The sequence below is a fragment of the Netta rufina genome (genome assembly GCF_964035555.1).
Source record: "Netta rufina genome assembly, chromosome: 1".
Taxonomy (NCBI): Eukaryota; Metazoa; Chordata; class Aves; order Anseriformes; family Anatidae; genus Netta; species Netta rufina.
This window is the reverse complement of record NC_140123.1, coordinates 50,052,487-50,124,575: the sequence shown is the minus strand read 5'-3', so window position 1 is coordinate 50,124,575 and position 72,089 is coordinate 50,052,487.

Here is a 72,089-nt window from a genome sequence, read left to right as displayed (position 1 = left end):
GTAAAATCAGACCTAGAAGATGATTTTATTTATTTATTTATTTATTTATTTATTTATTAAGAACTGGGTTATCTGGAGTCAAACATGCACCCTTTATGACTGAACAAGATTTGGGACAATATTATGTGGCTCATGAGATACTGGGACTGCTATAAAATATACTTTTCCACACATATAATCTTTATATTCTAGTTTTGCATACTCTAGGAATATGGGGTTCATTTTACAGTATGATTATATAAATTAGAGTAAAATAGATTATTTAAAAACATACCGTGATCTTCATTCAATGTGATTTTGCACTTAAATTGTGGTACCTATATTTTACCTGGAGTAATGACCATTAAGTATATCACACTTGCTATCCTAATACAACTTCTCCACTGTATTCCCCTGCTGTATCACTTTCTAATACATGGGGAAAAAATAGTGGGGCCTCATATCAAGAGACAAAAATATCCTTAAGGCTTCAGATTTGCCTTTCAGGACCAGTTGTTATTTCTTTTTCTGACCCAGAAGTGAATATACCTAGACTGCCATTGTTTGTAGTTGCAATTCATATATTTAAAAACAGCAGGAAAAAAAAAAAATAAATAAAAAAATGTACTATCTACCCATCTACCCCGATTATCTAATTTAATGTGGGCAAATCATTCATCTTTATGGGTTGTGTTACCTCATTGCTTTCTTTAATTATACCCTAGAGATACCAGTAGGGTTTTTGTTTGTTTGTTTTATTTTGTTTGTTTTGTTTGTTTGTTTAATTGAAATGGAGTTTACACTAATAAGCTTCTGACTTTGTTTCTTCTGTTAAGTGTATGAAGTGAGATGCAATCTAGCCTAAGTATTTGTCCTGGTTTCAGTCGGGATAGAGTTAATTTTCTTCCTATTATCTAGTATGGTGCTGTGCTTTGGGCTTAGAATGGGAATAATACTGATAACACACTGATGTTTTAGTTGTTGCAGAGGAATGCTTACTTTAAATCAAGAACTTTTCAGTTTTTGTGCTGCCCTGCCAGGCTGGGGGTCCCCAAGGATCTGAGAGGGGACACTGCTAGGACAGCTGACCCAAAACAGGCCAAAGGGATATTCCATCCCATATGATGTCCTGCTGAATATAACAGGCCAGGGTGACAGGAACTGCTGCTCAGTGATGGTCTGGGTGTTGGTCAGTGGTAGCTGAGCAATTGAATTTTGCATAACCGTTTCTCTCCCCCCACTATATGTAAGAGGGTGTGTGAGCAAACAGTTTTATGGTGCTTAGTAAATTTGTCCTCATGTAATATATATATATACTGTACAAACAGATCAATATATATACTGTACAAACAGATTTATTTTTTTTTTTCACATTAGGTGCTTTTATTTGATACTTTCAGTACAAATTATTTATATATTTAAGCAATAAATTTTCAGCAAGTTTGTTGTTAGAATTTGTTTTCAAAGGCACAATATTGTCCCTCTTCACATCATAGAAGACTGATAGCTTAAATAATCTACACTCTTCTTAGCCACTTAACATGGTTGTATATTGCTTTTAAATCCTGAAAGGTGGCAATCTGTGTCACTGAATTAGGATAATAATGAAGTATGTCACTTCAGGCTTTCATGTCATTACCTTCAAAAGATAGAGTCACACAATTAAGGGGAAGATTTCTAAGCCAACTAAGCTTCCTGCTATTTTTCAAAGAATGTCATTCATAAGAATAGCAATGATAATAATGATATATATATACGAGTTCCCAATGTGATAGCTATGTGAAAAATGAACATTAGGGGATTATAGATGGTTTTATATCACTAAAGATACAACAGTTTTTTTCATTTCCAGAGTACCTAATTTGAGACACATGTAAAATAACAACAGTCCTCAAGCCCTAAGCTAATTTGACATCCTGATCTAGTGTATATTTTTATATCAGTACTGATCCAGAATAAGAAATTTACCTAATGCTGTGTTTGTTGTTGTTGTTGTTTTTCTTTTTTAATCCTTTATGAATGCCATCCATAAAACGAGTATCAGATGTTAAAGTTAATGTTAAAGGACAACTGAGTCCATGCAGCAAGTAGATATATCTAAACTAAATCCAGTTTCATACTGAGTCAGAGACTTATAAAATGTTCCATGCACTCAGACTTCATGATATGCAAAATTTCATCTTCAGGTAGTAGGGATGTAGTCAATCATTTGCTCAATTTCCCTTGAACTGCTGAGTCATGGGTTAGTTACTTGTAGCATCCCAGCATCCCTCAGGGTTCAATACTAGGGCTGATGCTGTTTAATGACTTTACTATAGCTCCAGGTGGTGTGACAGAATAGTTCCTTAGCAACCTCATAGATGATACCAAGCTGAGGAGAGCACTCAGTACGCTGGAGGAATAGGACCACTATTCAAAAGGACAAGAACAGGCTGTAGAAATATGTTAACAGGAACCTCATGACAGTTTTCAATGACAAAGGCAAATACCTAGACCTAGATCTGAATACCCCCCTGCAACAATATGGGCTGAGAGACCTGTGTCTGGAAAGCAGCTTTGTAGAAGGTGATTTTGGGTCTTGGATGGCAGGAAGTTGAACATGACCCAGCAACGTGCCCTTGTAGCAAAGAAGACTAACAATATCCTTGGGTTTTAAGAGACAAAGGGTAGCAAGTCAACAGTGGTCATCCTTCCTGGCACTCATGAGGCTCTAGAGTTCTGTGTCCAATTGTAGTCTTTTCAATATGAGAAGACATATGCATACTAGATCAAGTCAAATGAAGGGTCATCAATATGGTCAGAGGGCGTAGCTCCATACTCATGGTGAAAGTGAAATACAAGGAGAGACTGAGAGAACTGAGTTTGTTCAGCCCACAAAAAGGAAGACTCCAGGGAGACCTTTCTGGTGTCTACAATGACTTAGTCTTTGGGGGACAGAGAAAAAGAGCCAGACTATTCTCAGAGATATAAAGTGGTAGAACATGTGGTGAATGACCTGAGTTGGAACATGGGAGATTTTGACTCTATAAAGATGTGTTTTTCGGTGAAAGGGTGTCTTGGTTTTAGTTAGAATAGAACAGAATTAATTTTCTTCCTAGTAGCTGGTGGAATGCTGTGTTTTGGCTTAGGATGAGAAGAGTGCTGATAACACCCCGATGTTTTAATTGTTGCAGAGCAGTGCTTATACCAAGCCAAGGACATCTCAGCCTTTTGCTCTGTCCTGCCAACAGGCAGGCTGGGGGTGCAGTAAGAGCTGGGAGGGGACAGACCCAGGACAGCTGACCCAAACTAGCCAAAGGGGTATTCCATACCATCTGACGTCATGCTAAACAATATATAGGGGTGGCTAGCCGGGGGGAGGGGGCCGGACTACTCGGGGTTAGGCTGGGCATCGGTCAGCGGGTGGTGAGCAATTGCATTGTGCATCACTTGTTTGTACATATTATTATTACTTTCCTATTATCATAATTGTAACATTATTGTTATTATTGTTATTATTATTTTGTTATTATTATTTTCCTGTCTTATTAAACTGTCTTTATCTCAACTCACGGGCTTCACTTTCCATTTCTCTCCCCCGTCCCAGAGAGGGAGGGGAGAGGGTGAGCGAACGGCTGCGTGGTGTTTAGCTGCCAGCCGGGTTAAACCACGACAAAGGGTAGTAAAATGCTGGTGCGGTTTTTCCAGAAAGGCTGTGGAATATCCATCCTTGTAGATATTCAGAATTCAACCGGACATTGGCCACACAGAAGCAATAAGAGATAAAACAGTTATTCTCTGCTTCCCGTCAATGAGCAATATTTAGTCACATCTTGGAAGCAGGGCCTCCATACATAGGGTAGTTGTTTGGGAAGACAGACATTTTCATAATGAGAACTCTCCCTTCTTCCCATTTCCCAGTTTTATTGCTGAGTGTGACATCATATGATGAATATTCCTTTAGCCAGTTTAGGTCAGCTGTCCTGGTGATATCCCCCCAACCTCTTGCCCACCCCCGGTTGTGTGTGTGTATTAGTGGGGGGAGGTTGGGGAGGGTCTTGATTCTTTGTCAGCACTCCTCAGCAATAGACACAATGCAAGAACTTTGATGAGATATCATTGCTGTTCTAACAACAAATTCAGAGTACAGCACTATATGGTCTGCTGTGGGGAAAGTTAACTCCATCCCAGACAGACTCAGTACAATAGTCTCTACTTCAAAAATCTTTCCATTAATAGTCTGGCTGGTGTCGAGTAAGTACTTAAAGTGTGGAGGGAAGAAATACAACAACAGAGAAAAGACAAGGTGGCCTAGAATTTGTAACATCATTTATAAAGTCTTTTATTAAATGCGCATCGTATTTCGCTTGGTATGTCCTCTGAATCTCACTTAGACATAACCAGAAGACATAGAAGACAAAATGAGTTTTAGCCAGGACTTGCTGTTGACATTTTGTATTTGTGTTTTGTTTTGCTTTCAGGAAAAAGCTAGCACTAAAGAAATATATTTCAAGGCCTTAGGACTTAATAAGAAACTTTCTTCATTGTCTCTAAATAATATATATACATGTATATATAGGATTCTTGTTGTCTTTAGCCAAGGGCTCTTCATTGTTTAATGGTTCAAATTTTCTTTCCTCAAACATTTTGAAATATTTTTTTTTTCTCCTAACAGGAATATTGTTTGTATTTTATTTCCCATTTCTCTGGGGAACTTCTAAATGTCTCTAAAAATGACCTACATAAACCATGATCACTATGCATGAAAAATACAATCATGATGGTTTTGTAGCTCAAAATATTCTAGATATATTTGTCCGATGACTTCAAAAACTTGTTATGTACAGTACTCATACCAGCATACAGTATGTGAGAACTGTCATTTAAACCCAGTAGGCAGCTGAATCCCATGATGCCACTTGCTTACTCCCTCAAGGGAGATAAGCATAGAATTGGAAAAGTGAAAGTAAGAAAACTCATGGGTTCAATATGTAAAGCAAAAGCTGAACAAGTAAAGCAAGATTAGGAATTCATTCACTACTTCCCATTGTCAGGCAGATGTTGAACCATCTACAGGAAAGCAGGGCTTCATCACACATATGGTTACTTGGGAAGATAAATGCCATCACTCCCTCCTTCTTCTTTCTCCCAGCTTTTATTTCTGAGCCCCATCATATGGTATGGGACATCTCTTTGGTTCAGTTTGGGACAGCTGTCTTGGCTGTGTCCCCTCCCAAATTCCTGTGCACCTCCAGCTTCCTCACTGTCAGCCAGCATGAGAAACAGAAAAATCCTTCGCTGTATGTAAGCAGTGCTCCAAAACTATTAAAACATTGTTTTCATTCATAAACATCATGGTTATTCCATCTGAGGCCATGCAGACTTGACAGTTTCTCTGGACCCTGAGCAAGTTGACCCTCCACATCACCAAGAGGAGAAATCTTGATGGAGAGGATTCTGGGTACTGTGGAGATAATTTCTCATAAGAACAGATTTCAATGCCTTTTGAGACAGAGAGAAAATCAGACCCTTTTTATTCAGTGATAAATAGATGTAGGTATTTTATATCAGATGTAATCAGCCATATATTGCTCCTTTAATGAAGACCATCTCTTTTTCTTCGATATGAAAACCTAATCTGATCAGATTTGACACTACTTCAATTCTTGTACAAGAAGGAACAGTATTCATCAATCCCTATGCACAGTTTTAAATTAGTAATTATTTTTGTGACCTCAATCTTATCCATATTTTCAAGATTTCAGATTTCCAAGTTTATTCAGTCATACCTCACAAGGCAGCCACTTCACACTTCCTTTAAGAAAAATGCATAGCAATTTTTTCTATTTTAAATCTCTACTGAACACTCAGATAGTTATTTCTTAGAACTGTCATACCTAGTTTTGTGTTAAAGGGGACTTACCAGAGTCTGACTTTTGCCTGTTTCAGAGCCCTGCTGAGATCTTTCACTGGAACAGTTTCACAAGTTTAAAAGTGTTTGCAGAACAACATTAGCCTGTTTCAGTGCGCTGCCAAGGACTACCACTGGGACAGTTTTCACTAAGATGAATGTATTTAATAAGGTGACAGATGCAACAGATTTGGAATTACTGTTGATAAATACACTTACTGCAATAGCGTTAATATATGATAACAGTGCTAACAAAATGATATCCTGGGTATTCCTCACCAAAGGGTGAAGGCACAGAACTTATCAAGGTGTTCCTATCTTGATGGATGAGAAGGAACACAACCCATCAACACCCTATTCTAGCCCTATTCTAGATTTCCAATTTCTTCTTTTTACTTCTCCAGCACATTTTTCCCTCACTCAAGCTCTTTTTTTTTTTTTTTTTTTTTCTATACTATTTCTTTTTTCCTACTAACGCCTAACAGTCTTTCATATCCTATACTTGAATATGTTAAAAACCACAGGTCTTATCACAGATAGCCCTTGTAACTACACTGGTGATTTCCCCACAAAATAATAAATTATATTTCATTTCTAAAATCTATTTCCTATCTTTCCACTGTCTGTGCAAGAACTTCTTTTCTCATACAATAGCTGCTTAGTTTCCTCTACAGTCTCTGCTAACTGCCAGTGTGAAGAGTTTTTGGAATACATAGTTCTTGTACACTATCTAGAACATATCACTTTACAAAGCATCTGATCAATTTTGCTTGATAGAACATAAAGGCAGCAAAGGATCAGCTAATGTACAACTTCTTGTTACAAACCTATCAGTTTGGCTCGACTATTATTTTTTTTTTAATTTTTTTACTTTTTATTTTTTTTAATTTTTAATGTAAAGAAATAGTAATCTTTTGAATAAAATAAAATAAAATAAAATAAAATAAAATAAAATAAAATAAAATAAAATAAAATAAAATAAAATAAATAGTATTTCTCTCTTTCAAACAATACGTGATCATGTAATTGCTGAAGAAATGAGCTGACAGGAGCCTCATGAGGTTGATAAAAAGAAAGTGCAAAGTCTTGTACCTAGAGAGCACTAGTACATTGTAGAGACCATAATTCTTCCAAACCTTTTTTCAAAGAAGTTTGCCCAGAAAGGACTTGTGGGTCCTGGCGGACACCAAATTAAACATGATCCAATAATGTTTCCTTACCTCTAAAAAGACTAGTGGTAACCTGGGCTGCATTAAGCAAGTATTGCCAGCAAGCCAAGGGAGGTGATCCTTCCCTTCTGTTTAGCACTGGTGAGGCCACACCTGGAGTTCTGTGTCCAGTTCTGGGCTCCCCGGTATTAGGGAGTACAGGAGAAGGTCCAACAAAGAGACACATTAAGGGACTCAATTAAGTTCTTTAATTAAGGAACTGGAGCATCTATCCTATGAGGAAAGTCTGACTGAGATGGCACTGTTTAGCCCAGAAAAGAGGAGGCTCAGGGGGGATATCATCAATACCTACTAAACACCTGAAAGGGAGGGTGCAGCGAGGATAGAGCCATTCTCTTTTCGGTGGTGCCCAGTGCCAGGACAAGAAACTGAAACACAAACTGGTCACAAACTGAAACACAAGAGGTTCCATATGAACATCAGGACATTCTTCTTTACTATGCAAGCAATTGAGCACTGACACAAGTTGCCCAGAGAGGTTGTGGAGTCTCCCTTCATGGAAATCTTCAGAAACCATCTGTGTATGGTCTTGGTCAATCAGCTATAGGTACCCCCCAACTTTGAGCAGTTGGACCAGATGTTCTCCTCCAAAAGCCCCTTCCCATCTCAACTGTTCTGTGATTCTGTAATTAATGATGCTTTTAACAGACATCTAAACATAAGACAAGACAGAGACAATTACATTTGTCAGGTAAAATTAATTCTGGAATTTTATGGCCCTTGAGTTCATAATCTGAAATTATAATTTGTTTACTATAGTCTTTTAATATTATTTTCTCATGTTATGTCCAAAACAAAACAAACAAACAAACAAAAAAAAACCAAAAACAAACAAACAAACAATAAAACAAAGATGTTATCATCCTGCATTTTTAGACATCTGAATTTACAATACAGATTTGTACTACTGCTTAAGCTAATAGTCTAAGTAACAAAAACTCTAGGCTGCCGTTTTGTATGGAACAGATAAAAAGAGATGTGGGTAACATACTGTAAAAAATGCTAAATTTAGTTCCAGATTCTGGAAGATAATGATGTTGAATAATTGTACACGATGTACTGCCAGTCTAGGTGTTCCAAGCATCTCCAACAACATTCTCCAGCACCTTGCCCCCAGACTTTTATTCTCTCTCTATAGCCAGGTTTTGCTTTAATTTCTTCTGTTTTGCTGATACTGAAATTGTGAACCCTGATTCTTGAATCTCACCCTCCCAGGTCTCCGTGCCAACCTGCTTTTTCTTGTCCCTTATTGGTGTACACTACAGGCAAATCAAGCTGCTTTCCCATTCCCATTTTCTGCATGTGAGTGCAGAGGCCATGGAGAAGACAGGAGTTAATTGCACCCTTCTACTCACAGGTCCTGAACTTTTCTGGAACTATATTTCTCTTATGGGTATTTAAAATCTATAATCAAACTATTGCTCTGCAGATTGTTTGCAGAAATGTTTTGCCATTGGAAAACAATACCAGTTCTTAAAACTCCTTTTGAGCTGAACACTGCTAGATTAAACTTTCCAGAAAAAAATCTGCATGAGGCAGATGATGAAATGTAAATGTTCATTGGTTGGCAAATAAAAAGAGATTGTTTTCTTGATGAAGGCTGCGAAATCTCAGTTCTGAGTAGTTATCCTAGAGCTCTTCTATAGTGTGTATAACGTACACATAAATATATAGAATTTCTTACAAGAAGGAAAATTGTGGCACTATTTTTTATTCTTTCAAAATATTATTGCTGTTGGCTATAAATATTACTTTGTCAAGAGCTAGTGGGAGCTGAGTACTGAATGAAATTTAAACAGACTATTAAAATATTCAGTAATAGAATTATTTAATAAAACCACATTATCTCACTGTTGGTATTTCTGCTGCTACTTGCTTGTTTTCATAGAAAATTAAAGATCATAGACTCTGCCTAGGGTGTTATCAAATGTTAAAAGATAGTGATTATGAATACAATTTGCTCAATTGAACTAAACATTATCTATTGTTTAGAAATAAGTCAGGCATTATAAGTGAGAAATTATTATTATTAGTAGTAGTAATAAAAAGAACACTGCTTTTAATTTTCTTAATCACTTTAACTTTGCATTGAAAATACTCAAATAAATTAGAATAACATTTAATATTTCACACCTAAAAGCAGCTGCTTTCATGTTTCTGTCATACGTTTCACTCCCAAAAGGGAGAAGAATATTTTCTTCTACTTGATTTGATCATTAAATCCAGTTCAAATAGTAAAAGTAATAACCAAATGAGCATGAATAATATATAGATATATAATTATATATATTAATAATATATAGATATATTATTATATAGATATATTATTATATAGATATACAGATAGATAGATAGATAGATATAATATATAATATAAACTCTGTTTATATTCTACAGCTTTTTCAGAAGTTATAGTTCCTGCTAACTTCAGTGACTGTCAAGCATAGTTCTGTAATTATTTCAACACTTAGTAAAGTGTTTTAACACTTTATTAAAGCTTTGAAGTTAAAATCCTTAACTCAGGTATAAAAGTCCCATGGAATATCTGTACATCCCAGAGGTTAAGTGTGTGTTGTGCAGCCATGGAACAGGGCTGTGGCCTTTCATTATCAATCCTGGAATTCCTCCATCTGGAAGCACAAAGTCATCAATTATTCCTGGAACAGCAAAAATACCGTATTCCCAGGAATATGAGGAATAGTTTTCTGGGAATTATATTTATCTGTTAGTTTTATAAAGACAAGAAAGTTAGATCTATTTTTCTTTATACTATCTATATATAGACATATAGACATATAAATGCCACATCCTTTCTCTTGTGTCTTTTGTTTGTTTGTTTATTTTGTTCATTTATTTGTTTGTTGGTGGTGATGGTGATTTTTTGTTTGTTTGTTTTTAGCTGAGAGAAATTTTTCTAATCTTTTAGATCATGACTGAAAAGCTGAGAATGCAATTAGCAGCTTAATCAAGTCATTCATAATCATAAAAAAATGTAGAGAAAAATATTTGTCGACAAATGGCAGTAGAGCATTTAACACAAAGCTGGATTACAAAAAGACAGGGAGGATTGTTTGGTGTGGGGTTTATTTTGGTTGACATTAAAAAATGATATTAGAGCCCTAAAGCCCACTCAAACTACTGCAAATGCAAACACCTATGGACAAAAAAGACAATCAAAACATTGCATCAGATCAGAACAAGTATAAATGGTACTAATCATCCATTTACCCATTTTTAAAAGCTTGATTGATTAATTAATTTAATAGTTCAAGATATTATGTACACTATAAATTTATAGATAAAAACTAAACTTTCTACTATTCTCAATTAATTACCAGTATATGCTACTAATTTTGCAATTGCACTAGATCTTCTGCATTACCCGAATTGGTGCCTACCTTTTTAACAAGTAACTCAGTAGAATAGCAGACAGAAATTGTCATTTTCTTCCTTTTATGTTTTGGTGACTCAATCTCTAATAAAACAAAAGTAACACCATCTCTAGGTCAAACTTTAAAATGTGGGTATTGGTAATGCAAAGAGACAATCAGTATCATTAATAGCTTTTAAGTCAAGCTAGTCACTGAACTTACAGCACTCCTGGTTTTGTTTTTAAAATGAAACTCTGGAGCTCTTGGCTCTTTGTCAAATTAATGCTATGATAATACATCAACACTTCTAGTCAAATGAACATGCACATTATCACATAATTAATAACATTATGGACACCCTTTGAGTTTACTTTATTTTTCCTTATGTTAATAATTACAAGTTTGCTCCCATGCATCTTAGTTTTTCTTCAGACTATTTTCTTGTTTGTTTGTCTTAAGGTATTTAATAATAGTCATTAATTTTATTTTTCTTTGGAACCTCAGTGACAAAACTAATTAACAGAAAATCAGAAACTCTGAAGGAGACATTCTTGACAATCAAAATCCTCAGAAAGATCATTTGTTTTAAATGTATGGTTCACATTCTCATTCACATTCTAATCCAATAGCTAATGTCGTGGTTCCGCTCGAGTGGGCAGCCGAGCTCCACCACAGCCGCTCTCTCACTCCCCCTCCTCAAAGAGGAATGGGGAGAAAATATGTGAAAAGGGCTCAAGGATTGAGATAAGGACGAGAAAATCACGCAATAATTATTGTAATGGGCAAAACAGACTCGGCATAAGGAGATTTATTGCCTACAACTAACAAGCGAGGGAAGTGAGAAAACAAAGGAGAAAAAAAAACAAAAGTACCTTCCCCCCATCCACCCTCTTCCACCTCCTCCCCCCGAGCGGCACAGGGGAACGGGGGAATGGGGGTTATGGTCAGTCTACAGTACTTCTCTGCCGCTCCTTCTCGGTCACTCTCGTCCCCTGTGCTGTGGGGTCCCACCCACGGGATGCAGTCCTTGATGAACTGATCCGGCGTGGGCTTCCCACAGGCAGCAGCTCTTCCAGAACTGCTCCAGATATGGGTCCGTACCACGGGGTCCATCCCTCAGGAGAAAACTGCTCCAACCTGGCTCCCCTACGGGCAGCAGCTCCTGCCGGGTCACCTGCTCCTGCATGGTCTCCTCTCCACGGGCTACCGGTCCGGCCCGGAATCTGCTCCAGCAGGGGTCTTCCACAGGCGGCAGCCTCCGTCGGTGTAGGGCCACCTGCTCCACCGTGGTCTCCTCCACGGGCTGCAGCATGGAACCCTGCTCCACCGTGGTACTCCATGGGCTGCAGGGGGACATCCTGCTTCACCATGGTCCTCACCACAGGCCGCAGGGGACTTCTGCTCCGGCGCCTGGAGCACCTCTCCCCCTCCCTCTACACTGACCTTGGCACGTGCAAGGCTGTTCTCTCACTCCCTTGACTCTCCCGGCTGCTGTCTGGCGCAGCGTTTTTTCCCTGTCTTAAATATGCTCTCACAGAGGCACAAAACAACATCGCTTATTGGCTCGGATCTGGAAAACAATGGGGCCCTTCCCAAACATGGGGCAGCTTCTAGATCTTTCTCACAGAAACCACCCCTATGGCTCCCTGCTACCAAAACCTTGCCACGTAAACCCACTACAGCTAATAGGGACTGTATCAAGCTGTTCCACTTAGAAAATCCTTCCTCAGCAGACGTGATCTGAGAAATACATGTACAATATTAACATTTGTCTCTATCACTTTTTGCTGCTGGTTCATACCTCTGCTGTTCCCTCGTGATCTCAGTAACTTTAAGCTTTAAGTTAAGTAACTTTTAAGTTGAGGATCCTTAAGAATCCTATCACACATGTTTTTACCACATTCTGTAGCTGAAAAATAAATAAATAAATAAATAAATAAAAAGAGCTTCATCAAAGCATGTGTGTTAAAGACCTTATTCAATGGTGACAGCAACAGCATTTCATTCTCTTAGCAAATGTCCTTGTTTTTTTTTTTTTTTTTTCCAGATACCTTAAGTGAAGGGTGGCAATGATAATCATCTACTGTTTAACTCAAGAAACAACAGCAAAGCTGAAAAGCCAATGGTCTAATATATGTAATGGCTATTGCTTGTATATTATTCCTAGGCATAAGAAAGATGTGAAAATATCAAAATAATAAAGTAAAAGTGAAATAAAAAATAATAAAGTAAGAAGTGAATTACTCTAAATTTCTCTGTACGAGATCTATGAGACAGGAGAGAGCAGACTTCTATTCTCTACAACAGCAGTCAGCTGCCATGGTCACAAGACTAAATTGTTTTTCTTCTGCTCCTTTTATTCAGGTTCTGATATCTACAACTGTCCTACCATAACTGATTGAAAACATAGCTGATCCTTTGAAGAAACCTGCCTACACATGTTTACTCAACTTGTATGGGAAAAAATGCTAAGATTAAAATAATATAACTAAAGACTGAATCATAAGGTTGTTGTACACAGGACTTGAAGTAAGATGAAATCTGAGCATCTTTTGATTTTGCAGCCTTAACATTTTTAATATCTGTTTATAGTGTAATTTAAATTAAGCAAACATTTCTTTCATTAATAGAATATACTAATATTCTCTTGTGTTTTATGAGAAGAGGAAACTTCCCATAAGTTGTTGCTGTTGTTGTCATTATTATTATATTGTTAATACAGGGAAATGTTTTACGTTCAGAGCTTAAGACACCTTGCAAAGTCTGAATTTTAATCTTTGCATGTCAGTAAAGAATTACACTTTTAAAAATACCCATTTGAAACTGATCAAATGAAGCCCTAAATTTGTGTTTTACTTTGCAAATTTGCAAATCAAAACAATATACTATTGATTCAGTGTAACATTATAAAGCGCTAGATATGTGTGTGTATGTGGGGGGGGAGAGTCTCATTTCTCATATTTTTATTATTCAATTTATCATTATGTCAATAATTTCTCATGTGCATGTGTATGTGTGCTTGTGTGTGTGTGTGTGCAATTTTTGGACTATGAAAAGAGCATGAGTCTTTGAATCTCTATTGTTACCCACTGAAGTGGGGATGGGACCAAGACAAGGCCAGCCTAGGTTGTGAGACCATGGATGTGGTTTAGGATTGTGCTCAATGAGAGGAAACAGCATCAGACACACTCATGGAAATACATGGCCCTGCGACAGGGGATGATCTGAGGCTAGGCGGGGATATCAGTGTGTAGGTCAGCCCAGTTCAGCAGGGCCCAATGTTGGGCAGGGCAGGGCTGTGTAGCAGAGGTGGAGATCAGCACTGTGGCAGTGTTGCTGTGGCAGGGACTGGCAGGCCTGGGCTGAACTGAAATGGGGTCTTGAGTCCACAGGCATTTTCATCTTAAAAACAAACAAACAAACAAACAAAACAAAACAAAACAACAAAAAAAAAGGAAAAGTAGGAAATGAAAATGCAGTTACTGCTCTGTATTGAACAGATCCTTTCTTTGCTGCCTTGGTGTCTTAGCATGGGGGTGTTAGCCAAGCTGCTGCCTCCTCCTGTAATTGAAATTGATCTCACCATTGGGCTACTGCTGAACTTGAACACTCCTGCTTTTATTTTCTAGTAGAACAAGCAGGCACGCCCAATGCAGCTTCTCCCTGGGTAAAGTTTTTCTCTATTTTTGTTTCTCTCTAGGCTTGCAGCCATCTTCTTTCTTGGTTTGTATGGCTTCTTTCTGTTTATCGATTTTTCACAACTACATGTTTTACTGCTCTCTAGAGTCAGGCCAGAAGGGCTTTCATGCTGAGGCAGGAGAATGAGGTGCTTCCTCTTTATCCTTGTTAACATTTTTCAATTTACATGACCATTCTTTTACTTAATTTGTATGTATTTTCTTTACAGGTTGTTCCTACTAATTGTTTTATTGTAACATTGATAGACTGCAACAATCAGATATCATGATTCCATAACACAGAAATCCCTAGATTAATGGCTTTTATTTTAATATACAGACTGTATACTGTATACATGGACAGGGTCCAAGACTATTAGTTAATAGCAAAGATGATAACTTTGAATTTTACTCTCTAGTAACTCTATCTGTTCTCAGTCAATATACACTCCCATTATAAATAAATAAATAAAATAATGCGAAACAAAACAAAAAATATAGATGTCTGCTTCTACTGAAGAAATATAATGTTAACAATGATTAAAATAGAAGTGTCTAACATCAAACACTTCCGTAATTCAGAGAATATTTTAAAAAGAAGTTCCTAAAATTAGAAAAAATGAAGTATAATGAGTAATATGGAAAATTGTGATGGAAAACTGAAAGGGAAGGGAGAAAGGGAGGGTGGGCGGAGAGGAGAAGGTTAAGGTAGATATCTTTTGGCTTAATATGACTTCCTTAGCTAAAATAAAATCCTAATTCAGGAGGGAAACTTTGTATAATAAATGCCAGAACAGTCTTAAGGAAACTGAGCAAGAGTTCTCAATGTGCTGAGAGGTGTGTCCTAACTCTGTGAGCACGAAATGGAATCTGAATATTCAAACTTTGGTGAAATGACATACCTGCATTACGTGATAAAGCTTTACATTCCAGTATTGGGTTTATGTGGCAACGTTTTGGCAGCAGGGGGCTGCAGGGGTGTCCTGCAAGGAGCTGCAAGGAGCCCAACAGCTGCTCCATGTCAGATCAGAGCCAGCTCCAAAAGGGATTGCCGCTGAGCCAATAAGTGATGTTTGTGCCTCTGTGAAAGTATATTTAAGAAAGGGGAAAAAAAAAAAAAAAAACAAAACAACATCTGCTGTGCAACAGCAGCTGGGAGAGAGAGCAGTGAGAACCAGCCTTGCAGACACGAAGGTCAGTGCAGAAGGAGGGTAGGAGGTGCTCCAGGTGCCAGAACACAAGTTCCCCTGTGGCCTGTGGAGAGGCCCCAGGTGGAGTAGACTGTCCCTTTGCAGCCCATTGGTCCCACGGAGAAACAGAATTCCACATTGCAGCCCATGGAGGACCCCACAGTGGAGCAGGTGGATGTTGTCTGAAGGAGGCTGCAGGATCAGGGAGTGAGAGAGCAATTGTAGTGTAGTTCAACTGCCCAGCTGAGTAAAACCACCATAATTCTATATCAAACGTTGTCTTCTATTTATTGTACACCACACCATAAATACATAAGAGAACTTGTATTCACTTTTGTGTTTTCAGAATATTTTTGACATTTGCAATTTATCTCATTTGCCTGGCAGAAAGTACATGTCTTTTGTTAATTTTACTCAGTTTAAGATTTCATAGGTGATATTACTCTGTTTCTGTACAGTCTATCATACTTCATCTAAATGTCTTTTACTCAATGTGAGAAAAAAATCTTGAACATTTACTATAGACATTAAAATGGACTATTCACTCAGCAGACACATCATACCAAATAATCTGTAAATTAATCTGTAAAGTCTTTTTGAATAGCAAGCACACCAAACCCAACCAACTAACAAAGGCCTGCCCTCTATCTGCCCACCCCCAAAAAACAAAAACAAAACCCAAACTAACAAACAAAAAAATAGCCCTCTAGCTTTTGGTATATGAAAACCTGGGAAAGTACAAAGTTTTAGAGCAGTGAAGCCAGTATGAAGGAAATATTTTTCCTAACAGAAAATACTGTCAAGTTTACTATATTTGGAAAGGACAGCGAAGGAGAATTTAGTTTTACGGACATGGTCTGTGCCGTATCAGCTCAGTCTGCAGTGCCAAAGAGACATCCTGTTTACTTTAATAATAGACACAGTCACAGGGATCGTTAATTAAATTTATGTTCTTCATTATTTCAAGAGAGTTGCAGTCAATGACTGCCCAAGTGGTGATCAGTGACAAGTGGTGTCCCTCAGGGTCTGTATTGGAACCAATACTGTTAACCATCTTTACTAACAACATAGACAGTGGGATTCAGGGTGCCCTCAGCAAGTCTGTGGATGAAACCAAGCTGAGTGGTGAAGTTGGCACTGTAGAAGATAGGGCTGCCATCCAGAAAGACATGAACATTCTTGAGAGGTGGGCCCATGTGAAGCTCATAAAGTTCAGCAAGATCAAGTGCAAGGTCCCGCACCTGTGTCTGGGAAATCTCCAGTATTATTACAGACTGGGAGATTAATGGGTGGAGAGCAGTTATGCAGAGAAGGAGTTAGAGATACTGGTAGACAAGAAACTGGATGTGGGTCTATAGCGTGTGTCTGCAGCCCAGAAAGCCAATTTATCCTGAGCTGCATTAAACGAAGTATGTCCAGCAGGTCAAGGGAGGTAATTCACCCCCTCTACTCAGCCTTTTTGAGACCCCACCTGGAGTATTGTGTTCAGTTCTGGGGACCCCAGCATAAGAAATACATGCACCTGTTAGAGTACAGAGAAGGGCCACAAAAATGATTAGAGGGCTGGAGCACCTCTCCTATGAAGAAAAGCTGAGAGAGTTGGGTTGTTTAGACTAGAGAAAAGAAGGCTCCAGAGAGCCTTTATAGTGGTCTTCCAGTACTTGAAGGGGACCTACAAGAAAGATGGAGAGAGACATTTTACAAGGCCATGTAGTGACAGTTTTAAACTAAAAGAGGGCAGGTTTACGTTAACTTCTTTACTATGAGGGTGGTGAGGCACTGGAGCAGGTTGCCCAAAGTAGAATTGTTCAATACCAGGTTGAATGGGGATTTGGACAACCTAATCTTGTGAGAGTTGCTCCCCATGGCAGGGTGCTTGGACTAGATGATCCAGATATCTTCCAAACTCAATCGTTCTACTGGATGAATAGGATAGAATAGAATAGAATAGAATAGAATAGAATAGAATAGAATAGAATAGAATAGAATAGAATAGAATAGAATAGAATAGAATAGTTCAGTTTGAAGGGAATTTCAAAGACCATCTAGTCCTGACCTCTTCAGTACTAACCAAAAGTTAAAGCATATTAATGAGGGCATTGTTCAAATCCCTCAACATTCACAGGCACTAAGGATCAACCACATCTCTAGGAAACCTGTTTCTCTGCTTGACCACTTTCACACTAAAGATATTTTTAAGTCCAGTCTGAATCTCTCCTGGCACAATTTTGTGTCATTGGTTACCAGCACCTCTGTCCTGCTTCCTCTCCTAAGGAAGCTGTAAAGAACAATGGGGTCAATTTTTAGCTTTTTCTTCTCCAGACTAGACAACCCAAGAGTCCCCAACCTCTCCTCATAAGGCATGCTTTCCACTCCTTTTATTAGCTTTGTTGCCCTTCTCTGGATGAATTCAAGTACCTCAACATGTTGTTTATATTATGGAGCCTGGAACTGCTCACAGTACTGAAGGTAAGGCTGCACCAGTGCTAAGTATAGAATCACCTCTTTTGACTGGCTGGCTATGCTGTCTTCTATGTACCCCAAAATTCAGTTTGCCATAGTAAGCACACTTCTGAATCATGTTGAACCTACTGCTGACCAGCATCCCCAGAGTCTTTTCTGCAGAGCTGCTCTCTAGACACTTGTCTCCCAGTCTGTACCTGTGTCCATCATTACTCTGTCCCAGTTGCAAGACCGAGCATTTATCTTTGCTGAACTTCACGTTGTTGCTAAACTCCCAATGTTCCATTTTATCTAGGTCCCTCTGCAAGGCCTTTCTCAAGAGAGTCAACACCACCGTCCAGTTTAGTGTTATTTGCAAACTTGCTGAGGATACATTCCACTCCTGTATCCAGAGACGGATTAAAATTTTAAACAGGACTTGCCCTAGGTGGAGCCCTGGGGAATGTCACTGATGACTGTTCACCAGCCAGATGTAGCTCCATTTCCTACAACCTTTTGAGCTGTAATGTGGACTCAGTTCATTACCCAGCATAGCATGAACCTGTTTATATCACAGTTGGACAATTTGTCCAGAAGGATGCCATGAGGGATGGTATAAAAGGCTTTACTAAAATCCAGAAAGATTACATCTGCTGCCTTCCTTTCATCCACCAAGCAGGTGACTTTGTCATAGAAAGAGATCAATTTACTAATGATTTTATGATTCTATAATTATGTTCTCATGCAAAATGTTCAGGATTGAATTCATACTCATGAACTGCTTCAGGATGAGAAAGACTCTCACAGGTGGTGCTCAGTGAAGTAGCAACTTCAAAATTCGGAGAGCATGTGCTCTGAGACTATTAGGAGGAACACTGAAGAATTTTCTTCAGTGAAGGGGTGCTGTGTCAAGTCACAGCTAGTTGACATGGTAAATGTTTGGATCATAGTAGCTAATTCCTTTGTTACCCTCCCATATGAATGTGGATGAATAAGTATGAATCCAAGCAGGTCATTTGGTGATTTGCTTTTGAAGACTTACAAAGTGCCACTTAACCACTTGTTTTCTATGATAAACAAACAAAAAAAAATCTTTCAAACTCTTCCCTACCCCAAAAGTTATGTAGATCATATTGCCCAGGCCTCTCAGTATTTTTCTTGCTCCTCTGTAGACCGTTTCCCATTTTTTCCCCCTTATCTCTTCTGTAAGTGGCAATCATTATTGCACGGATTGTTCCCTCAGGGTCCTCAACAATATCATGTGCAATGGAGCAACTGCTTTTTATTAGCACTTATTGTATTACATCCCCAAATACCATTCAATGCTTTTGTTGTTGTTGTTGTTGTTGTTGTTGTTTTCATGCACCATTATCTAATATTTGTCATTTATCAGTCTAATCCCCAAGTCCTTTTTGCATGAGCTGTTCCTAAGGCAATTATTCCATGAGTAAATTAGCATTTAATTTATCCTCTTTCGGTCTCACGCTTGCATTATTGTAGCTTGCAACTTGTCTTTTGGATGGTCCTTTTCCAACTTGGCAGCCTTGAAAAAGTGTGAGTCTGGCATAATTCAATTCAAAAAATTCAAGTACAGTATAGAGAAAGCTCCAGTAGAGCTCCCTTTGAGATGCTTTTACAGCTAGCTAAGAACTTTTGAAGGTACCTCAGAATCTACTCACCCTTTAGTGTTGATTGCACTTCTTCCTTTTAAATTTCCTGTATATGAAATCTTCATTTAGAAAAGATCACACATATAAAGTCATTGTACATGTACAAACAGGACTATAAGCAAAACTGATACATCCTTCAGCTTCTAACTTCTTCTTTATGAAACAAAATTAGGAAATACCTTTGGTGAACTAATTCATGAGATAAGTAAAATTAAAGTGTTTATAAACGTAATTCTCAAGTATATGGTTTTACAAATCTGAGCTGTTGTGTTGGGTCTGTCTGGGATGGAGTCACCTTTCACTGCAGCAGCCCACACAGTGCTGCTGGAACAGCTCTGGAACAGCACTGATATCACTCCAGTGTTGTGTCTATTGTTGCATAGTGCTGGCATAGTATCAGGACTCCTTCCAAGCCCCCAAGAGCCAGCAGGCTGGGGGTGGGCAAATGATGGGGAGGGGACATCACCAGGGCAGCTGACCTAAACCAATCAAAGGGATATTCTATAACACCTGATGTCACACACAGCAATAAAAAGAGGGGCTCTCGTAGGGGAGGGGACTTTTCCTTCTGAACAACCACTATGTGTTTTGAGGCCCTGCTTCCCAGGATGTGGCCGAACATCACTCATTGATGGGAAGTAGAAAATATTTTTTTTTTACTTCTCTCTGTGCTTCCGCGTGGACTTGTTGTTTCTTTTGTTTCTTTTTGTCCCCATTCCCTTTCCCTTTAATTAAACCTTTCTCATCTCAAACCTCGAGTTCTCTGTGTTGTATTTTCTCCCCCTTCCTCTTTGAGGAGAGGGGGAGTGAGAGAGCGGTTGTGGTGGAGCTCGGCTGCCCACCTGAGTAAAACCACCACAGCTGTGAGGTGATGCTCATGAAAGCTTAGTTTTACAGCAAGTATTTAATGAATCTTTTCTGGTTATCTGATTATTTATTGTATATTCAACCTTTATTTAGGAATTAGCCAAACTAAATCTTTAGAGCTAAGTTTTTTCACTTACTTAAAGCATATATACACGTATACACACATACATATATACATTTCTTTCTCCTCAAAACAATAAGTATTCAGTATTTAGATAAGTGTTTGGGGAAAAAGAAATCATAGAATCATTAAGGTTGGAAAAGACCTTCAGGATCATCTGGTCCAACAATACCCCTACCACCAATATTACCCACTAAACCATATCCCTAAGTACTACGTCCAACCTTTCCTTAAACACCCACAGGGACGGTGACTCCACCACTTACCTGGGCAACCCGTTCCAATGCCTGACCACTATTTCTGAAAAGAAATATCTCCTAATTTCCAACCTAAACCTCCCCTGGTGCAACTTGAGGACATTCCCTCTAGTCCTATCACTAGTTACCTGTGAGAAGAGGTCCCATGCTCCCCACAGCTTCCTTTCAGGTAGTTGTTATGTTTGACTTCTTAAGGATATAATATAAATCCATACCCCTGACAGAGTTTATAGAGCTGCAGATCCTATGAATGGTAGTATCTTTTTTCCTTAGTTTGTAGAAAAAGTGATTGTCAAAAATGTAATATGAGAGAGGAGGAGACCTCATTGCAGCCTTTCAATACTTAAAGAGGATGTAGAAGGATTCTTTAATCTGGTAGATAATGATAAGACAATGAAGAATGGTCTTAAACTAAAAGAGGATAGATTTAGACTAGACATTAGGATGAAATTGTTCATTGTAAGTGTAGTGAAACATTGGAACAGGTTGCCAAGTTGTGGATGCTTCATCCCTGGAGGTGTTCAAGGCCAGGCTGGATGGAGCCTCAGCCAACCTGATCTAGTGGTTGCATCCCTGCCTATGGCAGGGGGGTTGGAGCTAGATATTTTTAAGGTCCCTTCAAACCCAAGCCATTCTATGATTCCAGAAAACACTCCCCATATTCTTCCTTGAGCTTCATGAGCAGTGAAAACTAGAAATCCTTCTAGTTTTTGCAAATAAATTAATATTTGGTCCTGAAACTTCATGCTTTCTGAAACTTACATGAAAAATATGGGCTGAAAATTAAGTAGTTTTACATTAGGTGTGGAGCATTAATATCTCATTGAAAATAATACTTAAAGGTCTTATAGAAGACCAAATTTTAAAATAAGAGAGATAACAACAATTCTAATGTTTAAGAACCAACTGTTGCAAAAATCACATTTCTCTAAATAATACACTGGGTTTAAGAACACTAGTGTAACATGAATTTTGTTTTTCCCAGAATATACATATAAGTATACATATTTCACACAATATACATATAAATGTATATGCATATGCATATGTATATGTATATGTACATGTATATGTATATGTATATGTAATGCATAAGTATGGCTTTGTTTTCAGAGTCTAATATTCTCTGACCATCTTCTTTTAGATATTCCACACAGAGAGCTTTTAATATTTCAAAACCAAATGCATTTACTTGAAGATATTTGATGTTTCATATGATACTGACTTAGCAGACTGATACAGAAAATGTACCAAAGGGAGCTTTTAATGTTTTAACACCAAATGTATTTACTTGAAGATATTTGATGTTTCATATGATACTAACTTAGCAGACTGATACAGAAATGTACCAAAGCACAACATAATCACTACATAGCAATTATAACATGAAGTTCTATCACAGTAAAAACTTGTTTCGCATTACCAATCTACATGTAATATGCTCACCATCATGACACTAAGTATTCCTAACCAGTGGGAAAGCATACATAGATTCATGCCTACTCAAGACTGCTGCTTTCCTCATAATTTATTTTATTATTTTGTCTTTATATTCTGTGTTGGGCTAAGCCATGTATACATTTTTCCCATGGTGGTCTGGCTAGATCGTGAAGACTTTCACACCTTTTTTTTTTTTTTTTTTTTTTTTCAGGGAAGGCCATTTACAGGACTATCATTTCCACTCATATGATAGAAACATCATCCATTTATCTAAAACGGTAATCTTCTGGTCACCCTCTTGTCCTCTTTGTGTTGAGATAGATTTAGTTTTCTTTACAATAGCTGTAATCCTCAGGAGGGTAAGGCGATGGGGAGGTGCTGATCTCTGCTGTCTAGTAATAGAACCTGAGGGAATGGCATGAACCAGTGTGAGGGGAGATTCATACAGGTTATTAGGAAAAGGTACTTCACTAGAAGAATGATTGGGCACTTGAACTGGCTCCCCAGGGAAGTGCTCACAGAACTGTCTGAGTTCAAGAAGCATTTGGACAACACACTCAAACATACACATTCAAACATAAAGTTAGAATTTTGGGTGGTCCTCTGTGGAGCTAGGAGTTGGACTTGATGGTCTTCGTACAATCATAGAGTCACAGAATTATAGAATCATAGAATGTTGTGGGTTGGAAGAGACCTTAAAGGTCATCTATGATGCCATGGGCAGGGATTCTACCCACTATATCAGGTTGCCAAGGGCCTTGTCAACCTGGTCTTGAACACCTCCAGGGATGGGGCATCCACAGCTCCTCTGGGCAATCTGTTCATGTGCCTCATCACCTTCTGAGGGTTATGAAGGCCTAGAATTTTTCAAGGCTACGTTGGATGAGTCTTTGAGCAACCTGGTCTAGTGGAAGGTGTCCCTGCCCATGGCAGAGGGGGATGGAATTAGATGATACTTAAAAGTCCCTTCCCACCTAAACCATTATATGATTCTATGCTTCTATGATTCTAGAAAACACTCCGCATATTCTTCTCTGAGCTTCAAGAGCACTTTGCCTGTGTTCATCTACTCTGAACCTTCTTTCACTGTAGGAATTTGTTTATCAGTCACATATGTATATATCTTTGTGTTCCTGGGAACAATACTTACACTGCTTTTCGTGCAGCCATGATACTTAGGCTAGATATTTGTTCATATCAAATTTTATCTCAATATTCATACTTTGGAATTTTCCATTCATACAATTCTTATACATAAACCTAGATTATAAATTTTTACAGGATTTTTAGAATATGAATATCAGAAAATTAGAACTAACAGTGCTCTTGAGCAGTGTTAATCCTATACAGTAGGATTAAAATAGTGGATTGGGCATTACTGCTACTCAGTTGAGAAAAAAGTGTTTAATTCCCTTTAATTGTCTATAGGAAGTTTATCTTTCATTTATCTGGCATACTATACTGGTACAGTCATGTGAGATGTTGAAGTTTATGAACTGTATAAGATACTAGGGTTGTAAACTATTCTGCTCTTCATAGTTCTTTTCACTAGCCTTTCCCTTCGCTTTCTCTAGACTACATGAAGTGATGAGTTGTCTAACATTTACATAGACTTACCATGAACTCCTGATTTAGGTACCATATGTTATGCACCACAAATAGCTTACTAATTTTTATATGATTTAAAATATGTGCCATTGCTTGGCACAAAATCAAATACTTATTTTTGTGTTTCCCGTAGCCAAATATTTCTTTACAGTTTTCACCATTTGCCTCCATAAAAGCTGTCTTGTTTAGTACTATAAGCCAGAGGGTGTTGTTATTGTACTTCTGATAAAATGGAAAAGTAATTCCATCTCATAGAATCAATGGAATTACACATTTTTACTGCACTGTAGTAGTACGCTCTAGGTTATCAATAAGACATAAGTAAGACACAAAGAAACTAGTCCCCTGAAAAGTGATGATAAATCTTGCTGTAGGTGAAAGAAATGAGATAGGAGGGCAAGCAGAAAGTGAAGACTTAGGAACAGAAATAGTATCATAAATAATTATGTATCAACTATTTTAAAGTACCATAAAGATTTGTAAAACCATAGTACCTTCATTAAATTTCCTCTTCCTCTTCCTCTTCCTCTTCCATCTAATTTTTTGTTTCTAGGAATACAGTACTCTGTAGGATATTCTGAAAGGCTAGTTCTGTCAGGGTCCCTACTTCAGTAATTTCAAGTATTTATATTCATTTTTATAGACCCAAGCAAACGTAGACCAATAAGAAAGATAAGACCTCTGTTAACTGATCAAAAAACATACATAACGTGAAGATGTGTCTACTAAGCCAAAATTTTGTAAACCTAATTCCAACTTTTATAAGATACCTACTTACACCAGATAGAATGTGTCCCGACTGATGTTATGCTTGTTTATTATGACTTCAGGAACATAAAAAAATTCTGTTAAAATTCCTGTCTCTAAGAGAATAGATTGAAACGTACAATTACTCATATAATTTGTTCTATTACTTTAAAGTTTAATTACAGTAGAAATAAAGGATGGTGGCTTTATTCATTCACTGCATTTTTAAAAGATATTTATAATAGGATATTTTAGTGCTAAATTATATATTTTCTTGGTAGTCAAGAAAAATTAGGAGATAATGAAAAGCTAAATGGTATTCTCATTGGCTAAGGAATAGTTTTATAAGATACTGTTAGGGCTGTCTTATACTAATGCTTACTAACACAAAGAGTTATTTGGACAACTAGATATTAAAAGCTTATAAATATGAGTATATTCTCTGAATTCTGTCAGGGTTCATCCATATGACTTTATCTGCTTAAAAGCATGGTGTCTAGTCTAAAATATGCACTGTCTGTTTGTCTTTTTATACATATAAATCTTTTATTAGACCAAAAATACTGTTTGAAATAAGAGATAAGCTTTTAGATAATTGAAAAAAAAAAAAAAAAAAGATTGACCAAAAAAAAAAAAAAAAGATTGACAGTTGTAGAGAATTCATGATGGAAATCTGAAAGCAGTTGAATTGTCCTATAGGACTGTTCCAAGATCAGTTTTGAAAAAGTTGAGTCTTTAACTCTGAGGAGAAATTTCCATGGAGATGATCTGTTGACTTTTCTGTTACTTTTGTGCAGCTGAAGACATAAAACATATTCTACTGTCTGGTTCAGGAAACCTCTGTCAGTGTTATGGCTCCGTCAGAAGATCCTGGTTTTATGTGTAAACTTGATATAGTATTATTTATGTTACAGTGCCACAGAGTACGTTGTAATTTCTTAACACAGCATTCAGACAGTTTTACTAATAATGGTGAATTAAATCCATGATTTCAGTAAGTATATTGATATAAATGTCATATCTTTATGAATTGTCATGGCTTTATGATTTTTTATTGAAATAATACCCATGCAGCTTGCTTGGGAAAATTGCTAAAAGACACAGATATTCCTTCTGTTTTGGTTGTTAACCAACTTTTGTTTATTGCTTTAACAAATGTATCTGCCATCCTCATTTTTATTTTCTACTTTGGGTTAATCAAGAGGACTGCTTTTCACTAGCTGCAGTAATAAGTTAGCCAATAATGTTTTATCTCTTAGCTTCTATCTTCTCCAATGTCTATTTTACTTTCTATGTCAGGGCAAGCTAGCCCTGCTACAGTTAGACAGTCAAACTGATGCATAATGACATTTACTCCCAAAGTGCATGGATTGAAGAAAAATTTTGTATTAATCGTAGAATTTTTATGCAGGAGAAAATTAAAATAAATAGGTTGCAACTGTCCTTTTTGCTTCAACTATATATCTTCAGTAACCTAACCAATCACTAAGAATTATTTATTACATATTTTGGTACGTATTCCATGCAACATAGTGTTAAACATAGTCTAAAGCCACAAGTGTTTCAGTAAATCTTCAGCCTATTCAAACTAACTATGGAATGAAATATTATTTAGTTTGGATAAAGAGAAAAATCTTTTATACATAGTCTCCATCCGTTCAATTATATGAAAACTCTGTGCCTCACATGCTGCACATTTTACACATATTTCCTCAGAGCAGTTATTTTCTTGCTTTGGTTGTTAGGATAAACTTTGATTCTAGAAAAGAACTGGGTGCATTAAGCTTTTGTTTTATATAATTTTATTTTTTATTATATACATGAAATATTTATGAATTGTCACCCCTCTTTTTTTTTGTGAAGGTATCTAGGTTTTTGTAGCTGGGGTGCTGCAGGACTGGCATCTGTGAGAAGAGACCAAGGGTAGCACCATGCTAGACACAATTGGCTCTGAGAGTCCCAACACAGGGGACTAAGCTGCTAAGCCCTGCAGCCAAGATGGTGGTGCTTCGGAGTAAACTTGTTTAGGAAGGGGTAGAAAGTGATAGACAGGCAGAACAGGGGGAATGAAATAAAATAAATGAGAAATGGCAGAGGGAGCACCAAGGTCAGAGGAGGAACTACTACTGCTGGAGCAGTTATTCTCCTGTTAATCCATGGAGAAGCCCATGCTGGAGCAAATGCATATTTCATGAAGGAATTGCAAACTCTGGAGAGAAATAGGAGCAGAGTTTTTTTCTGAATGGAACTGCAGCCCATGAAAGAGCTCATGCTGGAGGAGTGCAGTGGGTAATGCCTTTTTTTTTTTTTTTAATTAATAATTTCTGACTAAAGTTCCATTACCATAGAGTAAGCAAGCATGCTAGCCTGTATTTGTGCTGCTTCCTTCCCTCTCTTTTACCTTCTCCTACACTTCCACCCTCTTTTCTTTCCATGTAATTAAAGATTAACCTCTATCAGTTTATTCAGGATAAATATAATGTATGAGAGAGCCAAAGGTAGCTTCTCTACCTTGGGTTAGCTCAGAATAATAGATTTAATTATTGGAAGGTTGTCTAACCATGGGGAGAGGTCATTTATATTTCATACTTTAATTTACATTATAGTTTGGAATAGAATCAGATTAAGAAATCTTGCTAACTTTTGCAGAATGTAGTTTTCATTTACTGAAGAGTTTTAGTAAATCCCAGCTAGTGTATAGCTAATCTGCAGGCAACGAAATACCTTTTTCAGTATGGTTGGAATGCAGAATTAACAAAAGTTCTTTCAGTATTTATAAAGGGAAAGAGAGAAGGATGGAGACAGCAAGCCTACAGTCTCCCCAAAGTTAATTTTCCATCCAGAAATGCAACATAGACTATGATCTTAAACTTTTAAGATCCTAAAGATTGGTGAGATTATACCATGAGGTATAATAAAATAAAATAAAATAAAATAAAATAAAATAAAATAAAATAAAATAAAATAAAATAAAATAAAATAAAATAAAATAAAATAAAACAAAACAATATAGTATCCAGGATGGAAAAAAAAAAAAAAAGAGCATAATGCAAAATAATATCCAGACATTTATAAAGCTAACATTTAAGCTGAATGTAACAAAAAATAAAATTAAATACCTGCCCTAAATAATTACTTGTTGGAGGAACGATCTCCTAAGATGGAAACATCAATACCTAGTTCTGTTCAAATTACATTAACAAGTAATAGCAAATGAATCATTTTCTACCAAATGTTTACCAAATAAATCATAAATACCTGAAAGCTTATTATTCATAATTGCTGCAAAAAAAAAAAAAAAAAAAAAAAAAAGAAGTATTAATTATTTATATCATAATAAAGTTTATGATAATTCCCCATGGTAATGGTTATTAATATCCCCAAAAGGATAAGAATAAGAAACAATACCCAAGGAAACTCTTTACCTTGCATATAGATAGTCTTACATACAGATAAAGTATAGTAAGCTATATCAGGTGGAAGAAAAAAATAGTATTTATTGACTATAATTTCCAGAGTACTTATTTTTACTATTTTTGGCATATAATTCAATTTTAAAGGTTTGAAAAATATGAAGAGGTAAAATGTGAGTCTGCTTTCTGAAAAACAATAATTACTTTTAAATTTTTTTCTCAAGTTTTTTATAAGTAATGTAACTGTCCTCAATTGTAATGAAGACAGATTGAAACACTGAAAGATTATGACTGTATCTTATGATTATCTTAACTGTTTCAGTTATAATACTAATTATCATGCAGTAATTAATACTGCATGATAAATATGATATGATTATATGATTAAATACAAATTTTCATCTTGATAATTGTCCTTCAGGGAGTTGTAGGACATTGTTAAATTATGCCTTAGCCTCCTCTTTGCCAGACGGAAGAAGCCCAGCCCTCTCAATCTCTGTCTGTATTAATATCCTCTAGATATATTGGTGTCCTTCTACCAGACCATCTCCACTTTCTCTACATTCCTTTCAATCAGGAGACACAAAATTGGACACAGTATTCCAGGTGTAGCTCTACGTTATGTTGATAATATTTATGTTAAGTAGCATAGTAGGGCAAGATTTGCTTTATTAGAAATAGCACACTGTTCAGTTTGGTGCCCACTGTGTCCATTCCAGCAGGACTGCTGTTCAGACAGGTGGTGCTTCACAAATTCTCCTGCTGACATGGGGCATTACTTTCTCTAGTGTAGATCGTTGCAGTTCTGCTCACTGAACTTCATGAAATTTCTATTGGCGTAATGCTCAAGTGTATCACATCATCTCTTGGGTGAGGATCTATCATTTGGCACATCAAGGCCTTTTATTTCCTTACATTTCTTATTGACATATGATTTGCTGAGTAGTCATTCTATATCATGCTGATGAAGATGAGGTAGACTGCTAGCTTCTGCGTGTCTATGGGTAGCTAAACCATTGATTATTATCAGTTAATGATCCAAACTCAAGGTCTTCATGTAAGATTTTTAATCTTAGGGTTGATTCAAGTCCAAGCCCTTTGTATAGAGAAATCATAAATTCCTAATATGAGATAAATTACTTTGTATTTTAGCAAGATGCATGAAAAATGTCCCTGGCCTACAGCCTGCTGTTCATTTATTGTGGTGGTTTTACTCAGCTGGGCAGCTGAACCCCACCACAACTGCTTTCCCTCAAAGGGAAAGAGGGAAAAAATATGATAGTAAAGGCACAAGGGTTAAGATAAGTACAGGGAGATCACCCAACAATTATTGTCATGTGCAAAACAGACTCAGAATCACAGAATCACAGAATCGTCTAGGTTGGAAGAGACCCTCAAGATCCTTTAAGACAGCATAAAAAGATTAAAATAATTTAATGTCTGTTACTAATAAGCTAAAGAGGGGAGAAAATAAAAATGATCTAAAAACACCTTCCCTTCCATCCACCCTCTTCTACATCCTTTCCCCGAGTGGTGCAGGGGAACAGGAACAGGAAATGGGGGCTGTGGTCAGTCCCTAATGCTTCATCTCTACCACATCTTCAAGGTCACTCTCTGCCCCTGCTCCACGTGGGGTCCCTCCCACAGGATGCTGCCCTTCCTGAACTGATCCTGCATGGAGTTCCCACAGGCAGCAGCTCTTCAAGAATTGCTCCAAATATAGGTCCTTACCACAGGGTCCATCCTTCAGCAAACTGCTCCAACACGGACCCCCCATGGGTGGCAGCTTCCCCCTCTCACCCCTCCCCTGATCCCCTGCTCCTGTGTGGGCTCCTCTCAATGGGCTCCAGCTCCAGATCTAGCGTTAACCAGAAGTCTGGAAGATAATCAGAAGATGTGGCTCTAAATCGTGTGTCTACAGACAAAGTCACTGATTTTAAGATTCAGTCTAATCTTATGTTCTTTATTATCATCATCCTTCATCATTGCCACAATGTTTATGCTGTTTATTTAATTATTTATTATCCAATTATGGTCTATGGAAAGCGTAGCTGCTGCTTATATCCACGACAACCAACAACAATGCAATAAATGCTATTTATTTTCTCCAGGCATGCCTGCAAAATGGGAATTCTTCTCTTATGGCTCCTTGCTCATCTATCCATTTAAAGCCATGAAGCTACAAGAGAGAAAAGTAACTAGTAGAGATAGGTATAAGCATTTCTCATACATTTCACATATTAATGTCTCATTGGAATTTAAGACTCATTTTCTTCACAGCAGTTGGAAATATATTTTAGGAACTGATGAAAGCAGAAGGGAACAGGAGATTCTTTGGGAATTTAAACTTCAGTAATAAGTGAGCACTACAATAAACTCTTTAGATAAATAGACTCATTGACTAATAATTCTTACAGTGCTCAAATAATATAGGTAATGTCTAGTATTTGATATATGCCAAGTACTGCTCAGGAAGATATTAATGAGTACAAAACAAAACAAAATTTCTTTATTTCTTGGAGATAAATTTCTCCTTAAACTCGCTTTACATGTACTGGGTTGGGCGGAATGGAGTTAACTTTCTCTCCATAGCAGAGCATATAGTGTTGTGTTTAAAAATAGGCCAAAATAATAAACAGTGCAAATTGTACCTTACAAATTTGGTGGCCTTTTACAGTGTGGTTACAGTATTGGTGGACAGGGGAAGAGAAACTGGCATCATCCACCTCGACTTGTGCAAAGCATTTGACATTGTCACCCATGATATTCTAGTCTCTAAATTGGAGAGACATGGTTTTGATGGATGGACCACTTGTTGGTCAAGGAACTGTCTTGTTGCATTCAAAGAGTTGTGGTCAACAGCTTGATGGAGACCAGTGACAAGTGGTGTCCCTCAGGGATCTGTATTGGGACAGATTTTAAAATCTATTTAATGTCTTTGTTGGTGACATGGGCAATGGGATTGAGTGCATCCTCATCAAGTTCTCAGGTTATACCAAGCTGAATGGCATAATCGAGACACTGGAGGGAAGGGATGTCATCCAGAGGGACACTGACAGGCTTAAAAAGTGGGCCCACATGAATATGAGCCAGTAATGTGCATTTGCATCACAGAAAGTCAAATGTATCCTGGGCTGCATCAGAAGTATAGCTACCAGGTCAAGGGAGGTGATTATCTCTTTCTATTCTGCTCCCATGGGTCCTCACCTAGAGTACTGCATTCAGCTCTGTGACCCACAGCATAAGAAAGACATGGATCTGTTAGAGTGTCCAGAGGAGGGCCATGAGCATCATCAGAGGGTTGAAATGTCTCTTCTGTTAAAAGAGACAGAGAGAGTTAGAGTTGATTAGCTTAGAGAAAGCTCCAGAGAGACCTTATAGTGTCCTTCTAGTACATAACTGGAGATGACTGAAAAGCTGGGGAAGGACTCAGGTCTGGAGGAGGGCCTCTAAGATGATCAGACGGCTGGAGCACCTCTCCTTATGAAGAAACTGGGCTTGTTTAGACTGGAGAAGAAAAGGCTCCAGGGAGACCTCATTGCAGCCTTCCAGTACTTGAAGATAGCGTACAAACAGGAGGGGGAATGCCTGTTCACATGTGTCAATAGTGATATGGCAAGAGGGAATGGTTTTAAACTAAGACAGGGGAGATTTAGCTTACATATTAAGAGGAAGTTTTTCACTCAGAGGGTGGTGAGGCACTGGAACAGGTTGCTCAGAACTGTGGATGCCCCATCCCTGGAGGCATTCAAGGCCAGGCTGGATGCGGCTCTGGGCAGCCTGCTCTACTGGTTGGAAACCCTGTCCAGAGCAAGAGGGATGAAACTAGATGATCTTTAAGGTCCTTAAGTCCTTAAGTGTGGTGATAGGACAAGGAATAATAGTTTTAAACTAAGAAAGAGTAGATTTCAATTTAGATATAAGGAAGAATTTTGTTACTCGGGAGTGGTGAGGCAGGTTGCCCAGAGAAGTTGTGGATGTGCCATCCCTGGAAGTTTTCAAGGCCAGGATGGATGGGGCTTTGAGCAACCTGGTCTAGTCAAAGGTGTCCCTGCCCATGGCAGGTGGGTTGAGGTTAGATGATCTTTATGGATCCCTTACAACCCAAATGATTCTATGATTCTGTGATTACTTTTAAAGGGCCATTGTGCATCCCATTTTCCTTCAGTTGTACAATGTCGTCATGTTGAAGGATTACCATTCTGAAGTCCTTATGCTGAAACCAGAAACTGTTGCCTTAGAGAACTAGCAAACAATTGTCAAAGTCTTTAAAAGTCATGAGCAGTATCCTTCTGTTCTTCCAACTGATAAGGTGTTATTTATGTATTTATTCATTTGATTTGAAATTACACATTTGGATTTGGGTGAATGGAATTATTTAAGTTTTATTCAGCACACTAAGATGCAACAAGGACAAATTTACAATCTTTCAAACTTCAGAAGTTAGTGGAAATCTTTCAAATGTGTTTGTGAACAGTTTAAGTAGAAACATTTGAAAATTTATTGGCAATATACTTTATCTTAGAATTGTTATTTCCTAGAAAGTATATGCATGCAATAAGCAATGGAGATATCACAGAAAATGAATTAATGTAAATACAGTATATAAAAAATTACTGTTAAAGCTGTCTTGGTATATACTCCTAATGTGTAGACTGTGGAAAAATACGCACAAGTAACGTGTGAAAAAAGTTTGCATTTTTATTAAAAGTTTTCCTTGACAGTAAACTGTATATGACTGTGGGTGGGTGAGAGAGTGAAAGAGGGCTACATAGTGATATAAATTCATGAAGAATTAACTTAGCAAATTGCATCTCTGAGAAATGAACAACGAAACAGCAATTTTAATGAATACACATTTTATAGATACTACTAAGACATATTTTAACAGCCAATTTAGAAATTCTTTTCTACTTATTTTTTTATTGCTTCAATACAAGGACTGCAAACATTTTTTGTTTGCATGTTTATTTTGTTTTTTGATGGTACTGGTGAGGGAACATGATTCAGACACTTGTATTTGGCTTAATGAGAGTATCTTTTTAGATCTCTGTGGCTTTATGCAGATTATTTTCTAGAGGGACCTTGATCCAGAGGGGCTTGACAGACTCAGGAGGTGGGCCTGTGTGAACCTCCTGAGGTTCAACAAGGCCAGTTGCAAGATCCTATGCCAGGGCCAGGGCAATCCCAAGCACAAATACAGGCTGGGTGGAGAATGGATTGAGAGCATCCCTGAGGAGAAGGACCTGGGGGTGTTGGTTGATGAAAAGCTCAACATGAGCCAGCAATGTGTGCTCGAAGCCCAGAAAGCCAACCATATCCTGGGTTGCATCAAAAGAAGCATGGACAGCAGGTCAAGAGAGGTGATTCTCCCCTTCTACTCTGCTCCTGTGAAACCCCACCTGGAGTTCATCTCTGTGACCCACAGCTCAAGAGAGACATGCACAAATTAGAACAAGTCCAGAGAAAGGCCACAAAAAGCTGGAGCACTCAAGGGGCTGGAACACCTTTACACCAAAGACAGGGGTTGTTCAGCCTGGAGAAGAGGAGACCTTATAGCTGACTTTGAGTACCTAAAGGGGGCCTACAGTAACGCTAGGGAGGTACTTTTTGTCGGGGTACATAATGATAGGTCAAGGGGTAATAGTTTTAAACTAAGAGAGAGTAGATTTAGATTGGATCTAAGGAAGTAATTATTTACTCGGAGGGTGGGGTGGTGAGGCACTGCAATAGGCTGTACAGAGAAGTTATGGATGCCCCCACCCTGGAACTGTTCAAGGTTCAGTTGGATGGTTCTTTGAGCCATCTTTGAGCATCTTTGAGTCTTTGGTCTGGTGGAAGGTGCCCTTGCACATGTCAGGGTGAGTTGGAATTAGATGATCTTTTCCAACCCAAACAATTCTATGATTCTCTGTTTTTCTGTTTTTTTTTTTTTGTTTGTTTGTTTGTTTTTTGTTTTTTGTTTGTTTGTTTGTTTGTTTTTCCTTTTATCTCTCTGTATCAATATGGATATTCAAATACATTCAAATAAATTTATTAAATGCACAGTCATTTCCTCAATTAAACTTAATGCACAGAAGAGTATCAATAATCAAATCAGGAAGAAAAATAATTTCTAATATAGTGTTTTTATGAAGACTTAATTTTCCAGAAATGTAAGTGACCAAATAACATAGAATAGAATATAGAATGAATCTATACTACTATCTTCAAAACAAATATATTTTGCAGCTTTGTTCTACAAAGCATTCTAACTGCCAATATATTTAGTTACTAATGCTATCAAGCTGTTATCTATTCCTAGTCATTATTGCATAACATGAAATAGTTAAAATACATTTTGAAATTGTTTTAATATGCTCAATTTTTCTAATTTTTCTTGTTCAAAATTTTCATTTTAAAAATATAGTAACTTTCTATGAAACTGTTCAACCAAAATGTTACCAATTATTCAAATAAGCAAAACACCTCACAGTTTGGGCTACAATTTTTATTATTGAGCATACATTTTTCATAAAGAGTATCAATATCTACTTCTACATAATAATCACAAAGGTTGTTATGCACATATAAGAATACATGGGCTTTTCATATGATTAACCAGTGTATGACTTTCTGGAAACATTAAGTATAGGTTTAAAAATAAAGCAGAATAAAGATACAGGAAAGAGCAATAAATATTTTAGAAAATATGAAAAAAAATGTTTGTATTTTTTAATTCATAGAAAAAAAAATAAAAGGATGAGTTGATATGCATAAAGTGAATATCTTAGTTATTCTCCAAGTCCAGGCAAAGAAATAACTTAGTTATTATACAACAAATAAAATTTACAGTAGAAAGTTATTATTATTATACTGAAACAAATTATGTAGGAAAATTATGTGACCCCAAGAATCCTTCAGTGATCCTACACATACCTATGAAAACATAATCCTGTCATATTTTTATTGTTCAATTTCCTTTATTGTAAATTATAACATTTCCTTTATTGTAAAATGTTTCCTTTATTGTAACTTATAGTAAATTATTTATTGTAAATTATATGTGGATTTAGACTATAGTGATCTTGAGAAAATGCTAGCAGTATGGACACTTTATAGAGATAATATAGTCATACTCTATTTACTCATCCATACCAGTCTCATGAACTTTAAACAACACTTTTGTCAGTAATTTTTGTTTGTGCCAAAATGGTCATGTAGTAGTATTTCTTGTATATTTATGTAAATTATTACAATACTAAAAGTGATGAATCATACTCACTGTTATCTAACACCCACATCTCCTTTTCAATGAGTTGCTACTAAAGTAGTTGAAACGGAAATCAGGCATTCACAACTATGTTGTCCATTATGACTTTATTGTAAAGACTATTTTATTTTGTCTTTTTCTTTTAACTAGAAACTATATGAAATTTATGTAACATGGTATTAATAATGCAGTATATATTCCCTCTTGTTGGATGCCTAAGGGAGATTTATTTTTTATTTTTTTGGAAAGGCAAGAAGTGAACCCAACTACGCTCACTTGCCACTAAATGACAAGTTAAAATACATACCAGTGTTTTAATTTAAAGCTCTGAAGCAACTTGCTCCAGATCCAAATATGAAATAAAAAATTTATATGTAAAACAATTTCAAGGTCTACAAGCTTGGTTTTCTTTTCCTTGACTGAGATAATGAGGGAGGAAGAGTCCTCATAAAATGAAATGGGTTCACTGACAACTTTTTCTGAGATACTTGGTATGATAACAATATACATGTACATTTCAAGCAGTGAAGTTAAAACAAACAAACATAAGCCATCAATAAGTCAGTAATTTCTGAGGTTATTGGTGTTATCTTTCTTTAAATTAATAAAATATCATATATTCATATACTTCTTCTATATTACTTTTTGATTTGTTTTTTGTTTGTTTGTTTGTTTGCTTAAAGTTATAATGAGAAAAATTAATGAGTAAAAAGAATATAGCCACTCAGTTGTACAAAGGGAACTCCAGCAGACCTCATTATGTTTGCAGCATTACACTGCCTGCACTGAACACGATCAAAGACACACATGAATGCTATTCTGCTTTTATTATACTCATAAAGAGCAATCTGGACTCTTAAAAAGTGTAGTTGGCAGCTTTGTAAAAAACATAACAGCTTGTTTGTAGTGGTTCCTTCATAGCTATCTGCTATCTAACAAAACAGTGTTTTCCAGAATATAGCTAGCAGCTATTAATGTCACAACTGTATTATTTGTCACTTTGCAATGAATATTTTCATTGGATCATAAAGAGTGGAATAGTCCTCTTCTGCCTACTGCTCAAAATTAAAAGCAATAAAATAAAAAATAAAAAATAAAATGAAATAAAATAAAATAAAATGTTAAAATGTTCAGTGTATTCTAAAGATTAGAATTGCCTGAATAATAGAGAGATTTATTTAAATTCAATTGAGACATTTTTGCACATTTTATTTTTCATTTTCTGAATAATTCTATGTATATGTTCTATTCTCACAAATATTTGGGGAACGAATATTCCCATTAAAATCATTATTTTTTTTTTTCATGTGGACAGCTACATTATTTCTTCATTTGTTACTCATCACTCATTTGCTTATTCTCCATTTTTAACAGTTTCAGCTATGCAATCACAAAAAAAAGATTATGTGTCACCTAGGTGAGCAGTCTGCATTAAAATGAAAAATGGCAATAGGGAATAAACACAGAAGTCTAAGAACACTCACAGATTGCATTTTTTTTTTTTTTTCATTTTTCCATGGGAACTATTCACAACTAAATAATACATTTGTAGAAACCTGTACTGGTTCAAAAATAATCTGTTATTATAAAAATGACTTACTTTGTCAAATAGCTTATTCACAAAATACAAAATAGCTTGACAGGTTCTTGCTGTATTAAGCCTTCAATCATGAAAAAGCTTGAAAGGTTAACTCTTGGGATTTATCCTATTTTTACTATAAAAATCCTTTGGATTTCAAATAGTTTACATTGGAAAAGGAAAAAAAAAAAAAAAGCGCAAAACCAAACTTCCATCTACTATTTTTAATTTCTTTAAAGTCTCAAAATAATACACCTCAAAAAACAAAACAAAACAAAACAAAAAAAAAAAAAAATCATAGAAGCTTAGCTTTGTAATGCAGTTCAAAACCAAACAAACAAAAACACTACTTTTTTTTTTTTTTTTTTTTTTTTGGAATGGATGACTATCTATGACCTAAGAGAATTACAGCCCAGATCAGTATGTGCAGTAAGCATAGTAAGTTTGAAACTTTCAGCTAGCAAAAAGTGAAATGCAGACGTATTCCACGATGAAGTATCTTACAGTTCATGACTGCAATCAGGTATATCAGTACAATATTACTGGATTTTAAAATGCAAATTCAATAAACTCTACGTAGTGTTCACATTGCAAAAGTCATCAAATGCATAAAATGAAACACATTGAACATACGTACACAATATAATATGTACAATTTGTTACACAAAGCATTGAAGTAGTCTTTGCTCAGACAGGTTCTGAGCACCATCAGGTAATACTAGGGTATTACCATCCTTCAAAATTCACAAGTGACAAATCATCACTAGCTTTAGCACTCCAATTTATGGAACAGTTTTTTTGTGAAGCTAAAACAAAATATTCAAATCCTGCAGCTGTTCTGAAAGGTTACTTTTACCTTCTGAAACATAACTAGAGTATAACAAGACAGGTTGCTGATGCTTTTTAGGTCTTGTCTACCCTACAGTACCCCTGGTGTTGAAAAGGTGTTAGCACAAATACCCTGACTGATCTCCCCAGTCAACAGCATTGTCTAAAGGAGTTTATAGGTGCATTACTACCCTAAAACATGCAAAGTGAATTAACCTACATGTAAGCTTTTTATTTTTTATTTTCTCTTTTTTACTTAAAAAAAAAAAAAAAAAAACACTTTTTTTTTAGAGTCTTTCCCAATAATATTATACAATCAGAGTCGTATGTTGATTGGAAGGGATCTCTGAAAGTCATCTGGTCCAAGCTCCCACACAAAGCAGGACTTCTGCTACTAGATTATCAACAGTAAGGATCAAATGCTTGTACTGGTGCCTAACAAGACTTTTTGTTAAGTGTAACATTTTGTAAATTTTCAGTTTGTCACTTATGAGATTTCTCTTGGTCCAGTTCTCAGGTTTATCAGAGTCTTGATACAATAAAGCTTTAGTCATTCAATTTATTCTCAGCAGACTTGCTGAGAATCTGTTTTTTCTCTGCATCCATGTCAATAATGATTTTGAAGAACAGAGGTCTTGAAATCAACCCATGAGCTACTAGTGGCTGCCAGCTTGTTATTGAATTATTAATTATTACCCTTTAACCTCAGAAGTCTAGCAAACTTTCAGCTGATGACAATTTGTTCTTCCAGGAACACTTCCTCAGCTTCATGACACTACACTGGGAGTAGTGTAGTGTCATGTTTAAAAACCTTTAATAAAGTCAGGGTGTATTACATCTACTGCTCTCAAATCACCTGCAAAAGCAGTCAGATAATTATCAAAAGCATAAAGCTTTGTTGAGCATGATTTTGCTTTGGTAAATTAATTCTGGTTGCTCCTGATGACCTGATGACAATCTTCTTTACATTTCTAAAAATATATTCCAAGAGGATGTACTCCATGTTCTTTTCCAGGACCTGACAAGAGCTTTCATGGCTTTTAACATCTTGAGATCTCCTTCTTGCTTTTCTGAAAGGCAAAGACTTTATATGTCTTCTTTATTTTTATTTTTTAGTCTACAAAGGTCTACCTTTATGTCCATGTTTTTTTTATGTAAGATGTGGTGAGGGAGAGGGATGCAGTTATGAAAATTGGTGGAGAATAGAGGGGATAACTGTTCCTACACAACAGATAGTTTAGTCTGTTAGAAGAGAGAAAAAGATATCATGATGACTATGAAAGCTGTTATTACGATTTAGTCATATATGTCAACAAGTATATTGCAGTACAAGATTTACAAAGTGAAAATGGAGAAGTGATTTGGATGGCTGGATACATGTTTGTGTGTACATCATGAGTTGGAAAAAAAGAATAATCCTAACCATACGTAATTAATGATGGGAATCCAAAGCTGAAGAAACTGCATATTGAGATTAAGAGGAATTTGAAATATCAGTTTATCTGTGTAGAAAGTGGTAAAATTGAGTGAGAAATTAAAGGAAATCTAAAAGTAATAAATACATAAATAAATTTGATAGTCTATTCTAGAATAAATATTTATATATATAAATATCTACAATGTCAACCAAGAGAGGTGGGAAATAATTTGATAATGAAAGAATGAATTAATTAATTGACAAGAACATTAATATAATAATACAATAACTAGCAAAAACAGTCTGGCAGACATCATCAAACTGGAAGATTTAAAAGGTCTGCTATTAGATGAATGGATGTAGTTAGGTTGTGTGGAGATGGTGGCTGAAGAGAACAAAAGGTTGTGGACAAAAGGGCCAGCAGAGCATTTTACCTTTCTTTATACGAATATATCTATGGGTAGTCATCACATAAAATAATCTGTGAAATACTTAATCTATTTAAATAGGCCATTCAGTTCAAATATTTATGCCAATCTCATGAGCTAGTGGCAGATAAGAAAGGACAAGGTCATATTTCTTTCTTCTTATTTTAGAAAAGTAGAGGACTTTTTAACAGAAGGATGTTGGTTAAGAAGAATTAACAGACTTAATAGCATACTGCCTGTATTTGGAGTAGTTTATTTGTACAGTAATTGTACAGGTAATTAACTAAACCAGATTCTACTGTGATGTTATATATCTTGTAATTTACAGAAGTTCACATTCATAGTTTCAAGTTTCCCAAAATTTAAGCTAACCTTGCTTTAGAAAACATCCTTAAAGGAGCAATCCAATGGAAAATGGAAAGTAACATCGGCTAATAATCCTCCCACTCACAATCACAATTCATTCATTACATTGAACTATGACATATATTCAGAAGTAAGAAAATCTGTGCAGAAAGTTTTGCATTACTTCAGGAATTTGTGACTAATGATCCAGTGTTCCCATTCTGTACATACACTCTAGATGTCTCTATTGCTATAAAACTCTGCAATTACATTTCTTCTTAAGTTACTGTAAAATTCTTAGAATAGGGCTAGAAAAAGGAGTATCACCAAATGAATTTTTGATTTATTGCTGAGAAAAATCCATCTGAATACATACCCTACTTTCTATGACTGTTTTAAAATAGAAAAGTTGAAGAGCTAGTTTGATTGGATAAACAAAACAGTTTATAGTCTCTGAGTAGATGAAAACAGTAAGTATCACAAATTTGAAAATGTTATCCTGTTTCTGAATTATTTATTTGTTTTAGGCTAGATTTTTTATTCTTTCAAATCAGGGAATGATCCCAAAACAATTTTACCAAATGAACAGACTTCTCATTTCCTTCAGTGGGTTTTGTATCATGTCTTCAGTGCAAAATTTCACTGTCCAAAGAAATGCACATCTAAAATTTATGATTTTGTAGATTCAGTGCATTATATGGTATTTAGATAGGGTACTTGAATGTATTTCTTGGAATTACAGTGTACATTAGGTGGCTGTACATCTGACTACCATGGGGACCTCAAGTATCGTTGAATTGAAGTTATTAACTCAAAAAAAAAAAAAAAAAAAAAAAGTTTTACTGTTAAATGTTGTAATCTGTCATTCCTAAAGTAGGTTAGGAGTCATGTCTGTTTCGTTCCTCCTGACAAGGTTACGAATGCAGGAACAATCTAAAGGTTATTCAGAAAAATGTTTTCTGCTAAAATGCAGCACATGATTTAACATTTTGATGTTGCTGTTTTTGTGATCTGATAGCTCTAAAAATACAGAAATAGTGTTAGGTGGCAAATATATATATATTATTTTATGATATTCAGAGAATTTTATAGAAAATGAAATGACGTGCTTATTTTAAAATTGTACTTTAGATATAGAATGGAGTCACCCAGAGAACCACAAATTCATAATTTTATTTTCATTTTCTTACATTTCCTTAATTCAGATTTCTCTTAGAATGCAGTTAAAAACAAAGAAAAACACACAAACCCAGTATGACAGTAATTTTTATATAGAAAAAAATACCAGTATTTTCTGGTCTATATACTTCAAAATGAGACACACTGTGACTTAGTGATTCCACTGGTTTTAACAGAGGCCTCCATTGCACCAAAAATATCTACATTCAGTCAAGTCAGCCTTACTGAAAGAAGCTGAGACAGATACTGCATAAAAGCAAGTCACTGTGAAACACTTCATGATTCTGGTAGCACATGCAGACTACCACAAAAATAGAAGCATAACATTTCATGAGGTAAAATCTAGAATTTATTTCCTTCATGGCACTGGTATAGTGGATAGATAGTGATTTCTGTTCTAAGGTTCCTTTTTTATAGCAGACATCCCACTCAAATTAACTTTGGACCTGGCCCCTTCTGGTTCAATTTAAACCAGCTCATAGACCCAGAGGAACTGAATGCTGATTTCTGAATAGTCGCTAGCTGGAAGCCTGACTTCCATGCATAGCAGTTCAGCGTTCTTCATAGTGTTGGAATATCCATGGATGTTTTCCTATCAAGGAACTATTGTCTTCACTTATTATTTTCTAACCTAGGTGGCCTTGTTGTTCATGTTTGCCCCAGGCTAACTTGTTTGATTTTCTCTACTAACTTGTAGTGGGTTTACGTGGCAAGGTTTTGGTAGCAGGGTGCCATAGGGGTGGTTTCTGTGAGAAGTATCTAGAAGCTGCCCCATGTTTGGGAAGGGCCACACTGCTGACCAGAGTCGAGCCAATAAGCGATGTTGTTTTGCGCCTCTGTGAGAGCATATTTAAGACAGGGAAAAAAAAACGCTGCGCCACACAGCAGCTGGGAGAGTGAGAGGAGTGAGAGAACAGCCTTGCACGTGCCAAGGTCAGTGTAGAGGGAGGGGGAGAGGTGCTCCAGGCGCCGGAGCAGAAGTCCCCTGCGGCCTGTGGTGAGGACCATGGTGAAGCAGGATGTCCCCCTGCAGCCCATGGAGTACCACGGTGGAGCAGGGTTCCACGCTGCAGCCCGTGGAGGAGACCATGGTGGAGCAGGTGGCCCTGCACCGGCGGAGGCTGTGGCCTGTGGAAGACCCCTGCTGGAGCAGATTCCGGGCCAGACCTGTAGCCCGTGGAGAGGAGACCAGGCAGGAGCAGGTGACCTGGCAGGAGCTGCTGCCCATGGGGGACCCAGGTTGGAGCAGTTTTCTCCTGAGGGATGGACCCCGTGGTACGGACCCATATCTGGAGCAGTTCTGGAAGAGCAGCTGCCTGTGGGAAGCCCACACCAGACCAGTTCATCAAGGACTGCATCCCGTGGGTGGGACCCCACAGCACAGGGGACGAGAGTGACCGAGAAGGAGTGGCAGAGAAGAAGTGCTGTAGACTGACCATAACCCCCATTCCCCCATTGCCCTGTGCTGCTCGGGGAGAGGAGGTGGAAGAGGGTGGATGGGGGGGTTAGGTGCTTTTGGTTTCTTTCCTTTGTTTCTCACTTCTCTAGCTTGTTAGTAATAAGCAAGAAATCTTACTATCTCCCTATGCCAAGTCTGTTTTTCCCATTACAATAATTACTGCGTGATCCTCCTTGTACTTATCTCAACCTTTGTTGAGATAGATATTGTATTTTTACATATATTTTTTTTTTACATATATTGTATTTTTACATATATTTTTATTTTTGAGATATTATATTTATCTTTATTGAGATTGTATTTTCTCCCCATTCCTCTTTGAGGAGGGGGAGTGAGAGAGCGGCTGTGGTGGAGCTCGGCTGCCCACTCGAGCGGAACCATGACATAACTAAAGCCATGTCGTTGTTCATATCTGGTCAATTATCACTTCCTGATCTCCCAGTCCAAATGTGTTATACAGATGTAAAGTGTTAACCGTTTATCTATGTTTCCTTTTTCAGTCCCACATAGAAAGAGGTCAGTTGTAGTGCAGAGCTCTTGGCAAGCCTCCTCCATAACAATTATTTTTCTTTTATTTTTTGTTTTCCCAATTTGTTTACTGGAATCATCTACTGAGTTAGAGCTGCTCAGATGAAGTCAAGGTTTCACTTACCTCAGCAGTGATTCTGTTTGGGTAGGTTTCAACCTGTGAAACGGTGTATAAACAGGCTATGAAACACATATGTAATTGTGAAACTATTATGTTTAACTAATTTTCATAGGTACGACTAGATATGACATTTACTATTTGAACAAATTTAAACCGTATCACATCAACCTGTTTCCCTGAACATGCTTTCTACCATAAAGCTGTATACTATGATTAAAATATGGTAAAGGATGTATAATCTCTGAGGGATTTGGAGTTAATAGTGTCATCAGGCAAGAACAAAACTGTGGACAAAATCAGGACCAGGCAGTTACATATTACAGAAACAGTAATAGGCAAAGTGTTTTGTTTTCTTTTCTTTTCTTTTCTTTTCTTTTTTTCTTTTCTTTTTTTCTTTTTTTCTTTTTTTACTAATTATCTCAATTTCAATAAAAATGCAGAGTAAATAGTACTGTGTAATACTACTGTAAATAGATCAGACAAACCTGTAATAGAGCATGTCTTCCAACTTCTGACAAACATAAATTACTAAAGGACCTTCAAAAAGTAATTGTCACAAAAAGTACAGGTGTTGCATAGGATTGATGGGTATATTTAATTGTCTAATCTCATGCAAGTAGTTAATCTGAACTTTTCATTGGCCAAATATCAATTTTTCTTCCTTCTCCTTTTGTATAGAGAAAAAAGAAAATCCTTTAAAAATATTTCATGAGTGTTTCTTTTGAAATGGATAATTAACAAAGGCTTTAACACATTCACCCATTGATGTCTAAGAAAATCTCATTGCCTGTTTGTTGTTTTTTTTTTTTTTCTTTATAATATTAAGTGACATCATAAAATATGTCAGTTTAATAATATTTTTTAGTCATTCCTCTGCTGTGTTTCTCAGTCTGTATATTATGATAGTTTTTACATTTTATTTTAATACAAAGTCCACTGCAGGCGTTCCAATGAATTGACAGCTAGGTCAGCATAGATGATTATATGATGATTTAATTCTGAAATGCAGTATATTGTTACTGAGAGTAATTTAAGATCTATAATTAGATTATCAGATGATCAAGCAGATATTTTTATTACTATTTTGTAAGATTCTGAAATTTATATGACTATTTCCCTATCCACAGGGAAAAAAAAAAGTAAGGTTACAATAAAATCAATAATACACTATAGGTTTCTAAATTTTTCTTAGAATGTAATATCTAAGTGCACTTCAGTAGGTATCAACTAAAAATTTTGACATTTTCTACGTAGTCTTGAAGAAATTGTATAATCTAATGGTTTGTGGTTTCTCATGAATTGCTACTGATGGTAACAGGCAAGTAAATGCTATAACATAACAATGTAGATCACATAGACTGTACCTACTTTCTGGGAAAAACCTGAAAACTTGTGAAGATATATGTCATTAAGTGATGTAAGTCACAGATAAGTCATTAAGTGTTGCAGCTCCTGTTTATCTGTTTTTGTTTTGTTTTGTTTTGTTTTTTATCCGTGAGAAACATCACAGAATCACAGAACGTTTTTGGTTACGTGAACTTTATATGTGCCTTGTTTCTTTAAATTCATATTTCCCAGATCCCAGAATTGCACAGAAATCAGGATCCAACATTATACAGAGCAAAATACATCACATCCCAGAACAGGATTAAATTGACTAAATATGAGTACGTAGTACTAGCTGAAACACCTTAAGATATGCCATCTTCCCTCTGGCTATTTTGCAGGAAGACATGGCTTTCTGATTGGTTCAGTGTCCTCTTTGTTAGGCTCATGTTCTGAATGCCCTAAGGCATCTCAGATAGTTCTACATTCCTTTGTATGGACAGAAAAATAAAGCCCAAGAAAGCTGTCATTTAAAAGTTAGGCTTTCAGGTGCCTAAATATTTCACTAAATATATTTTCATCTGAGTAAATATAATAAAATGATAGGAAATAAAATATGACTGTAAACCAGCCATATATATATATTTGTATATATATATATATATATATACAAATCATTAAATTTTATAAAATAGAATACATATTAAGATTGATTAAATGTTTATCATTTTTCAGTAGTACTTTATACTGAAATATCTCGTGGTATTTTTTATGGTTTTCTCTTATATTGTTTTCCAGAGCATCTTAAAAATCAGAAAAGAAATATATTTTAAAAGATCATCGATCATACATTCTCACCACTCCAGGTAGAACTGCTTTTTCATTGAGGTGTTTTGTTATGGTTTCTTTTATTTATTTATTTATTTATTTTCAGACTCTGTTATATCCAATGTCTGCTGTCTTTGGTTCATAGGTTTTACACAGTCCACTGCTCTGTGTTGCTCATTGTAAAATAAGTACCAAGCAAAGATATAAACTTCAAATACAAGTCAAAAAAAAAAAAAAAAATAAAGCATTTCCACTCAGCTCTGATGAGGCCACATCTGGAGTGCTGGTCCACATGTAGGTGTTGGCTTCCCAGGGAGAGACATAGGCAGAAGGTCTAGCAAAAGGTCACAAAGATGTTCATGTGAGCATTTGTCATATGAGAAGAGGCTAAGAAATCTGTGACTGTTCAGCCTGGAAAGGAAATTTGACCTTACCTATGTATATAAATACCTAATAGGGGACAGAAAAGAAGAGGGAGCCAAACTCTTCTCAGTGAGTTTGAACTCATTGACAAGACAAGAGACAATGGCTACAAACTTAAATACATGAAATTATATCTAAATTGAAGAAAACTTTATAATGTGAGGGCAACTGAGCACAGGAACAGGTTTCCTGGAAAGGTTGTAGATTCTCCATCCCAGAAAGAGTCAAAACAAAAAAGGACATGACCTAGAGCAACTAGTTGACCCTCCTCTGAGCAGAGGATTTGGATGAGAATATACACGGAGATGCCTTTCTGTCTCAGTTTTTCTGCAATCCTGTGAAAAAGAAACTGTAGTACAGTTTTCACAGCAAAGAATGAAATGAAAATGGCTAATGCTTGTGGCTAAAACCTCTCCAGTTTTTACATGTATTCACATATATGTATAACATGATTATTGTGTAGAACAGTATTCATGCTTTTCTCATTCTTTTAATATGTTTTGAACAGAAAATTAATATCATATACATATATTAAAGATGATTAGAAAGTGACTAGTACAGTTCACAAGTGCAGTGAATTTTCCAAACGTTCTGCTTTGGTCTTCATTTTGTACTTTATTTAAATAAATAAACAAATAATAATAATAAAGTGATCAAACAAAAACAAGCAAAAAAGAAACACCTTTGTGTTTACTCATATTTGAGACATAACAACACAGAAAAATGTACATATATGTGAAATCATAAATGATTAAAAAGTAGTTAGTGAAAATTAATGTAAAGGAAGAATATCAGATAAATGAAAATTCTGTCTAACTGTAACCTTAGATACTCTAGCCTCAGAAGATGCCTAGATAAAATATATTATCAGGAAAGAACAAAACCTTTAACTAAAAATGTTTTTATTAAACATAATGTCACTGGTAAAAGTTATCAAGTGGTATCTAGAGCAAATTGTTTTCTCACCCTCAGTTTTGAAAGCTTTATGATGTATAAATTTCAGTAAAAACATCATTTGGGAGCTTAATAAGACTGTTCACAAGTTACTGCTAGTGTCAGAAGATGTCTATAAAATCTTAGCAATATTTCTAACGGTAGCTGTGTATCACTCCTGACAAAGTTCTAAGTGGGCTGTAGATACATATCACCAGAAGGAAACTTCATCCAGCAGTGCAATATGTTTCTAATTTAGTTTGAAAAAGTGTCTCTAAAGGTGATTTAGACAGATCATAAAACAAATTTTGTCTACAGTTCATTATAATGAAATGAAAATGCTAATAGACTTTTAAACTGACAACATATTAAAATTAATTCAATAACATGATGATAGTGATTAAGATTACAGGTAGATTTATAGACCAGCTTATACATAAAATGAGGTTTTCTAATGAATGAGCATTAAAGTGAAATCTGAAAAAATCAAACTGTAGACAAAAAAGATCCACAGCAGTAACACACTTAGTTTTCTAAGAGATTTAAGATGAAACATAAAGAGGTAATATACTTTTTCTAGCATTTATGTTTATTGAAAAAGGAAAAAATAAGTACTAAAACTACTTAGAAAGCACTTAGAGTTTTAGTCAATAACTTTGAAACTGTGCTTGAACATAGACTGTACATTCAGCAATGATTACAAACCTACTTTCTTCTCCCAGAATTTATGTTCTGTTCCTCTTTCATTCTTTCATTCTCTCTTTCTCTCTCTCTCTCTCTCTCTCTTTCTCTTTCTCTTCCTTCCTTCCTTCTTTCCTTCCTTCCTTCCTTCCTTCCTTCCTTCCTTCCTTCCTTCCTTCCTTCCTTCCTTCCTTCCTTCCTTCCTTCCTTCCTTCCTTCCTTCCTTCCTTCCTTCCTTCCTTCCTTCCTTCCTTCCTTCCTCTTTGATGGCCTAATTCATGAAATATTCTGCTTATGTTATACATGTAAAAGGTCTTATGAAGCTATACACAATTTCTGCTAAAAAAATGCCAGAAACTGGCAGTTTTATCTGCAGTGTTTTCAAATCACAGGAAGCAAAAAATCCTTCACTTTTCTAGCTTTATAGTGAGGAAATAAAGTGTCAATCATCTGTTTAAGATGAATAATCTTTACCCCGGTTAATTATTATGAGAAGTATAAATGACTGATTTAATTATACAACTTTGGAAAATAGGATAATTCCTTCCAGTCTATACTGATAATGCTAATATTGAAAATATGTCAAGATATTTTAGTGTGGGATTGGCCTTGTGTGTTTACTGCAATGCACATCTGTGAGAGAAAGAGAGACCATCATTATAATTAAATATATGAGAAACCAAGAGGAGATACCCTATGGGGCAAAAATTGTATTGGACCTGTATGGCAAAATGCAACAGGAAACATTGTATGAGATGTTATATCGTACAGATTGTTAGTGTCAGCCCATCTTTTCAGCACTGCAGAGAAATATGAAATGTGCTGCCATCAAGGATTAGGAGCCTGAGACTGGGATGGTTTTATTTGTTTATTTATTTATTTATCTATTTTTCCTGGGGAAAAAAAAAATTAAAAAAAAATTAAAAAAAAGATCTGGGAAAGGGGGTTAGCTTGAAGAGCTTGTTCTTGATGGTCCAGCTGGTCTGCAGTGTGGGTTAGCTGTATCTTCAGAGCACAATGGCAGTTTTCAGTCACCACCTCTACCTTTCTTGTTGGTGGAAGCAGCAGTGGCTTATGGACTATGCAGAAGTCTGCCACATACAAATGTTTAGTGTTATGTCTCATCATACATTGACCAATCCCATGGAAAATGATGGCATCTGTAGATGACAGCTGTCTCTGTGATACCATGTGAGAATTGAATATCTCTCCCTTCAAATTTAACCTGGACAAACCAGGCGATAATATACCCATTGTAGAATAGAAGTGACTTTTTGTTTGTTTAATTTTCTCGTTACATAATTTTATTTGAATGTTTTTTGAAATAAAATTATCCATTAAGTTATATTCCTAACCAATTCTCCATTTGTCTATATGTTGCAAATATTTTTCTAAATTCAGTATTAAATCTGGGTTGCGACATACTGGTGCAAAGCTAGAAGCAGTAAAAATGTTACATAAAATATTTAAGGCAGAATCTAGTTGAATAATGCCCCAAATCTTACTGTTTGTGTCTGACAGGATAATCTTACTTTTCACAAATGTAAGTGGGAATCAGAAGTGGGTATAAACAATAACAAAATATCAAAAGTAGGTAGAAGATAAAAGTCTTTGAAATACAGATATTGTATCTAGAAATTCCAAATACTATGTTGGTGAAACACAGTTATTGGAACCACAATAAAATATAAATAAATAAATAAATAAGTAAAAAGATTAACTTATATTGGAAAACCCATCATTACCATTTTGCAAAAGATATTATGCTGACAAGGGTGGAAAGAAAACAGATCTAAAGTAAATTGATTTTTTTGGACCCCGTACACCTGGAAAGTACCACATGCACTTGGAAAATGCCAACAGCTGCTTTGATGCAGGGGATTTTCTAGCTCCCTAATTCTAAAAGTGACAAAATGCCAGTGATCCTTATAATCCTTAAAATATACTGCAGATATTTTTGGCAGAGCTCCTAGTTTTGAAGGAGTAGTTTTCTATGAGTGGTGAATAATTTTTGTGTTTTACGGTCAGTTAGATTCTTAAGACCAGAAAATAGAGAGCAGATATTTTGAAATAGATTTCCAATAAGGGAAAAAAAATAGTCTTACAAAATCTAAGGAAGGATTTCCCTTGTTTAGCCTAAGAGTAGGGTCAGTATTAAGGAAAAGATGTTTCCAAACTAGTTAATGCGATTTGAAAAATAAATATATAATTAAAAATATATATATATTCCACCACAGAGTAAAGACCATGTTAACTACAGATTTTTTCCAATGACAGGTCAGTCTGCACTGTGGATTCACAGTCTTGAAATGTATCCTCAGAGCTCAAATGCAGCCTCCCTGGGCTACAGCTGCCAAAGTGGATGAACAGAGTTGCATCCAAAATCAGATATGAGAACACTTTTGGAAAATATAAACTGTGAAAATATGAAAGTTCAGACATTTTTAAATATTGGTTTTAAGGAATTTTCTTTCATGTTGGAAAGAAGAAATGTGAGGAAATGTAGAGCTTAGGGATATGGTTTAGTGGAGGACTGTTAGTGTTAGGTCAGAGGTTGGACTCGATGATCTTGAGGTCTCTTCCAACCTAGAAATTCTGTGATTCTGTGATTCTGTGAAAGCAAATTGTTTATCTGAAAGGTACTTAAAACAACAAAAAATAGGAAAATGTTCCCTATTTCTCTACTTTATTCTCTGCATTAGGAAAGTTACTCTGACAAAAAAAAAAAAACAACTGTGATTATTATATATAGTAAGATGAAACAAATCTAATCATTAGAAGTTATTAATATTAATTGTAGTAGTTTTGTCAATAAATACATAAAATTGAACAAGTTATCTACTTGATTTGAAAATGACAGATTTTAAAAACTACATGGAATTTCTAGAGCAGCACCTTGCTTTTAGAAATACTGGTGCCATTTATAGTACTTGATTGCTTTGAGTTTCAGGATGAGGAATACAACATTTGTAAGCGCCTTTTCAGAATTCAGTGAAAATGGGTTCAGATAATGACTTTACCTATCTGCTTTTTCTATAGAACATGAAAGATCTGTTCTAGTAAGGACACCGGAGTCCCGCGAAAGCCCAGAAAAGAACTCCCTAGAGCTATCAGCCAAGCAACAAGTAACTACAGCGAGTGTCTTAGCCTAGATGTCACTCTCCAACCTATTGCGTTCTGTGTAGGTGCATCTGTAAGTATTGGTGGCACCACAGGCAACCAAGAAAGCAGTACCAAACCTGTTCTTTTAAAGTAGAACATGCACAAGTCGTTTGGTAAGCAAGAAGTTTCTCTATATATAGCAATAAATGAGTAGTTACCAAAATTATTTTCCTTTCCTTTCCTTTCCTTTCCTTTCCTTTCCTTTCCTTTCCTTTCCTTTCCTTTCCTTTCCTTTCCTTTCCTTTCCTTTCCTTTCCTTTCCTTTCCTTTCCTTTCCTTTCCTTTCCTTTCCTTTCCTTTCCTTTCCTTTCCTTTCCTTTCCTTTCCTTTCCTTTCCTTTCCTTTCCTTTCCTTTCCTTTCCTTTCCTTTCCTTTCCTTTCTTTTTTTTTTTTTTTTTTTGAGAGAGAGTTTATCCTCCTTCTGCAGAAAGACTGACTCTTCTATAATCAATGGATGAACAATATATATTTGCCACATATTTACTGGAAAGTAATAGTAAAAGAGGTAAAAGAGGAATAAAACAAAACTAAGGTGAAAATGGTTATTTTCTACATTTGCTCTCTTTCTATGTATGCTGTTTATATAAAATATATAAACAGATATACAATATACATGTATATACACATATGATAAATACAGATACTGCTTTCATGTCCATTTATTTCATTTCAATATTTTAATCATTTTACAGTGTTGTATGACCCATTTTTCATGGTCCAATCAGCTTCCTTCAAATTAGTCATGTTATTCAAATTCTTTCTCCTCCCAGTGGAAGGACTGAAGACTAGCATCTTTGCTAACAGAACTCCACTTGAATATGATTTTTTCACCTCATATCACTTTAAGTTTTCTGGTGAGTTGACCCTACATGCACCTACCAGCTACTTGCTTACTCCCTGTCCCCAGTGGGATGGGGGACAGAACTGGAAGTACAAAAGCAAGAAAAACTCATGGGTTGAATTAAAGACAGTTTAGTGAGTGAAGGAAAGGGGGTCAGGGTGCAAAAGTAACGCAGAGACAATCACTTACTACATACTTTGTCAAGTCCGACCTGCATCCAGCAGTGGCTACTTTGGAAAGGTAGGTTTTATTGTTAAGCATCACATTATGTGGCATGGAATATCCCTTTAGTCAGTTTAGGTCAGCTGTTCTGGCTATGCCTGCTCCAAGACTTTTGCCTACTCAAAGTCTTCTTGCTACAGGAGCGAGAAAGATGAAGTTTTATGCTGTTCAAGCAGTGTTCAGACTGCTTGGTGTTCTAACATTGGTGTTCTAACTTAAAACATTCTGCTATTAGCACTGTCTTGGTCACAAATCTAAAACGTATCACAAACTGGGCTGCTATGAAGAAGATTAACCTCATCCCAGTGAGACTCAGTAGTCTGGGTTTAGAGAGTCTCTAAACTTTTTGGAAGAATTGTATGTTACAGTTGCTATAAATGTCTTTCTGGCATGCCTTCTTGGTATTTTCTGATAAAAGCTGCATTTTACTAAAATTTGATTCTACTGAAAGAATGGCCTCTCTTGGTATCCAATATCTACTTTGTTCCAATATTTTTGATGGAATTCTTTATGCTCCCCAAATCTTCTGCTTTTTTATATTCCTTTATTGTGTTACTTTACTTCCCCTTTGACTCTTGATTCCTCCTCAAGAGAAAGCTGGGGTTATTGAAAATTACTACTCACACCTTTGAAAATGATTATAGTATGGGATTATACCTATACACAGAAGCAATAACATTCTCTGTTGTACATTCTACTTCATATATGACATAGCAACCCTTATGATGTGATGCAGCTTGCACTATGTGTGTGAACCAAGATTGATGAACTTTGCTTTGTAATTGCACAGAGAAATGTAGTAATTACCCAAGAATACTAGCTGGGAAAAAAAAAAAAAAAAAAAAGAAAAAAAAAAAAAGAAAAAAAAAGTCTTACTCCCAAAAGATAGACCTTAACAAATATTAACTCACATGCTGTATGTGCATCTTTCCATCTTTCATCTCATTCTGTGACTTCAGTATTTTTGCACCTGCATCACTGAGCAGCAAAAGAGCAACTGGAGAAGATTCCCGTCTTTTGTATAGACACATCCTCAATGAATTAGGAAACTCTCAGATAAATTGGAAGCTATTCTTGTAACTTGTGAGGAAGAAGCTGAAATTAATTTGTACACATCTTAGGTGAATGCTTCAATTCTTAGACATTATTGTTGCACTATTAAGAATGTGAAACACATAAAGTTACACAGTTCCTCTCATTACTTGAATAATGGCAGCCTAAAAGAGTACTGTAGTTCTCTGCATAAAAGTGAATTTAATCTAAATCCACAGGTTGTTCTCAAGATTTTTCAGTACTTAGTGGTAGTTATCAGAAATGCACTATCTGGGAACTTTATCATGTTCTAATCTTGAATGAACAGAGCTTCCACAAATTAATGTATCATTCCACAGGACTGAGGACAGGCCCTGTACTATGAAAGACTTTCAAATGTGTCATACAAATTAGACAAGGACAAATAAGTCTTAAATATGCCTCTGAAACATAAGAAAAGCTGTATTTTCCCAAATATGCAGTGTATTAAAGTGTATTCTCACTGTTTTGATTATGAGAAACAAATATCTTCACAGTCATGTGTGACAGCTTGTAGCAACTTCTGTGCTCTTTTCAGAAATTGAAAGGTTTGATATATATATATATTTTTTTGTTGGTTGCTGTTTGTTTTTGTTTGTTTGTTTGTTTTAGTCATGTTAACAGGAGGATCAATATTTGTCCTTTTAATAGCAAGAGACCTGCCCTTAAAATCTTAATATAGTTCTTATCTCAGCTTGGGTTCCGGGCACTGATGGCCTATAGAAACCACTCAGTTAGTGCCTTTCACACTTTTCAGTAGAAATTATTTTCTTGGGTAAGAAGAGTAAGTTGGTTTAATATTTTTATGCCTAAATCCTGGTCTATAACCACACAGAGCTGTAATACACTCTTGCTGTTGCAAGGAACAAGCCATAGGCTTTTACTGAATTTGCAAGGTCTTGGGACTGAGGCTTATCGGGCTTATTCAGTCTTATTTTTTCTTCATTTGCCTGCATTTTCATTTATTTGTTTTAGCTGTGACTAAAATTTCTCTAACTGACCAGGCGTCTAAGGTTAGTTTGTTTTACTTTTGTTTCTCTTTGCGTGGTACAACTATGGTTTCATATAGATAAGAGTAACTAGCAGTTGTTCTATGCAGAGTGAGGTATTTATGATTTGCACAATGATGCAATGTAGAGGAAGCTAGACCTTGCCTAACAGCAGTCCTTGAGAAGTGGAGGCACAGGGATAGGGGTACATGTGACAGAACATGGGCTTGGCACTAGAAATGCCATGGTTTGTAAACAACTCACCCATGATCAGCTAAAGATTAGGAGTGTAGGAGCTGGACAATCAGGTTTAAGAAGAAAAGAACAAATAAATAGTCATGAAAAAAACACAGTCATGAAAAACAGATGCCAAAGGACTGCAGATGCCAACAACTTGATGTAACACCCATCCCAACACCAAAATGAAATTACCAACCCCTGAGACTCAGGGAAGATGTGAAAGGGTGAGCATAATCTAAAAAAAAGAGAGAGAAATGAAGCATGTTTACAACAGTTCTAACTGCCTTATTGTCCTTTTTTTTTTTTTTTTTTTTTTTTTTGAATTAGATCTAGAAATAGTGATTCTTGAATTATACTACTACACTAAGAATCACTTTCTTAGCTCACTTTTTTTATATATCTAATCTTTCCTTCCTATTTGTCCATAAAGAATGTTTGAGGATAACATTTTTTACTTCTCCAGGTTTCCTTAAGAAACAAACATAAATAGTAAATTATTTGTTTCTTTGTTTTACTTTTTTTTTTTTTTTTTCCCAGCTTCTTACACTCAGCAAACACACCTTGTGCGATCAGCTATTTCAAGACATTTTCCATAGAAATATCTTTTTCCTAGGATTACTTTCTGAAAGACTACTAAAGGCCCTTGAAAGAGAGAGCACAAATGTATTTCTCTTCATCTATTTTCTTCTGATTAATAGAAAAATATATTGATTCAAAACTCTCTATTTTGATAATAGACACAATTCCCCAGCAACCATACATTGCTCCATTTTTGACTTTTGAACCTGGAGTCAGTGTTAAAGAGCCAGAACAAACTTTATTAATACTTCAAGTTACCATGAAAACAAGTTTCCAAGTATAGTTTATTTAGGCATTATCAGTAACAGATCCCTGTTGTGTCTGCACAAGTAAGTACAGACCATAAAGCAGTGGTAAGAGTATGCATGATTGTAGGAGACAGATTCTGTATCCTTTTTCTTTGCTCTTGCAAATTATCATCTTGCATCCTTTCAAAATGATTCAAGTTATTTCTTCATCTTCCTCCATCCTTTGTCCCTATTAAGTAGGATCTTTGTTCTCACCCAGTCCGATCTTCTTTGCTCTCAGTGACCTCATTCTGCTGCATACTTCTGCAACACTAATTTCACAGTCCAGGCTTCAAAGGAACATCTGCAGTAGTGGCTTTAGAGAAACCTTTCCTTCTCTGTTTGGAAATAGATGGAAATCAATGTTATATTGCATTAATTCACAGTCATAGCAGGCACAAAAATTGTAGTCAACTACTGGATCTCCTTCCAGGCAATCAAAGCACTGAAGAGCCAAAAGCTTTCACTGTGGTCAGGAACTGATGAAAGCCTGAAGCCAGTTTTTGAGAACTGCATTTTGAATCACACAAGCTCACAAGCTGCCAGTTTGACTGCTATGTCTATACTTAAATATTTACCTGACTGTACTTTGAAATTGACAACATCGAGTTTAATGGTAGTTCTTGATTATTTCAGAACACCTGAAGAGATTTTCAATATTTTGCTTTTTTAAATTTTGTTTGTGTGTGTGTTTGTGTGTGTGTGTGGTTTGCTTGTTTGTTTATTTCCCTAAGGAAAAAGGGTTTGTCTGAATTATTAGGCATTCTGAATAAAAATGATTTTACAAGAAAAAAAAAAAAGGATTATCATCATAAGCAAATGGAAAAAGTATCAGCTGAGAATTTCAGTTTTTCAAATTAAAAGTTAGTTTAAAGGAGAAAAGGAAAATGTTAGTTTGTTTGGAAGGGTTTTCTTTTACAATGATTCCTCTCATGAAGAATAATTTGTCATCAACTCAAACAATGAAAGCATTTAAATAGCTAAATATTGGCCTCACTCCATTTAGGTATTAATTTCCAGATATTTTGATCATTTTGTAATGAAATTCCTTTTGACTCTGACATATATATTTTCCTATCCACCAGGGCAAGTAATTATACATTTTTAGCACTATTCATGCTGTATTTATGCATAAAATATCAAAGGAAGCATTCAATTTATAATGTGTGTTTTATTTGTAGAATCATAGAATGTCCTGAGTTGGAAGGGATCCACAAAGATCATCAAATCCAACGCCTGTCTCCACACAGGACCACCCAAAAATCAGACCATATGTCTGAGACTGTTGTCCTTCTTGATCTCTGACAGGCTTGGTGTCATGACCACTTCCATGCGGAGCCTGTTCCTGTGCCAGACCACCCTTTTAGTGAAGAACCTTTTCTTAATATACAACCTGAACCTCCTCATGTTGTTTCCTTGGGTCTTATCCTAGTCACCAGAGAGAAAAGTATATCATCCTGTACTTCCTGTCATGAGAAAGATGCATGTCACAATGAGGTCTCCCCTCAGTCTCCACTTCTCTAGGCTAAACAAAACAAATGACTTCAGCCTCTCCTCTTGCCCTCTAGACTCTTCACCATCTGTGTAGCCCTCCCTAGCAGTTTTCTGTTCTTCTTATATTGTAGTGACAAAAACTGCTTATGGTACTTATGGACCTTAAGGTGAGGCCACACCATCAACGAGTACAGTGTAACAACCACTTCCCTCAACTGACTAGATATGCTGTGCTTGATAAAGGATACAGTTGGCACTCCTAGCTGCCAGGGCACACTGTTGATTCATATTCAACTTGCTGTAGACCAAAACTCCCAGATATCTTTCTGCATGGCCGTTTTCCAGCCTCTCATCCTCCAGTCTGTATGTACAAACAGGGTTGCCCTAGGTGCAGAATCTGGCATTTGCTCTTGTTAAACAACATGTGGTTGGTGACTGACCAACTAATTCATCAAGATCCTTCTGCAAGGCCTCTCTACCCTCGACGGAGTCAACAGCTTCGCCCAATTTAGTGTCATGCTCAAACTTAATCAGTGTACCTTTAAGTCTTATACAAGTCATTTATGAAAACATTAAAGAGAACTGTCCCTAAAACAGAACCTTGCAGAAGCCCACTAGCGACTGACCATTGGCCTGGTGTAACCTCATTTACCCTTTGAATCCAACCCATCAGCCTATTTTTCACCCATTGTACTATTTATTTATCTAGATATATGCTGGACATTTTGTCCAGAAGGATACTGTGAGAAATAGTGCAAAAATCTTTACAGAAATCCAAAAAGGTTACATCAATTGGCTTCCCTTGGTCAACTTAGTGTGTGACCTTGTCATAAAAGAAAATTAAGTTCATTAAACAGGATCTGCCCCTTGTGAACCCATGTTTGGGTCTGGCCAGTGACCACATTGTCCTTCAGGTATTTTTCAATAAATTCTTAGAATCATTTTCTGTATAACGTTTCCAGGAGCTAGTCTCACAGAAGTGAGACTAATAAATAGGACCTCCAGTGTGACTTTAGAATGAAGAACATGGGACATATTTTGATAATATAAACATGAATGTTCCTTGTATTATTTTTGTGTGAACAGCTTCTGACATCATTTTCTTTTGAGCTACACTTGATAACATTTTGTCTTGTCTTGATATAACAATGACAACAAAAATGTAATTTAAAGTATAAACACAGCAGGAGAAAGCTGTCTTTGCCGTTCTTCTTGCAGTGTGAAATTTTCATTTTGCTGCTAGACGTTGTTCTTAACTTATGGCAAAGTGAAGGGGAAGAATATTGCAGTAATTTATTATGTCAAAGAAAAAGTCCACTGTTATGCAAGATATCCTATTTTTTTGTTGCTTTATAGTTCTGTTGTTATTTAAACTTTCAAGAACTGCATTAGGTTTTGCTAAATTCACTTCTCTCAGCTAAGACATTCCCACATGTTGTTCAGAGTGGACTGTTACTAAAGTGATTAATTTGTTAAATACATGCACAAAAATTCAAAAGCTGCTCTCACTTAACTTTAAACAATACTAGAAAGAGAAGGCTCTGTGCTTATATAGTTTTGGCTTTAGCAATAATCTAAATCTCTATATTTATCCTGCTCCTGTTTTGTTATGAGCTGAGTTTTTAGCTTGCGCAGAAGAGCACAGAGTAATTTGATACTTCTAAATACACTCTTCTTATGAGTAGATCATGTGTAAACTAAAAAAATTTTAACACATTTCAGCATGTTCTATAAGACGCACAAATTATCTGCAGATAATAGAAGAATTAGGGCTCATTTTCTCTTTCAAATCCTCTCACATTTTCAGGATTTATATAAGATGCCACCTTTCCTTAATTGTTTATAAGGTAAGTATTTTTAATGAATCTTTTAAAAAATCTTCACTAAAAACATACTTTGTATTTTTGGTATTTTATTATACATAAAAACACTTTGTATTTCTGGTATTTTACAGGACTCAAATATTGCATGTAGTCTCTTTTCAGTCCATCACTGATCTAACCAACCACTAATAAAACTTATAAAACTTCTTCAAACCAGCCACTTATAAAACTTCTCTCCTCTTCTTTGGAAAGTTTAGCTACTGAAGATTCATATTCTCTCTGATGTTAAGGACAGCTTTTATTCAGAAGATGAGCTGTCCATTTCTTTAGCGTTCTTAGTGGTTTGCATTCTAACTTTTATCCTTGTTGAACAAAGCTTTGTGTTTTGCTATGTCTGAACACATTAAGAAGACATATTTGGAGATATATATAATATAATATTATATAATATTAATATATTTTATATTAGTATATACTTATATATTATATAATATTAATATTATATAATACTAATATAATATTTGGAGACATATATGCATAATGATATGTATTATATACATGTATAGTATGTAGTAATATGTATAATGTATTTAATTTCATTTATAGAGACCAATTCTTGAATGGCAAAAAGAAATCAAAGTACAAACTTTTTTTTTTTTTTTTCCTCCAGAAAAGAACAAAAGCAACAACAACAACAAAAAACCCTCTTCCTTAAATATAGAATTCAGGATATTTCATTCTACACACACAGGATTGACAGTAATCAGAATAATGGCACAGATCATGAATTCATTGGATAAATAAGAAGTATACAAATTATCACAACCATTACAATGAACATGACTATAACAAACTTGCCCAGATGACATTTAGAACATGTTTCCAGAAGAGATAACAATGTTTGAAAATTCAGCAAAATGTAACTATTGTAATAGTAGCCTGGTTACTGAACAAGACAAGATTTATTCACACAAGACTTGTGTGAGTAGGATTTATGCATGTTAAGTTCAAATACAAAAATCTATTTTTCCTTGTGCCTACCTTATTTCACTCTTTTGCAGCCTATATTCAAGTTCAATAAAACAGGAAGTTCAAACTCTGTTTCCTCCTTCCTTTTCTTCCTTTTCTTCCTTTTTTCTAACTTCATGCTCAAGTATGCCACAGATTTGTCAATATATAAAATAGGTCACAAAATTCACAGTAAAGATTTCTTTTATTCTCCTTTTCTACCCAGCTTCCCTACTGATGAATATATTATCTTCACAGAAAACACCTTACTTCTGTGTAATTATTTCAGGAAATTATTATCAAAGTAAGAGATTAAATATGGCTTGCTATTTAACTAGTAATGTATTTCAAATAGGGCCTGCAGATATCTTTATTGAGCATAGTACTAGTCATCATTTTATTATTTATTTAGCTGACTGATTAAAAATTGTGCTTATGAAATCTATGCATGACCCTGAAATTGGGGAGGTTATAAACACTTAAAAAAAATGTCATCAGAATTTTATTAAAGTTTTGGACAACTAGTCCCAAATCAATAAGATTACATTCAATAAAGTACTTCAGAGGACAAATCCAATACTCAGGTACAGAACTGGTTACATAGTGGTGTGTTGCTGAGAAAAATATGGAGGTCATAGAGAACCAAAATAGTTTTGAACAAAAAGGTAAATCTCATTCTGAGATGGCTTAATAGGATTGCTGCATGTCAGGCAAAAATAGTAATAGTGAATAGTTATCGTAAAAGAAAAATATTTTTGTACAACCTGATGTTGGTGACACTGCAGTAAGTGTGTTCTATAAAACTGTAAAAATAGCTTTTAAAATTCATGATAGATCAGTCCTTCCCTCTCCTTTCCTTCTCAATTTCCTTAATAGTGAAGACATTCAGGAAGGAAAAATGATGTCTTGTTATGTCAACTTTCAGGCACCAACTCTTAAGGAAGATATTAGAGGTCTGAAGAAAAGCAACAACAACAAAAAATTGATTAGGAGCTGAAGAAAAAATACATGAAAGATCTATAAATTCTCTATCAATATAGGAAATGTTACAAGGAGACTGATGACAACTGTTCTTGGTGGTCATTTGGGATAGATATAAAACAATCAAAAACATTTACAGTAGTATAGGATTATGTTATTAAAATATTATGTGGGTTGGGATGGAACAAATAAGAATATTTGGTGAAGGGTCAGGAACACAAGTCTTATGAGGAGTGACTAAGGGAACTGGGATTTAGTTTGGGGAAGAGAAGGCTCAGAGGAGACCTTATAGTTATCTGAAAGAAATTTGTGGGGAGCTGGGGGAGAGAGAGGTGGTGGGGCAGCCTCTTCTCGCAGATGACTAGCAATAGGACAAGTGGGAATGGCCTCAAGTTGCACCAGGGGAGGTTCAGGTTGGAAATTAGGAGACATTTCTTCTCAGAAAGAGTAGTTAGGCATTAGAATGGGTTGCCCAGGGAGGTGGTAGTCCCTGGGGGTGTTTAAGGAAAAGTTGAACATGGTACTTAGGAATACAGTTTAGTGGGTGATATTGGTAGTATGGTGATGGTTGGACCAGATGATCTTGGAGGTCTTTTTCAACCTTAATGATTCCATGAGTCTATGATTCTACGATTTTTTACAGCATAGATTATGAAATATTGGAACAAGCAATCCTAAAAATTCTTGAGATTTTCCTCTTTGTAGATGTTTAAAAGAACATTAAATAAACAAAACTCAAGTGTACTTATACTTCCTCAATGAAAAATGGGCTAGGTGTTTGCTTAAAATATGTCCAAGATTCATATGTTTATGATGTGATTATGATGGATCATATAATCTGTAGATTTGTATGGTTTGTACCTTTTGCTTATGCAAATACATCTGAATTATATTATCTGTTTAGTGCACAATGTTCTGTTGTAACTTATGAAGATAGAAGTTCCCTTCCACTCCCAATTAGGAAAAAGATATATATATATTTTATTTTATTGATGAAATATTAAATTTTATTATGGAACTCATATTTTGCTATAGACCCGCATTTCTGAAGTTTTTCTTTTCCTAATATTTCTCATTTTTGCTATAGATCCTAATATTGACCTAGGATTTTGGATTTAAGACTGATTTTTTTTTTTTTGAAAACACTGAAAGATTTTAGCTTTTCAGGTCCAAGTGAAAATTAATATTTACTGAAATTATAATTTAATAATAAATTACATAATTCATAATAATTTATATAATTTATATAATTTAATAATAATTTACTTAAATTATCAAATATCCATAATTGAATATTGCAAAATATCCATAAGATTTATGTGAAATAGCTGTACCTTTTTATTTAATCTACTATGACTTTTCCCACTAAGATTCCTTTTCCCACTCAGATTGCCTTTAGAGTTAATAAAAGAAGATGAGCTTTTCTAGGGCATGATTCATCTCTTCCCAAATTAGATTTGTACATGTGGTCATCCAAATTGTTTCTTAAAATGTCCTAAACCTTTCTATTTGCCATGAAAATATTTTAAAGATTTAGAAAATTACATTAGAGATGTCTGAAATTGTGTTAGTTTAATTGTATCTCTAGCCACCTTAGTCCTTCAGCATAGCTAAAAAACATTCTAAAAGGAAAACACAGAAAAGAAATGTAATAAATCTGGAGTTCTAATAACCTTTATTAAAGGACTTTGTTGTTCTCCCTTGGGAACAAGATCTGAACTTAAACTGTGTTATCACAACTGTTTTTATATAAAATGGAAACCCAATCATCCACTCATTGCACTTAAAATTTATTTTAGATTGTTCCTTCGTAAAGTATAATTGCTCATGTTTAAACAAACAAACAATAAAAAGTTTATAGTTCACAATAACTGAGAAAAAAAAGTAATATTCTAACTTTAGGCTGTACATAGTACAATGAATTTCATAAACATATTTCCAGGAAATTGGCTAAAAATGGAATCAGCTAGAAATAGGCAATAACAGACAAACAAACAAAAATCCATCCTCTATTCTTCAATTCTCTTTATTTATTTTTTTCCTTTATTCATTTTATTTTATTTTCTAATTGTACTGGGTCTGGCTGGAATGTTAACTTTCCCAGCAGCAGCCCATACAGCGCCGTACTCTGTACTTGTAGCTGGAACAGCAGTGTTATCACATCAGTGTTGTGTCTACTGCTGAGCAGCAGTGGCACAGCATTGGGCCTTTCTCTAACCCTCCTAGGGGGTGGGCAAAAAGTGAGGAGAGAAACATCACTAGGGCAGCTGACCTAAACCAACCAAAGGGATATTCCATACCATGTGGTGTCACACTCAGCAATAAAAGGTGGAAACAGGAAGAAGAGGGGAGGGGGTGGGCTCTCGCTGGGAAAGTGTCGGTCCTCCTCTGGAACCCTGGCTGCGTGCGTTGAGGCCTTGCTTCAAGGACGTGGTCAATCATCGCTCATTTGTGGGAAGTAGAGAGTAATTTCTTTCCTCTGCACTTCCATATAGCCTTCATTTATTTTGTTTGTTTGTTTTCCTCCCTTCTTTTTATTTTTCCCTTTTTCCCTCCCTTTTCCCCTTTCCCTTTTTATTTCCCCTTAGTTAAATTGTTTAGTTCATGGTAGTCTTTATTTAATTGTTATTATTATTTCCCTTTAATTAAATTATCCTTAACTCAACCCGTGAGTTGTTCTTTGCTTTACTTCTCGCCCTCCTCATCTAAAGGAGGGAGAGTGAGAGAGTGGTTGTGGGGTTTAGCTGCCCAGCACGGTAAAACCACCACACTAATAGGGAGTATATTACAATTGCATATTGTTGTTACCTGAATGATATAACAGTGTATTTTGTTGGTATGAATGTAAATGCATAGGTGCCCTGGACACATCTTGTTAGTCTTCTCCCTATCTAAAGAAACCTCCCTAACCTTCTTTGTCACTGGTTGTGTATACTTTAACACTAAATATACAGCAAAGTCATGAGCAGAAGAACATTTCCTAAAACAAACAAACAAACCCCACATAGATCTAAAAAGATGTAAAGACCCTGAAATCTAATGAAGCAGAAAAAAAATAAATAAAAAATAAATAAAAAAAATAAATAAATAAAAAATGAAAAATAGTGTTTTATTCACCTACCGACTCTGAAAAAAAAAACATTTCTTTGTACTTTAATAGGGAACTGCTTTCATCAACCACATTAAAGAGTCAGCATATTATTAAGTTGTAAACGTAAAACAAAGCCTAGTGAAAATGTGGGCTCTGCTGAATGATGCATAGGACAAAGGACCTGAAAAAGACTTAAGTATTCCATGTCTCCTTCATCTTTGTCCTAGGTGAGAATCCCAGGCTGTTGAGACTTGAGTGAAAATCTGGAGCAAGATTCACATTCAGTAGGAAACATTTAAACAGATTGGATACACAGAATTTCAGGGGACCGGATGGAATGTGCCCGTGAGGGCTGAGGAAACTGCCCAATGCTACTGCAAACCATTCTTGATTATCTTTGGAAAGTCATGACAAATGGGATGAGTTCCTAAAGAAGGAGTTCCTAAAGAAGGAGTTCCTAAAGTTCCCTCCTAGACCTGTTGCTAGAAAACAGAGAGGGTCCGGTGGGAGATGTGGTGATTGGTGGCCGCCTTGGTCATAGCGACCATGAAGTGGTTGAGTTCAAAATTTACGGTGACAGAAGGAAAAGTGCCACCAAAACCTCATCCCTAGATATGGGGAAAGCAGACTTCAGGCTGCTCAGGGAACTAGTCAGCAAGGTCCCCTGGGAAACTGCTCTTGAAGGCCTCGATGTCCACCAGTGCTGGTCATTCTTTAAGCGATGCCTCCTAGAAGCACAAGATCAGGCAATTCCTAAATATCGCAAGTCAGGCAGGCGGGGCAGGAGGCCGGCGTGGCTGACCAGGAACATTCTAATGGAGATTAGGCGGAAACAGAGAGTGTTTCGCTACTGGAAGGAGGGCCAGGTGTCATGGAAAGAATACAGGGATGCTGTTTGTGTTTGTAGGGAGAAAGTTCATGTGGCCAAAGCACACCTAGAGTTGAAGCTGGCTGTGTCTGTGAGAGAAAATAAAAAGGGTTTTTTTAGATATGTGAATGGAAAAAGGAGAACTAAAGAATACATAGGGCTGCTCCTTGATAGGGAAGGTCTCCTCACAGACAATGACATAGGCAAAGCAGAGACGCTTAACGCCTTCTTTGCCTCTGTCTTCAATGCCGATGATGGGCTTCGGGACCCAGGGTGCCCTGAGCTGGAGGACTGGGACGGTGGGGATGACAAACTCCCAACCGATCCTGAACGTGTGCGGGATTTGCTACTCCACCTGGATCCCTACAAGTCCATGGGTCCGGATGGGATTCATCCCCGGGTGCTGAAAGAGCTGGCGGACGTCATCGCGGAACCTCTCTCAATTATTTTTCAATGATCCTGGGAATTTGGAGAGGTCCCGGTAGACTGGAAGCTGGCAAATGTTGTGCCGATTTTCAAGAAGGATCAGAAAGAAGACCCTAGCAATTACAGGCCTGTCAGTCTCACGTCAGTGCCTGGTAAAATCATGGAAAAGATGGTTCTCGAACTAATTGAGGTGCACCTGGGGGACAAAGCAGTCATTGGTCCCAGCCAGCATGGGTTTGTGAAGGGTAGGTCCTGCCTAACTAACCTGATTACCTTTTATGATAAGATCACCTGTATGGTGGACCAAGGGAAACCAGCTGATATGATTTTTTTGGACTTCAGCAAGGCTTTTGACATGGTTTCCCATAGGATCCTACTGGACAAAATGTCCACCATACAGCTAAATAAAAACATCATACGATGGGTGAGCAATTGGCTAACGGGCAGGGCCCAAAGGGTTATGGTAAATGGGGCTGCGTCAGGCTGGCGGGCGGTCACCAGTGGGGTCCCTCAAGGCTCCATTTTAGGGCCGGTACTTTTCAATATTTTTATAAACGATCTGGATGTAGGAATAGAGGGTATTTTGAGCAAGTTTGCTGATGACACCAAACTTGGAGGAGTTGTGGACTCGAATGAGGGTGGAAAGGCCTTGCAGAGGGATCTGGATAGGTTGGAGAGCTGGGCGATCACCAACCGCATGAAGTTCAATAAGAGCAAGTGCCGGGTCCTGCACCTGGGACGGGGAAACCCTGGCTGCACGTACAGACTGGGCGATGAGACGCTGGAGAGCAGCCTAGAAGAGAGGGATCTGGGGGTCGTGGTAGACAGCAAGTTGAATATGAGCCAGCAGTGTGCCCTGGCAGCCAGGAGGGCCAACCGTGTCCTGGGGTGCATCAAGCACGGCATCGCTAGTAGGTCAAGGGAGGTGATTGTCCCGCTCTACTCTGCGCTGGTGCGGCCTCACCTCGAGTACTGTGTGCAGTTCTGGGCACCACAGCGTAAAAAGGACATGAAACTGTTGGAGAGTGTCCAGAGGAGGGCTACGAAGATGGTGAAAGGCCTGGAGGGGAAGACGTACGAAGAACGGCTGAGGTCACTGGGCCTGTTCAGCCTGGAGAAGAGGAGGCTGAGGGGAGACCTCATCACAGTCTACAACTTCCTCGTAAGGGGGTGTCGAGAGGCAGGAGACCTTTTCTCCATTAACACCAGTGACAGGACCCACGGGAACGGGGTTAAGCTGAGGCAGGGGAAATTTAGGCTTGACATCAGGAGGGGGTTCTTCACAGAGAGGGTGGTTGCACACTGGAACAGGCTCCCCAGGGAAGTGGTCACTGCACCGAGCCTGTCTGAATTTAAGAAGAGATTGGACTGTGCACTTAGTCACATGGTCTGAACTTTTGGGTAGACCTGTGCGGTGTCAAGAGTTGGACTTGATGATCCTTAAGGGTCCCTTCCAACTCAGGATATTCTATGATTCTATGATGATTAATGGAAGAAAAGAAAAATTACTCCTTTGTTCAGAAAAAGTAAGAAAGAAGATTCAGAGAACACCGGGAAAGTCGGTCTCACCTTGATTCTTGGGAGGGTGATGGAGTAAATAGTTCTGGAAACCATTTCCAAACACACAAAGAGCAAGAAGGTGATCACAGAATTGTAGAGGTTGGAAGGGACTCCAGGAGATCACAGAACCACAGAATCACAGAATTTCTAGGTTGGAAGAGACCTCAAGATCATCGAGTCCAATCTCTGACCTAACGCTAGCAGTCCCCACTAAACCATATCCCTAAGCTCTACATCTAAACGTCTTTTGAAGACTTCCAGGGATGGTGACTCCACCACTTCCCTGGGCAGCCTGTTCCAATGCCTCACAACCCTTTCAGTAAAGAAGTTCTTCCTAACATCTAACCTAAAACTCCCCTGGCTCAACTTAAGCCCATTCCCCCTCGTCCTGTCACCAGGCACGTGGGAGAACAGGCCAACCCCCACCTCGCTACAGCCTCCCTTGAGGTACCTATAGAGAGCGATAAGGTTGCCCCTGAGATCATCAGGTCTAACCTCCTTGCCAAAGCAGATTCCCTAGAGCAGGTTGCACAGGTAGGCATCCAGACGGGCCTTGAATATCTCCAGAGAAGAGGTGATGGAGACCATTCAGTATGGATTTATGAAGGGCAAGTTATGCTTAACCAACCTGATGGCTTATATGATTGAGTGACTGGCTCAGTCCATGAGGGGATAGAAATTGATGTTTTTTATCTCAGCTTCAGTACAGCTTTCAGCAGTGTCCCATGTTAAACAACTTTAATTGTACTATGTACTCTGTAGTATGTACATTGTACTTGTACATTCATAGGTAAACTGATGAAGCACAGGATACATAAATGAACAATGAGATAGAATGAAAGGTAGCCGAACTGCATCCTCAGTGATCAGCAGCACCAAAGTCAAGACCAGTTACTAATTCGTGTACTAAAGGGTTTGACACTGGATCCAATACTGTTCAACATCTTTACTGATGAGCTGGATGATGGGTCAGTGTGATCCTTCAGCAAGGTAATGGAAAATGCAAAACTGTCAGGAGTGGTAGATATGCCTGATAGGTGTGGTACCATTGAAAGCAACCTTGACAGGCTGGAGAGATCTACCAACAGGAATCTCACAAATTGCAACAAATGAAAATGTGAATTCCTCCTCCTGGGAGGAATAATACTGTGCACCAGAAAAGGCTGGAAAGTAGGCTGGATGTATGGGTTCTGCTGGACAGAAAGTTGAATATAAACCAGCCTTGCAGCAAAGAAGTCTGACAGTCTTCTGGAATCCATTACAATCCATTAATGTTGACATCAGGTGGACAGAGGTCATCCTTCCTTTGTACTCAGCACTAGTGAGGAATATGAGTACCTGGAGTGCTGTGTCCAGTTCTGGGCTTCCTAATACAAGACAAACATGGACATTAGGGAGCTCGTCCAGCAAAGAGTCACAAAAACGATAGATGGATTGGAGTATGTCTCATATGAGGAGAGACTGAGAAAGCCAAAGTTAGCTCAGAGAAAAGAAGACTCAGGATAGAATCTAGTCAATGTTAAAAATACAGTGCAGCAAGTCTGAAGATTGATCCATTAATATGCATCACATTAGAATATTTATTGATGCTACCTGCATTTTGATTCTCAGGCAGTTTTATACTATATATCCCTTATTCCCTACAATTACATTTTTTTTAATGTTACTATTCCTTATTCCCTTGTACACAGAAATCACTAGTAGGAGATAGTGCTAAAAGTGCATTACTAAAATTACTTATATATTTAGTACATTATTTGCTTAGCATTGTTAAAGATGGACCCGATGAATGTTACCCCTCTTCATTTTCTCCTGCCTAAACTGAAAATTATGGGAAGTGGAAATTTTTACCTGTTTCTAAGTCCTTGAAGCATGGACACACAAATGGGATAGAGTGAGATTACATAGAGCAATAGCAAAGAAAGGATGTAGTAGGAAGCTGGGACAGACTGCAGAGATAAGGCACAGTGTTTGTGTTATTTAAGTATACTAACCATATGTATTTTACACTGGGTAAAATTTTACCTTTTCTCTCTAACCCCACTGGTTTCTCCCTGCTTCCCCTTCCCCTACACATTCCCTCTTCAATTTGAACAGTTGCACCAAAAACCTCCAACATCCTGGACCCTCAGGTTTGCATTCTAACAATGTCCATGTGTGTCTGCAGTTTCTTCATTGCTCATCAATTACTGTGACTGAAGGGGCTTGTCTCTTGTTTTTGTCTCCATCGTATCTTTCTGTCAGGTTTGTGTCTATGGATGTTTAGCTTATAGTTTCCACTTTTCCATAGCATGAGAGAATCATAGATTGGCTTGGGTTGGAATGGACCTTAAAGATCATCTAGTTACAACCCCCCTGCCATAGACATGGATGCCACCCACTAGATCAGGTTGCCCAGGACTTTGTCCAACCTGGTCTTGAACACCTCCAGGGATGAGACATCCACAATTTCTCTGGGCAACCTGTTCCAGTGCCTACCCACCCTCTGAGTGAAGGATGTTATAAATGGCTCAGGATTCAAATTAGGATTAAAATAAAAATAGGATTTATTGAAAGAATATAAAGGAATAGAGGTAAGCAAACAGCGCTGGGTGCACCGGGAGTCTCCGCTCCACCAGGACGCACACCAGTTACATCAAGCAGCTGATTTTTATGCTCCTAGACTAATACATATTCATTACTACTTCTAAAAAAATAGATTATTAAAATTAGCAGTCCCTCCTACTGGAGCATGCGCAGTCTCCTCTGGGGTCTCTTCTGGGGGTCTCTAGGGGTCTTCCATGCTGAAGGCTCGCAGTCTTCCTCTTCCCCTTTGTACTTACTGGGCACCATCCCAAGTTTACAGAACACCTTCTTCAAAACACCTTCTTCAAATCTTGTCTCCCAGCCGCTTTTCAGCTTCTTTCTCGGCCCCCCCCTAACCAGATACCAAAGATCCACATAGTATCCCATAACAGTCACTGGTTGTTATCAGTTGTTCTGAAACTCCCAGACACACGGGTAATTAAAACATTCTTCCCCAGCCATTCACAGACACATCTATAGCAGTGTTAGAAATAGAAGTCCGGAATAACAAAAGCAAACAGGTTCATAAATTTAAGAAGTGATAAATTGGCTAGAATGAGGAATGAGGGGGAGACTGGGACACACTGCAGCTGTGGTTCCAGCATTGAATTGCCAGTGCAGGGCCCAGAGGCAGACAGGATTCAAACATTTCAAACAGAATTGTTCTTTATGGACACGAATTGTTAAAACATTCCTCACAAGGATGTCTGTCGTGGTTTAACCCGGCCGGCAGCTAAACACAGCCACGCAGCCGTTCGCTCACCCTCCCCCTCCCTCTTTGGGACGGGGGAGAGAAATGGAAAGTGAAGCCCGTGAGTTGAGATAAAGACAGTTTAATAAGACAGGAAAATAATAATAACAATAATAATAATAATAATAACAATAATAATAGTACAATGATGATAATAGTACTACCACTAATAATGTGTACAAACAAGTGATGCACAATGCAATTGCTCACCACCCGCTGACCGATGCCCAGCCTAACCCCGAGCAGTCCGGCCCCCCTCCCCCGGCTAACCACCCCTATATATTGTTTAGCATGACGTCAGATGGTATGGAATACCCCTTTGGCTAGTTTGGGTCAGCTGTCCTGGGTCTGTCCCCTCCCAGCTCTTGCTGCACCCCCAGCCTGCCTGTTGGCAGGACAGAGCGAAAGGCTGAGATGTCCTTGGCTTGGTGTAAGCACTGCTCTGCAACAATTAAAACATCGGGGTGTTATCAGCACTCTTCTCATCCCAAGCCAAAACACAGCATTCCACCAGCTACTAGGAAGAAAATTCTGTTCTAACTGAAACCAGGACAATGTCCTCCTTACTTCTAATCTAAATCACCCTTCTTTTAGTTTAAAATCATTCCCCCTTGTCCTATCATTATCTGCCTGAAAAACAATTCCTCTCCATCTTTTTTATAAGCCGCCTTTAAGCATTGAAAGGCTACAATAAGGTCAGCTTCTCTACTTCTCTACTTCAGGCTGAACAGCCCCAATGCTCTCAGCCTTTCTTCATAGGAGAGGTGATCCAGCCCTCTGATCATCTTCATAGACCTTCCTTGGACCTATTCTTCTTGTGCTGAGGGCTCAACCTTCTGGGCTGCAAGCACACACTGCTGGCTCATGTTAAGCTTTTCATCTACCAGATCCCCCAAGTCTTTCTCCACAGGGCTGTTCTCAATGAGTTACTCTCCTAATCTGTATACATGTCTGGGATTGCCCTGATCCAAGCATAACACCTTGCACTTAGACTTGTTGAACCTCATTAAATTCACGTGGACCCACTTCTCAAGCTTGTCCAAGCCCCCACTGATATCCCAAAAAGATATTAAACTGTACCAGTCCCAAGACAGACCCCTTAAGGATACCACTTATCACCAGCCTCACCTGGACCTGAACCATTAACCACTACTCTCTGGGTGCAGCCTTCAAGTCAATTCCTTATCCACTAAATGGTTCACCTTCAAATTTATATGTCTCCAACTTAGCGATCAGGACGTTGCATGGGACTGTGTCAAAGGCCTTGAAGAAGTTCAGGTAGATGACATCAGTCGGTCTTCCGTTGTCAAGTGATGCAGTCACTCCATCACAGAAGGCCAACACATTGGTCAGGCATGATTTGCTCTTGGTGAAACTGTGGTGGCTATCTTGGATCACCTCTTTGTTTTTCATGTGCCTTGACATTGCTTCCAGGAGGATCTGTTCTATGATCCTTCCAGGCACAGAGATGAGGCTCACAGGTCTGTAGTTCTCCATGTCCTCCTTTCCATCCTTTTTAAAAATAGGAGCAGTGTTTCCCTTTTTTCCAGCCACCAGGGACTTCACCTGAAACACTTCACTTGCCAGGACTTGTCAAATATGATGGAAAGAGGCTTGGCAACTAGAACAGCCATTTCCATTTGAGAAGTTCCTCAGTCAAACATCTGTGACATAAATGTTCATACATTCTGCATACCCTTGTCTATTAGTGTGATTGACTAGGTTTTTTTTTTTTTTTTTTTTCTGTTACTGCCTCTCTCATCATTTGTTGGTAAAGTTTGTGTCTCTGTATATTCTTATGGCTTCCTTCTTTTCTTATGCACTGAACTGGTTCTTGACCATCATTTCTGCCTTGTCTCCATTTTATGAGGTCTATCTTCAGAACAAGACATACTCTTAAAGCACTGTCTATTTCTGCATTCATTCCCAAAGGAAAGATCATATGCAAACATTTAGAGGGACTGTAGCATTTATGAGACAAGTCCCTGTTGTGTGACAAAGACTGAATACACTTCTCTTCATTATACTCTTAGGCTATAGAGCCTTCATAGTAATGGAGTTTTTCTAGTGCCCTCCACTAGTCTGAGCAAATGTCAGGAGGAGTATTGTGCAAAATCTCTTCACATTTATTCTCTACTGAAAGATTGATTTCTGGAACAGAGTAAGAGAAGAAGCAGATCCTGGATGTATAAAACAAGGTACAGGCTATAAGTAATATATTTTTTTACACAAAGCTACTGTGTTACTTGATTAAACATACTTGTGGAAGGAAAAATACAACAATAGCGAAAGCAAATATAACAGCATTTCACTATAAAAGGGAAAAGAAGTTAAGAGGATACTAAAAAGGATCAGCTGAACAGGTGAAATAATACTGTGGGAGAGTATGTCAGAAATACTATGGAACAATGTATTTGTTAAAAACTTTAATAACTGAGGAAACAAAGATAGTGAAGTGACAACATTTCTTAAAAGTTTATAAAGAACACCTGAGGCACTACAGATTGGTAAGTTTCACTTGTGTGAATCTGTAGAAACTACAATACATAATGAGGTAAATAATGATATAGATAAAATTATTATCCTGGGAAAGACTGATACAGATTCTTAAGGAATTATTCCCCTCTGTAAAGGCTATTAAAGATTTTTGGAGAAGTCAAGAAATGGATGTGTATGTTGTTAAATATTTTTATTTTTATGTCCTCAGCAAATCTTGTTATCAGAATTGTTTAAAGAATTTAATCACTGTCAGCTAAGTGCACCTTTTCATGGACTAATAATATATTAAAATATCAAAGAACAACATCAGTTCATCAGCTTTCCTAATAAAAGTTAATGGAAAAGTGCTGTAATAGCCTGTCTTGAGTTTTTCAGTGTATTATAAGTTGGCTGAAGATAAAAAT